Source organism: Apium graveolens, chromosome 2 (genome assembly GCF_009905375.1).
Source record: "Apium graveolens cultivar Ventura chromosome 2, ASM990537v1, whole genome shotgun sequence".
In the NCBI taxonomy this organism is placed as follows: domain Eukaryota; kingdom Viridiplantae; phylum Streptophyta; class Magnoliopsida; order Apiales; family Apiaceae; genus Apium; species Apium graveolens.
In genome coordinates this window covers 255,079,496-255,151,584 of record NC_133648.1, presented here as the reverse complement: position 1 = coordinate 255,151,584, position 72,089 = coordinate 255,079,496, and the positions used below count along the sequence as shown (strand labels likewise).

Below are 72,089 nucleotides of genomic sequence, written 5' to 3'. Positions count from 1 at the left end.
ACACTTGGGGGGCAGGGCCTTGGCTCATAAGATAACTCGTCTAGGCTTTTATTGGCCAGAAATGATGGTTAATGCCAAAGAATATGTGAGGAAGTGTGACCGCTGTCAGAAGCATGCACCTGTTGTTAGACAACCTCCCGAGATGCTGACATCTCTATCAACTCGCCCATTCCCTTTGCTATGTGGGGGATGGATATCCTGGGGCCTTTCCCTATGGCCACGGCACAAAGGAAGTTGCTGATTGTAGCCATTGATTATTTCACTAAGTGGATCGAAGCCAAACCCTTGGCCAAAATCACAACTAAACAAGTTGCACAATTCCTGTGGGAAAACATTATGTGCCGATATGGAATTCCCCGTGTCCTAGTCACCGACAATGGAACGCAGTTTAACAACAAGGAATTCAAGAAGTATTATGAAGAAAATGAAATTGAGTTACGGTTCACCTCCGTGGCTCACCCACAAGCCAATGGGCAAGCAGAAGTAGCAAATCGAATAATCTTTGATGGACTAAAGAAGAGGATCGAGAAGTCAAGAAATAATTGGGTGGATGAGATACTTCCCATATTGTGGGCCTATAGGACTACTTGTAGAGTCACGACAGGAGCAACTCCCTTCATGTTGGCGTATGGGGCAGAAGCAGTAGTTCCAGTGGAGATATCACATTCCTCTCCAAGGATTCAGGCTTTCAATGCTGAGGAAAATGAGGAAGGACAAAGGTTGGCTCTAGACTTAATCGATGAAGTGCGGGATGAAGCACATGCAAAGATAGTAGAGTATCAGAAGAAGGATTCATTCTACTACAACTTAAGGGTTAAAGAAAGGTTCTTTAAATAAGGTGACCTAGTCTTGAGGAAGATAGAAGCTTCTGGGGTAGGACAGAAAGGGAAACTTGCCCCAAATTGGGAAGGGCCGTACAAAGTCAAGAGCGTTCAGGGTAGAGGAACCTACAAGCTAGAGACTATGGATGGTTTTGAAGTCCCGAGAACCTGGCACGCATAAAACCTGAAGGTTTACTACATGTAAGATAGTCGAAGTACGATTCTCACTTGTCATGGTGACAAGTAGGTTGAAAAGCACCTTGAAGCTTCGCTTGCTTAGGATTTATATGTTTTAGTTTTATTACGAAGTTTATTAAGACTTGTGTAAGGGATGAATCCCAGACAATTTTATGAAATTCATGAGTTCTTCAAAGTATGTTTGTGGCCTAACTAATAAAAACCAAATGCATGGATGCAAGCATAAAAGGTGATAAATAAAATAGATCTGATATATATTACAAGAGTTCGATAAATAAAGTCTCGAAAATAGGATAAAAAAACAAGCCACGCAGGGCTGAAAAAGCTCTAAGGAGCTGAAGTACCCTCGGCATCCATATCATCGTCCTCTCCGCTCTCGCTGGATGTCTCTGTCGTCTCGAAGGAGGAGGAAGAGCTATCGCATCAGCAGGTCTGGAAGAAGACTCGGGAGGAGGAAGGAGTGGATCCTGAGGAACATGATCTGAGACAACTACTCGGGTACGAAACCTCTGCAGCAAAGCCTCGTCATCAGGGCAGACATAGTCCGCCGGTTTAATATCAGGACAAGCCTCGTTCACGGTCCCAAGGGTCGTGTCCCAACCAGTCCTATAAAAATCCGGGAAAGACTGAATCATCCCTAATCCTCATGGATTGGGCAAACTCCTCCGAGTCCAGATAGTTGTCTATAGCTTTATCCTTCTCCGCCCGAAGTACCACCAGCTCGGCGTTAGACTCTCCGAGTTCTTCCTCCTTGCGCTTGAGCTTCTTCTCCAGGGTAGCATACTTCTTCTGTTGCCTCCTGAGGGCATTATCGGCCTTATCAGAAGCCCGCTTCCATGACTCGGCTTGCCTCACAGCGCCTTGAAAGTAGGAGTTAGACTGAAACAAAGCAATTAACAAAGTATAAGGCAAGAAAATGCTACAAGAGCGAAAGATAAGTTCAAAAAAGAGAAGGCATACCGAAGCCAGAGACTGAGCTCCCATGAGCTTAATCCTCTCAAGATCAGGGGTGGCCACCACATCAGTAAAGTCCTTGGGAGTCACGCTATGGTAGGACCAATCCCATGCATGCTTCGTGGATCCAACCAAGGTATCCCCTCGGCGAAATCCCCAGAGAGGCTGGAAGGCGCCTGTAGCAGCAGCAGCAGGAACAGCAGCAGTGATGGGAGCGTTGTGGCCCTCAGCTACTTCAGCTGAAGCCTCCCCCATAGGCTCCTTGTGTTTTCTCAAGAAGCTAGGCTCCGTGGCCTTCCCTCGGGTATCTAGGCCTGCAAGACGGGCTTTTTTCATCCTAGCAGTCTCTTCAACGAGAGGTACATTGTCCTCGTTGATCTCCTTAGCAGCTGCAAAACAAATCAAAAGACAAAATAAGTGATGTTAATAATGCATGAAACGAAATAAAGATGATAAGGGAAGAAAAATACCCTGTTGAGAAACAGAGGATAGTCCCACGTGAATGAGGGAGAACTCCTCTAAAAGAGTCCAGCTGGTGGTAGTGCCATCGTCCTGAGTAAGACCATTATAAATAATAGTTTCCTCAGGAGTTAAGTGAATGGATTTGAGGCTACCATCACTGACCTTCCCGAAGGAAGATCGGAAAAGTGTGCCCCAGTCACCATTCTCCTAACGTAACCCAACGAAACTATTCCTCCAATTTTGATTGTTATCAGGAATAGAGGCGCTGTTAAAGATATGTTTACTTTTGGGCCTTTGCTTGACATAGACCCAGCCACAGATACTGGGAGAGCTATTGTAACACTGAAATACCTTCCTAAAAACAGCTACAGAAAGAGGAAAGCCCTCCCTAAGGCAGCAGACCATAAAACATAAAATGTTCCTCCAGGCGTTTGGAGGAAGCTGACACGGGTTGATTTGTAAATCAGCTAAAAGATGAGGAATAAAAGGGTGGAAAGGAAACCTAAGCCCAGCATTAAGGGCATCTGTGTAAATGAAGAGAGTGTCGGGTCTCCAGTGGCAAGTACGGTCACCACCAGAGACTGAAACTAATATAAGAGGAGGAAGGACGTTATAACGGGCATTTAGTTTATCGAAATCTATGTTGTGCCAAGTATTACAATGATTAAAGGAATCGAGATGTGCAGTGGAGGGATATTCATCCCCCCTAGTGTTAATCATATCGATTAAAGACATATATGAAGAACGGATCATGATATCCTTACCTCATTTTGAAGCCGAGGCTATCTTTGCCGCCCTCTCGGAACTCTTGTCAGCCATTAATGAGCTGGAAAAAGCCTGAAGTTGGAAAACTAAGGGAAGGGATTTGAGAAAGGAAATGCTAGAAGCTTGGAAAGACTTAAAAACCTTGAAAGGAACTTGGCCGAAAATTTGCTGAAATGAGGAAGGAGGGAGAAGAGGAGAGTGTTTGGAAGCTTGAGGATTGAAATGAGAAGTGTGAAGAAACACACTCCCCCTCAACTCTTATATAGGCACCTGAAAGCTAAATTGGACCTCAAAAAGCCCATATGGGCCCAAAAATGGAAGAATCTGGAATGTTCCAGATTATTTTAGAAAAATCTTAGAAAATTATGGAAAAATCTTGAATGATATAGAAATTCCAGAATATTCTGGAAGTCAAGCTTAAGAGTTCAAGCCCAACCCAAGTTTGAATGGGCTTTGGATATTAAAACATGATAAAAAATATAGAGAAGGCCCAGTCCAAGAAAGCCCAGAAAAAGGGACCAAAAGTTGGACAAGAGCCAAAAGGAAAAACCAAGATTTAAGAAATGGGCCCAAGAATACAGGCCCAGTTCAGAAAAGGCCCAGGGTCAATAATATGTGCCCATGAAAAAATGCAGCCCAGGTGTAAAAGGGCCCAAATCCAAATATGTGAAGATTACACAAATATATATATGAGACCCATTCGACCAGGAAATACAAAGAAATCCTGATCGAAACTCCTGAGGTCGAAATCCTGATATCAAGGTTGAAAAACAGGCTTAATTCGACCAGAATTGAGACCCATTCGACCAGGAAACACGAAGGAATCCTGATCGAAATCATTGAGCTCGAAATTCTGTCGACCTGGGCAACAAAAGAAGGTTAATTCGGTCAAAAGGCAAGAATCCTGACCGAAAGGGGAGAAAATTCCTAGTCGACCAAAAAAAAAATAATAATAAAAAAAAAGGGGGGTGAAAATCCTGGCCGAAATTCGACCAGGAATTGAGGTCGAAAGCATCCTGCTCGAAACCCTGTCGACCAGGGCAATCTGAAGGTTAATTCGACCAGGATCCTGGTCGAATGGATTCCTGGTCGAAATCTGTATAAAAAAAAGAAGGAAGAAAAAGGAAGAAAAAAATGAAGGAAAAATTCCTGGAAAATTACAGAAAAATAAGGAAATTCCTTAAAATATTTTCTGAAAAATACTAATATTTTCAGAAATAAGGAATAAATCCAGGAAAAATAAGGATAAATCCCAGAAATTAAGGGAAAAATCTAGAAAAATAAGGATAAATCCCAGAAATTAAGGGAAAAATCCAGAAAAATAAGGATAAATCCCAGAAATTAAGGGGAAAATCTAGAAAAATAAGGATAAATCCCAGAAATTAAGGGAAAAATCCAGAAAAATAAGGATAAATCCAGAAAATTAAGGAAAAATCCAGAAAATTAGGGAAAAATCCAGAAATTTAGGGAAAAATCCAGAAAATGAGGGAAAAAATCCTGGAAACTAAGATAATTCCTGAATTAAAGGAAAAATCATTGTAAATGTGTAGGTCGCTCCACACTTTACGCAAAAACGAAACCCTGTAAGGGAATAGACTTAACTTCTGCGAAACCTAGTCAATGTTTCCCAAAAGTTGGGGGGCAAATGATAGGGATAAATAAATCCTGATTACATAATAGATTGGGCTGCAAGGCCCAATAATAAGATGTATGACATTCAGACCAGAAAGGTTAACATATCGATCAGGCCTGATGGACCAGATCAGGCCTGATGAAACAAAGAAGGCCCAAAAACCCTGATTATTTACTAATTTCGTAATTAATAAATAAGGGAGAAAAACAGTTATTAAGATAAGTCCTAGTGAGGATATAAATCCTTGTAGATTGGCCTCCAAGGAACCTCATGGGATAAGGAATCAGCTTCCTACTCCCTAGGACTCCTAAGTCTATCCTAATTCAGAGACTTGACCACCAAGTCTCCTATACCAAGTCCAATTCAAGGACTCCCAACTTCTATATAAGGGGTTTCACCCCACAAATCAGAACTACATTTTTTGACTTGATCCTTGGCAATCAGCAAGGTACGTAGGCATCTTGTTAAGGCAGATCGAGTCACGAAACACAAGAGCAGTCAAATCGAGCCTCGAAGCTCACGTTCCTTATTATTAGATACAGCAATTATATATATTAGTTTTAATCCATAACACTTTTATACTTCTTCAAAATGTTTATACAATTGTATCCAACCCCCCTTAAACAATTGTATTATTATTGGGCAACAACCCTGGAGGTTGTTCAACATAAACTTTCTCATCAAGTTCACCATTTAGAAATGCACTCTTTACATCCATTTGGAACACCTTAAACTTCATGTGAGCAGCATAGGCTAGAAAATTTTTGATTGTCTCAAGCCTTGCAAATGATGTAAAAGTCTCATCATAATCAATACTTTATTGCTGTGAATAACCCTTTGTACCCGGCCTTACTTTATTCCTTGTAATAATGCCCACACTGTCAGTCTTGTTTCTAAACACCCATTGTATACCAACTACTGATATGTTCTTTGGTCTTGGTACCAAATTCCGGACTTTGTTCCTTTAAAATTCATTCAGCTCATCTTGCATTCATGTGATCCATTCAGCATCTTGAAGAGCTTCTTCCACTTTCTTGGGTTCAGTTTGAGATAGAAAAGAATGTTAGAGATATTCATTTTGAGTGGCTTTTCTGGTCTTTATACCACTATCAGGATTTCCAATAATTAAGTCAGGTGTGTGTGACTTAGTCTATTTTCTTGCAGAAGGAAGTTGACTTCTTGAAGTAGCTACTCCCCCTTGATCCATGAAGTCTCTAGTCTTACTTTGTCTTATACCATCATTATTTCCTGAAGCTCCCCCTAAATCGGTATCTCTAGTACTATCAGTATTTACTTCATCAGTATTTGAGGAATTAGAGTCTGATGGAGTATTTACTGATGTATCTTGATTTGAATCACTTGACTCTTTATGTGAATCATGTTGCTCCCCCTCAAAATGTGCTTCAGTATTTGTAGAGTTTCCTTTGACATGTGGCTCATCAAAGTTTAGAGTGACATCAGGATTTGTCAGATCATAAGGATTTAACTGTTCAGCATATGGTACTTCATTTTCAAATCTCAACTCTTTATGGTCATTTACATCTTCTAGACCTGTAATCTTCTTGTCATAAAAAGACACATGAATAGATTCCATGACCATCCTTGTTCTCACATTATAAACTCTGAAAGTTTTTGTTGACAGTGGATATCCAACAAAAATGCCTTCATTAGCTTTTAGTTCGAATTTCGTAAGCTGTTTAGAATAAGTTTTGAGAAAAAAAACATTTGCAACCAAATATATGAAAGTACTTCAAATTTGGCTTCTTTCCTTTCACCATCTCAAATGGTGTTTTGTCATGCTTTTTTATCAATGTGGCATTTTGTGTGAAGCATGCAGTTTGTACAGCCCCAGCCCAGAAGTAGGTTTGAAATTTTGCTTCTTCAAGCATGGTTCTTGCAATATCTATGAGAATTCTGTTCTTCCTTTAAACAACTCCATTTTGTTATGGAGTACCAAGTACAGAGAATTCCTGTTTGATCCCCTTGTATTTACAAAATTCCTCCATATTGTTATTTTTAAATTCAATTCCATTATCACTTCTAATGATCTTTACTTTATGAGTTGATCTTTATTCCAGTTCTCTTATATGATCAAGAAGAAAATGGATGGTATCTCATCCTTGGTGTGCAGAAAATATACCCATGTGTGCCTTGTATATTCATTAACAATAAAAGTGCATACCTCTTCTTTGTAATAGATATTATATTTACTGGACCAAAAGATCAATATGAAGCAAGTGATATGATTCAAAAATTGAGGATTCGGTTTTACTCTTGAAAGATAATTTCCTTAATTTGGCTTTCTGGTATGAGTCACATAAGATATCAGGTGTGAACACTGCATTGGGCAATCCTCTCACAAGACTTTCTTCACAAGTTCATTAATGTTGTTGAAATTGAGATGAGAAAGTCTTTTATGCCAGTTCCAGCTGTCTTGCACAGATGCTCTATTAAGTTGGCATATTTTAGAATTATCAGTATTTGTGAAGACCCTGGCTTCATATAAGTTACCATGTTTGTAACTAGTCATTGCAACCTTGCCATCTGATTTACTGGCAATTTTATAATGTTCTCTATAAAAGGTCACATTATAACCTTTGTCACATATTTGACTCGCACTAATCAGATTATGCTTGAGTCCTGTAACTAGAGCTATATTTCCACTGATGACATTTCCAAGCTTGATTTTGCGATATCCCAAAATCTTTTCTAAGTTGTCATCTCCATAAGAAATATTTGGGCCAGCCTTCTTCTTAAACTATGATAACAGGGATTTATTTTCAGTCATATGTCCAGAACATCCACTATCCAAGACTAGAGAATTTTCTTGTTACCCTGCAATCAGATAAACAATTAATTAGTATTTTTAAGGACCCGGACTTTCTTGGATCCTTTGGCCTTTTTAAGTTTGTTAACATTTGTAGCAGAAGACTTTGAATCAGAGTTTATGCTACCATTCTTAATATCAGAGTTTACACATGCAGATACAACTTTCAATTTATTTAAAGAGGATTTCATTTCATAATAATCATAGTACAAACTGTGATACTCTTTACATGTGTAAATTGAATGCCAAACACTACCACAAGGAAAACATGGATTCGGTGGTTTATGTCTAACTTTCTTATTCCTAAACTCTGACTTCAGAGGAACATTGTTTATCCCTTTATTCTTCATGCAAGCAACAATAAGATGATTAGCACTACCACAGTTAAAACATGCATTTCTAGGTGCATTAGAATTGGATTTATATTTGTTCTCCTTATTGCACCTACTTTCCCATTTTTGTTCTTTCTAGGTTATTTTTCCTTATTTTTCATTTTGACTTCCTTCAGCTTTTTCTTAAGCTGTCTCTGAGTCATTAAACCAACAATATTGACTTCATGTGAACTTGTTCACACTTATCAGTTTTTAAGTTTGACTTAGATCCTGATGTTGACCCTTTTTCATTTACCGACTTAACAGCGTCAGCACTTAAGTTAAACTTAATAGGTCTTAAGTGAGACTTGTTCAGTTTTACCTTCTTATCAGTATTTATTAATTTAATATTCTCAGTTTCTTTTTCATTTAACTTATCAGAATAAGTTTTATTAGCATATCCTATTCCTGATCCTCAACAACCATTTTCTATTAAACTCTGAGTTGTTTTTCCTGAACTAGTCCAAAGCCTAATTACTTCTCTTTCTTTAGCTAGTTCCTTTTCTAGGTAAGCATGTTTTTCTAATAGTTTTTTTAACATACAAAGCATCATCTTTTTCCTTTTGAGTTTCTAGCATGAGAACCAACGCATATTCTAGGTGATCATTCCTTTTCTTAAGGTCATATTTTTCAGTTTTAATCCTGGCATTTTTAAGTGTTTGATCCATATAACTAACATGTAGAGATTTAAGAAATAGCCTTTGTTCATAAATATCACCAGTATCAAAAGCAAATGTGGTTTGAGGTACCTTAAACTCGGTAGTCTCAGCCTCACTATCAGCATTTGCCATAATAGCATAGTTAACTCCATCATCTGATTATGATGTATCATCCGAGTTTTTCTTCATTATAATCAAGGCTTGTTTCTTCTCATCCTTTGGCTTCCTGCATTCAGCTGCAAAGTGTCCAACTCCATCACAGTTGTAGCACTTTGTCTTTGACTTGTCATATTTTCCAGATTTTGACTCCTTCTCATCATAGTTTCTTCTGTAATTCCTCCTATCAATGTTTGAGGAACTAGAGCTCTTCCTGGAAAACCTTTTTCCTTTCTTGAAGTCTTTGTAGACCATCCTCTTGAAGCTTTTAACCAATAGAGCATCCATCTATTTAATGTCTTCATTATTGTCATGATCACTTTTAGAGTTTGAGTCATTATTAGAGTTTGATGACTCAATATCAGACTTTGCAATCATAGCCTTGCCTTTGGAGTGACTTTTTCTCCCAACTATCTCTTTTGGCTTCTCTTCCACCTTGAGTGCAACATGTCTTGCTCTAGGTCCTTTCATCTTACTTCTTTGTTCCATCTCCAGTTCATGGTCTGCAACATGCCATAGATCTCATCTAGAGATGTTTCATCAAGATCATAATTATCCCTTATTGATGTGACTTTCAAGTCCAACTTTTCAGGAAGTGCAAGAAGAAACTTTAAGTTAGAATCTTCTTGGATCATATTCTTTGTCAACCAGTGACAAGTCATTCATCAGCTTTTGAAACTTGTCATAGATTTCAATCAAGGACTCATCAGACTTTGAATCAAAGTGCTCATACTCCTGATTTAGTATTGTCCTCCTATTCTTCTTGATAGCAGTGGTACCTTTACACTTGACCTCCAATTAAAGTATCCCAAATTTTTTTGGCAGTTTTGCATCCAATGACTCTATTGGACATGACACTTTCAATACTGTTATGCAAATTATGTCTTACTTTTGCATCTTTCATAATAGATGAAAGATCCTTAGGAGAATAGTCCTTCTTATCTTTAAAAACCATATTTTCCTCTTGGCCAACAACAACAACAGCTAGTTTCATTGGCATGTGAGGACCATTATAAATCATGTTCATATATTCAGGATCTGTTGCATCCAAACATATGGCCATCTTCACTTTCCAGATTGGATATTTATGAATCTTCAGGATTGGAATCTTGATAGACTCATATCTACTCATGTTGTGGCTGATTGGATTTGTGGCTGGTGGAGGTGGGGGATTCTGTTGTGCTTCTTTGCCTGCCATTAGTAATTATTTTGTGGATTTTAAACTATTTGTGTATCAACAGCAAACTCTGATACCAATTGTTAGGCCTTTAATCAATTGTAAAGGGGGGTGAATACAGTTAAACAATCAAATCGAGATAACAGACACAATTGAAACAACAGTTTTTATTATTAATGTATAAATACTGATTACAATATTCTCTCAAAGGATGAACATATATCCTTGAGAGCTGCTAGGTTATGAGAATAATATAACAATGTTCGCAACATATAAAGTGTAAAACTAATATGTGCTTATATATTGCATAGTTATACAATCAATAAAGAATCCTATTACAATACAATAAGAAATTAATCCTAAACTATATCCATCTATTGATTTCTACAATAAGTAAAGTCCTACACTGACATATCTCTGTAAATATTTCCTCCTTTAATATCTCCTGATTTTCAGCTCGACGGATACTGATGTAAATAAATCATGATGACAAAAGCTGATCAACAAAAACTGATGGTAAATGCTGATGACATCACCTTTGTCAAATGCTCATATCAAATGCTAATAAATAAACTATAATAGTCTAAAACTGATATTATCAATTTCTTCTAACAAAAATTACTTAATTACCTTTACTAATTATAATATAACTAATTAACATAAACGTCAACTTCTACTAATTTCATATAAAGATCAGCCTATACAGTTGTTTATCCCCGTCGCAATTGTAGTTGATGCCCCAATGTTAATACTCAAACATTAATGTTGTTTGTTGCTTCCACGATGAATAAAAATTTTAAGAATCACCTTACTTCCTTCGGTTTAATGGACCTAGTGTGAATTATTTTTTTTGGGCACTATATATATAAAAATGTGAAACTAAATTTTTTCATAAAAAATTACTCCCTTCTTCCTCCTGAATTGTTATCGTTTCTTGGAGAGTGTTTGAGACGTATTTTAAGATGAATAAAAAGTATAATTTTATAAAAAAATTAAAAAGAAAATCTGAATAAAAGTGTAAACATTCTATGTTTTAAGAAAAAGAAAATTTGAAAAAAAAAGTTATAGAAAACTATGATTTTTATTCATTTTAAAATATGTGCGGGACACTCTTTCAGAAATGATAATAATTGTAAAGGTCGGAGGGAGTAAATTTTTAAGAGATTTGCAATCTAGCTAATCTAGCTAAGATTATGACAGGAGTCTCATACTCGCTCATTAATTTCATTTTCAATCCATTTCAGTTTGTTAGAAAAATAAAAAAAACTTATATATCTAAAAATTATACAAAAATTATGAAGTTTAAAGTAATACATTATGATACATGTTTAGAATTTAATTAATTTAATGAAATATAACATTGATAGAGAAATTCATCAAATAATAAATGTTAACAATATAACCTAAATCAAGCCAGCATGTACATGCACACAAAGGAGAATAAAACAGTAAGGAAATTGAGTTAATAATAATAAATTGATTAAACAAAGTTAAATGCCAAAGTCATATGGGCCTCTAATCAACTAAAACAAAAAAAATTGGGCTATGTTTTAAATGTATGAGCTTCGTTTCGAGTTTTTAAATAAATATAATATAAAATTGGATTGTAGCCTATACATACATAGTGAACTATATATTTTTGGGCCCTGGGCAAGGCCGCCTATGATACTCGGTGATAGTACATATGGCTCCTGGTAGGCCTACTTCTAGACTCCTATTCCATACAGCTCCTGGTAGGCCTACTCCTACGCTCCTAACTCCATTCAGCTCCTGGGAGGCCTACTCCTAGGCTCCTAACTCCACGCAACTCCTGGAAGGAGTAGTCCCGTACACTGCCACTCCTAACTAGCTCAGCCCCCCAAGCAGAACCTTGATAAACTCCAGCACGTGAGACGTTGGCCCAAGCACGTGACGGGGACAACTGTCACACATCAATCATGGGAATGATCAGGGCACGTGTCAGAGGATCCTCAGAACATTTCCCGACCAGTCCCGCGCTGACACATGTAAAGCATCCACTCCCGCCAGGTGTCCTCCGCTCCCAGAAACAATGGCTACGATTCAAAGGTACAAACCCCAAAACCCTATCCTTGGCCTATAAATAGCCCAGGAAGGTGAGGTTTTGGGGTTAATCATTCTTTTACACTCATATACACACACAGCCACCCTGCATTCATATTCATCTTCATCTTCCCAAAAAACTAGTTCTTACTCTCACGCCGGAGGCGCCGCGGGACTCCAACCCCTTGGCCTATAAATAGCCCAGGAAGGTGAGGTTTTGGGGTTAATCATTCTTTCACACTCATATACACACACAGCCACCCTGCATTCATATTCATCTTCATCTTCCCAAAAAGCTAGTTCTTACTCTCACGCCGGAGGCGCCGCGGGACTCCAACCCCCCTTCCGGTGTTGTTTTGTAGGAACCCAACCACAGCTACACCTCTACAGCGGCGAAGGATCCAGGATGACGTCGAAGGAGCAGCCCCGCCACCAGGAGTTATCACTCGGACATCAATATTGTTTGCTGCTTCCACGATCAAAGTGGATAAAAATTCAAAGAATCACCTTACTTCAGTTTTTCTACAGTGTGCACACGAACACATGATAACTACGGAAAGTTAGAAATTTACGCCATTTTAATTGGTTGAATTTTTATGAACGCAGAGGTCCACTACTATTATAAAAAATAAATCAATCAAAATACAATAAATTTCTAAATTTCCGTGCGCTTATTATGTGCACATGGACACATAATAAAAAAATTGTACTTAAATTTGTACTATAAAGAATAAAGTTTTGTTGGTCACTGGACTAACCCTTTAATTTACTTAACTACTTTTTTGTAATTATATTAATTCTAACAAATATTATATTTAACTTATTTTAATTAAGATTTTAATTAACTTAAAAAAAAATCAAATATAAATCATATATATATATTAAAATATAACAGCCGGAACATTAAAAATTTGATCGTCGCGATACGATACTCGTGTTTTATTACTTATATTTTATCACTTGAAAACAAAATAAAATATAAACACATATTTATTATCTCATTATTTTAAATATATATTTCAATGTTCTAATTATTTAAAACTTATAAATATGGGGAAATAATTACGAGGTTTATTCTATTTTATAATATTCATATTAATTTATTAAAATAAAACAAGAAATAATTCGTCACTTTATATAATAATTTTAGAATAAAACAAAATAATATATACTATTCACTAGGGTTAAAAAAATATATACAATTAATCCAATATAAAATAAAAGTAAAATCACATATTTAGAGCAACTAAAACAAAATAATATATACTATTATTCCGGGTTAAAATAAAAATATCATATATTTGAGCTTTAATAAATCAAATCAAAGATGAATATATTTAGTTGCATTTAGCCGGAACACTGGGTGTTAGACTTAAAAAAATAATGTATACAATTGATCTGTGCTAAAACAAGACTAAAATCAAATTAAGGAAAATTCTTAATATTGATCAAAATTAAAATTTATTTTTTAATTAAAACATAATTATCATTATTTGTATGCACACCTATAAATATCAGCAAAACTATATATCACATTAAATTATATTTTTATTTATATAAAATAAGTCTTATTTTGAAGATATCATTAACATATACCGATATACGTGTGTGTATAAATATTATCAAATTATCTTATTAAACATTTTAAAAGGAAAATTCATATCTTAAACTTTTATTTTAATTTTGCTTTAAAAAATAATTATATTATATTAAAAATAATTCGTGTATCGCGCATGTTCTAATAAACTACAAGATCAGAGAATATAATTAGACATTTTCTCACACTTCCATTTTTAAGTAAAACACTAGCTGTCCTAGTCGATATTTGACTATAAATATTCTGACATACTTTCCTTTTTAACAAATATAATTAATACTTCCTTCGTCCCTACAGGTTCTTTATATTGGGGATGGGGTGCGTCACGCATTTTAAGGCTCCTATAAAATATATTTCTCAATTTTTTTCAATTTTTTTCTTCTAAATAAAAATTAAAATATTTAAACTTTTATTCAAAAACTAAAATTTTAAAAATTAGTTATAGAACTATATTGTGTAATGGGCTTAAAACGTGTCTGGAGACTGAGAAAAGAATATATAAAGAAATGAGTGAAACGGAGAGAGTAATATATTAAAATAATAAATAAACAATTATTTAAAATAACGTGCATCGCACGAGTTTTAGGTTAGTAATAATAATTTGATAATCTACTTATAGTATTTTTCGGATACTCATTATCAAACACAAATGATTAAGTCTTCCATACATGGATATAAAAAGAAGCAGCATATGTGTGCGGACATATGCATGTATATGTACTCTTTCGTTTCTTTGAACAAAACATAATTCTCTCTTTGAACAAACTCTAATATCCCTTTTCGTTTCTTGATAGTAGACTATAAGTGATATTTTTACGTGATTGATTTAATTAAAAATTATTGCCGGGTTCTTCAATTGTCGTCTTGGGGCTACGAACGATGACATGTGAGGCTACGAAGGATGGCATGTGTGTTTATAGGTTTTAAGGGGAAGTCGTACGAGAAGGGCGTAGGTCAACGAGCATTTTTCACGGGATATGTAAGTCCATGTGAAGAAAACTATAGGGCAAGGTATTGTCTACATATTGTAGTACTATAATATTCGTATAGATAAATCTTTAACATATTTTATGTATCATTATATATCACTTTGTACCTAGAACATACATATATATGCACATACAAGCCGGGGTCTTTTAAAAAAAATAGCCTTTTCATTTTTCGGAATGTGGGTAAGGCTGCGTACAGTATCCCCTCCCCAAACACTGCCCAGACGGTATATATCAGGCACGTTTGATTGATTGATTGACTTATAGTATTTTTCGGCCATGCTAGTTAATTGTTTTTTAAAAGTAAAATGATTTGACTTTTAAAAAAATATAAATAAGCTAAACAAATTAGGGTGGCCCGATTGCCTAAAAAATTGGTGTGTATTAAAATACCTAGAGGTGGATGTTTGGACCCTAACTCGCCACTCAATCCGAAGAACATATTATCCTTGACCGAATGAAATTCGCCAGTAGTGTTCCTAGAAGCCTTGCAGATGCCAGTGGGGATAAAATTCTAAGGCAAAACCTCTCTATGAAGCTAGTAGGTGCAATTAGTGTGTCCAAGAGCTCCTGTGTACGCAAGTGGAATTATTTCTAAGGAATAGCTACACACTCTAGTCATCAATTGCGACTTGGTGAATTCATTGAACTCATAAACAATACATTTTGCACTTGGCTAAGAATAAGCCACGTGTACAAATGAATTGAAGACTATACACAAAAGAAGCATAATATTTTTATTTAATGCAGTTATCTTTTTCAGCTACCAACTGTATTTTACGAAGCACCATCGAAGGCCAAATTTATTAATTTTGTACACATACTGTTATGCTGTTGAATTTATTGTAGCTAATCATTTGATTGATTAAAGTGTAGAAACCTCAAGGTTTATATTAATAAAATAATATATTCATCGAATTTTTTTGTGTGTATTTTAATTCCGTATAATTAACGAAGAACTTGAAAAAAATCGAAAAAAATTGTAGGAATATGTTGTGTACTTGATGATAAGTTAAACAAAACACCTTAGTAGATTTAATTTAGTGTTATTGTAGCTCTCGATGGATAATCACTTTAACATCCATTGAGAGAGTAGCTTATGTATTAATAAGTCTTGTAACACATTTCTGTATTCTACAATACCTTAAAGATCTATAAGTTATAGGATATTCAAAGTCATGTTGACTACTAGTTTGATATGCTATGCCTTGTAATTTTGCATAAGTGAAATAGATTTAACTGTTATGGATGACTTTCAACGGATGATTCTACAAGGTTTCGACAAATGACTCAAGTCACATTCAACGGATGATCTAATGAAGCTTCGACCGATGATTCAACACAGTTTCAACGGATGATCCAATGAAGTTTCAATGAATGTTTAAAATTAAATTGCAGTTGATAGCGACTTGACAGTCACATGGATTGATTAGATGCAAATGGAATATGACAGCCTATTTACAGGTTTTAGAGAACAAAGAAGCATTTCCATCTTCATGCTAACTTGAAGATATTCAAAAATGCTGGATAGAGAAATGAAGAAGCATGTAATTAGACTAAGAAACTTTTATCTTATTAGTTTGTCTTTTTATCTTGTAATTTGGTGATATTTAAACCAAGGGTAGCAAGTAGAATAGTATCAAGTTAATAAGCAATCAACTAGAGATATAGATAAAGCTGTATCTGTAAAGAATTTCTCTATTCTTTTATAAGTTATACTTGTAAGCAGCTGTGTGCAAACCTTGCATCACAGAGTTCTCAATTTTATATATATATCTCTGGTGGAAAAGTTCAATCTATCAGAAAGTTTTTAAATACTTGTGTTTAATCACTTTGTATTTGATTTCTTCAATATTTTAATTCCGCACTTCAGCCAAATCAAACACATTTATATATTTAAGAAAGAACAGTCCTTAAAATAAAAAAGAAATCCGAATTACATTCAACCCCCCTTCTATAATTTTTTGTTAGATTTTTTGGGAATAATAATTGGTATCAGAGCAAGCTCTTGAATAACAAAGAGTTTAAAGATCACAACAACTAACAAGATGAGCAGAAAAGATGTTGGAGTAAAAATTCCAATTCTGGACGAAGATAACTATCACCACTGGAAGGTGAAAATGCACTTGCATCTCCTCTCTCAAGATGAAGAATATGTGGACTGTATTGAGAAGGGTCCTCATGTCCCTATGGGAGCTGCTACAGAAAATGAGCCATATATCCCAAAGACTAGTGCAGAATGGTCTGATCCAGATATTGAGCAAGTTTATAAGGATAAGAAGGCCATGAATATTTTATTTACTGGTGTTGATGGTGACATGTTTGACAACATCATCAATTGTAAAACTGCTAAGGATGTCTGGGATACAATTCAAGTATATGTGATAAAACTGAGCAAGTAAGGGAAAATAAAATGCAACTCTTGATTCAGCAATATGAGCATTTTCATAGTGAAGAAAGTGATTCACTCACTGATATTTTTAGTAGGTTTCAAAAACTGCTAAATGCTCTAAAGCTGCATAAAAGAGTCTATCAGACAAAAGACTCAAACATCAAGTTCCTTAGATCTCTACCAAAGGAATGAAAGTTTATGACAATCTCACTAAAAACCCTCAAGATTATAAGGAATTTACCTTGGATATACTGTATGGAATTCTAAAGACCTATGAGCTTGAAATAGAGTAAGATGAGAAGCTAGAGAAAGGAAGGAAGAATGGAGGATCCATTGCATTGGTTGTCGAGCAAGAGAAAGCGAAAGAGATAAAGGTAGAAGTTGTGGAATCTGCACCAAACCCTAGAGATTCGGAAGGCAAAGGAAAAGGGCTAGTAGCTGAATATGAAGACCACCTTAGTTAAGATGATATGGATGACATAGATGAGCATATGACTTTTCTATCCAGAAGGTTTTCCAAGCTCAAATTCAAGAAGAATTTTAGAGCATCCAAGCCAAACAGAAATATGGTTGACAAGTCAAAATTTAAATATTTCAAGTGTGGCTTGAGTGGTCATTTTGCAAGTGAATGCAGAAAGCCTGATCCTGATAGAAAGAAGTTTGAGCCTATGGATTACAAAAAGAAATATTTTGTGTTAGGTCACACACACTGTAGAAGGGGGTTGAATACAGTGTATGTGACCTAACAAGTGGTATCAGAGCAGTCTGTTAACACGTATACAGTAAAGATCCAAAACAATCATGTCTGAAGAAGAGAAAACTCCAACCAAGCCCACCAAAACTGAAAAAACTCCAAAGACTCAAATCCATAATCGATATGAGACCATTAGGGTTCCCATACTGAAACCTTCTGAGTATCCCATATGGAAAGTGAGGATGACTATATTTCTGGAAGCTACAGATCCAGAATACCTTGACAGAATTAATGAAGGACCACATAAGCCAACCAAGCTCCCTGTTGTAGTTGCAGATCAGCCAGCACAGACTGTACTAAAGGAGAAAAGTGAATATACAGCTGAAGATATCTCATCTATTTCCAAGGATGCAAAGGTAAGGCATTTGCTGCATAGTGCCATTGATAATGTCATGTCAAACAGGGTAATTAACTGCAAGACTACAAAGGAGATATGGGATACCTTGGAGATAAGATTCCAGGGAACTGATTCAATTAAGAAGAACAGGAGGACTATACTCACTCAAGAGTATGAGCACTTTGACTCAAAACCTGATGAGTCATTAACTGGTTTATATGACAGATTTGTCAAACTCTTGAATGATCTGTCATTGGTGGATAAGGAATATGATCTTGAAGATACTAATCTTAAATTCCTTTTAGCTCTTCCTGAAAGTTGGGATTTGAAGGCAACTACTATGAGAGACAACTATGCTCTTGATGAAACTACTCTTGATGAAATTTATGGTATGCTCAAAACTCATGAACTTGAGATGGATCAAAGAAGCAAGAGGCATGGGAGAAAGTCAAGAACAGTTGCTCTTAAGGCTGAGGAGGAATTCCCCAGGAAAAGTAGAAGTTCTGATAAGAAGGGATTCAGAAAATCTGAAGGCAAAAGTGCAAAGTCTGACAGAGGAGACAACTCAAATGTTAAATGCTACAATTTTGCTGAGAAGGCCACATATCTCCTGATTGCAAGAAAGGAAAAGGTGACAAAGGCAAGGCACTTGTCACAAAGAAGAAAAGCTGGACAGACACTTCAGATTCTGAGAATGAGGTGAACTATGCCTTGATGGAAAATGCTAATAGCAGTTCTGAAGCTGCTGAGTTAAAGGTACCTCAAACAACTTATGCTTTTCATACTGATGATATTACTGAGTTGAGATCTTATCTTAAAACCATATTCATTAGTTATAGAGATCAGACTTTAACTTGTGATAGGTTAATTTCTGAAAATCTGGCTTTTAAGAAAGGAATGACTATTTAGAAAAAGAGTTAATTATGTTCCATCAAACTCAGAAAGAAAGAGATGATGATTTTTATGTTAGAGATGAAGTGTTAAAATTGAATCAATCTGTAAAAACTGAGTTAGAAAAGGAAAGAGAGATTATCAGGACTTGGACTAACTCTGGTAGAACAACTCAGAATTTATTAAGTAGTGGAAACTGGAAAGAGGGCTTAGGTTATGGAGATGATAAAAGTGAAACAGGAACTAAACAAATTAAGCCAATTATTGTTAAACAGACTACTAAGCCAAAGTTAAATCCTGTTAAGTTTGTAGCTAAATCTGTAAAGTCTGATTCTGAAAAGATGAAAGATACTAAGACAGAAGTTAAGGCAGAGTCAACTTCTGACAAATTGAAACATGACAAGACAATTGAAGTTAACATAGGCTTAATGACAAAGAAGCAGCTTAAGTACAAGCTGAAAGAGATTAAGGATGCAAACAAGGTAAAGCCACCTAGGAAAAATAGGAATGGAAAGGAAGGTGTGAATAAAAACAATAATTATATGCCTATTCCTAATGCTCTTAGAAAGAAATGCTATAACTGTGGAAATCCTAACCATCTGGCTTCTTTTTACAGGAAGAATAAGAATATAAACTCCTTACTTTCTAAGTCAGGAGTTAAGAGTCAATCTGTTAGGTTTAAGCCATAAAATCCTTGTTTTTATTGTGGTAGTGTATGGTATTCCATATATACTTGTAAGGAATATCATAGTTTGTACTATGATTATAATCAAATAAAACGTTCTTTAAAGAAAGTTAGCATTATTCCTTCTAGTGTAGGTTCTGATGCAAAGTCTGATACTGTAAATTCTGATAAGAAAAATGTTAACATAAACTTTGATGTTAAATCCGCTGCAAATATTAACAAACTTAATAAGGCCAAAGGATCCAAGCAATTCTGGGTCCTTAAAACTAATCATTAGTGGTCTTTGTGATTGCAGGGTAAAAGAAAAAACATCCTTGTTCTGGACAGTGGATGTTCAGGATATATGACTGAAAACAAAGCCCTGCTATCAGACTTTGTGGAGAAAGCTGGCCCAGGAGTTTCTTATGGAGATGGCAACAGGGGAAGAACTCTGGGATATGGCAATATCAATCTTGGGATGTCATCATTGAAAAAGTAGCTCTAGTCTCAAGACTTAAACATAATCTGCTGAGTGTTAGTCAAATCTGTGACAGAGGTTATCATGTGGATTTCTTTGAAGAACACTGTGAAGTTGTAAGCAAATCTATAGGCAAAGTTGTTCTAAAGGGATACAGGTATGGTAACATTTATGAAGCCAAGCTTTCAACAAGTACTGATGGTTCTGCAATCTGTCTGTTAAGTAGAGCATCAATTGAAGAAAGCTAGGATTGGAAAAAGAAACTCTCTCATTTAAATTTCAACAATATAAATGAACTAGTCAAGAAAGATCTTGTGAGAGGACTGCCAAAATCAGTATTTGCTCCTGATGGCCTTTGTTATTCATGTCAAAAGGCAAAACAAAGAAAATCTTCATTCAAGAGCAAGACTGAATCTTCAATTCTTGAGCCTTATCACCTACTACATGTTGATCTATTTGGTCCAGTGAATGTCATGTCTATTGCAAAGAAGAAATATGATATGGTCACAGTAGATGAGTTTACCAGATACACATGGGTATATTTCTTGCACACAAAAAGTGAAACTGCATCTAATTTGATTGATCATGTCAGACAACTGGATAAATTGGTCAAAGACTCTGTGAAAATCATTAGAAGTGATAATGGCACTGAGTTCAAGAATATGATTATGGAAGAGTTCTACAAAGACCAAGGAATAAAGCAGGATTTTTCTGCTCCTGGAACTCCACAGCAAAATGGAGTTGTTGAAAGAAAGAATAGAACTCTTATTGAAGCTGCACGAACTGTGCTTGATGAAGCAAATTTACCAACCTACTTTTAGGCTGAAGCTGTGCAGACTGCTTGTTTTACTTAAAATGCAACACTTATCAACAAGCATGGAAAGACAACATATTAGATGGTGAAGAAAAAGAAGCCAAATCTGAAGTACTTTCATGTATTTGGATGCAAGTGTTTTATTCTTAAGACTCATCCTGAACAGCTATCCAAATTTGATCTAAAAGCTGATGAAGGAATTTTTGTTGAATATCCACTTTCCACAAAAGCCTTCAGAGTCTACAATTTAAGAACAAGGATTGTCATGGAATCTATCAATGTCTCTTTTGATGATAAGAAGATTACAGGACTTGAAGATTTCAATGATCATGATCAGCTGAGATTTGAGAATGAAGCTTTAAATTTTGATTCTGTAAATTCTGATAGTCTAAATCCTGATACTGCAAACTCTGATGGGTTAAACTCTGATGTTATTGAAACTGTGGTGACTACGCCAAAGGAAAATGCACTGTGCAGTGGGAGCATATTGAAGATCCAACCACATCTCAAGAAGCAACAGAATCTAGAACAGGCTCTTCAAGTTCTGATTCATCAAGTTCTGATGGGCCAAGTTCTGATAATTCTGGAAACTCGAATTCTGATTCATCAAGTTCTGATGGGCCAAGTTCTGATAATTCTGGAAACTCAAGTTCTAAAGGATCTAACTTAGAGAGCATAATTTCAGGGGGAGCATCATAAAATGTTGATGGAGACAACATGGATCATGGGGGAGCATCCAGTTCTAGAGATAATCTTCCATCTGCACGAAAGTGGACTAAAGCACATACACCTGACTTGATTATTGGAGATCCTGAAGCAGGTATTAGAACTAGAACAACAACATCAAATGAATGTCTCTATCATTCTTTTATTTCTCAGTCTGAACCAAAGAAAGTGGAAGAAGCTGTTCAAGATGCTGATTGGGTGCAAGCAATGCAGGAAGAGTTAAATGAATTTGAAAGAAATAAAGTCTGGACCTTAGTGCCAAGACCAAAGAACAGATCAGTTGTTGGTACAAAATGGGTGTTCAGAAACAAAACTGATAGTGATGGCATAATTACAAGAAATAAAGCAAGGCTGGTTGCAAAAGGATATTCTCAAAAAGAGGGAATTGATTATGATGAAACATTTGCACCAGTTGCTAGATTGGAAGCCATAAGGATATTTTTGTCTTATGCTGCTCACAAAAAGTTTACAGTCTTTCAAATGGATGTAAAAAGTGCTTTTCTTAATGGAGAATTGGAAGAAGAAGTATATGTTGAACAACCTCCAGGTTTTATAGATTCAAAATTTCCTCATCATGTCTACAGACTTGATAAAGCACTTTATGGCCTTAAGCAAGCTCCAAGAGCATGGTATGAGACATTAGATCAGTTTCTTCTGGAAAGTGGATTTAACCGAGGGACTATTGATAAAACTTTATTCTATCTCAACCATGGAAAGGAATTACTTTTGGTGCAGATATATGTTGATGATATCATTTTTGGTTCTACAAATGACAGACTTTGTGAAAGGTTTGCCAAGCTAATGCAGTCAAGATATCAAATGAGTATGATGGGAGAACTTAGCTATTTTCTGGTCCTTCAAGTCAAGCAGAATGAAGAAGGAACTTTTATTTGTCAATCTAAGTACACCAGAAATTTGTTGAAGAAATTTAGAATGCAAGACTGTTCAAGTGCATCCACTCCTATGGCCACTGCAACAAAATTGGATAAGGATACTGGTACATCAGTAGATATTACTGATTAAAGAGGTATAATTGGATCACTACTCTATCTAACTTCAAATAGACCTGATATCATGTATGCTACCTGTCTTTGTGCAAGATTTCAAGCAGATCCAAGAGAACCTCACTTAACAGCTGTGAAAAGAATTTTCAAGTACCTTAAGGGTATAGCTGATCTGGGATTGTGGTATCCTAGGGAATCAGACTTTAAGCTAATAGGTTACTCAGATGCAGATTTTGCAGGGTGCAAAATTGACAGGAAAAGCACAAGTGGAAGCTGCCAATTTCTTGAAGGCAGATTAGTTTCTTGGTTTAGCAAGAAATAAAAGTCAATTTCCACATCAACTGCAGAGGCAGAGTATATTGCTGCATGAAGCTGTTGTGCACAGATTCTTTGGATGAAGAATCTACTACTGGATTATGGGTTTGAATTTTCTAAAATCCCTATTTACTGTGATAATCAAAGTGCTATTGCTATGACAGGTAATCCAGTTCAGCACTCTATGACAAAGCACATCAGCATAAGGTACCACTTCATAAGGGAGCATGTGATGGAAGGTACAGTGGAATTGTATTTTGTTCCAACAGATCAACAACTAGCAAATATCTTCACAAAACCACTATATGAAGCTACTTTTACAAGATTGGTAAATGAACTTGGAATGGTTTCAGGTTCTTTCTCTAAATCTGTTTAGTCCATATTCTGATACATCAGACTTTATGATCATTATTTCCAGATATTACTATCTTTATGTAATCTGTGCTTAAATTGAAATTACCTAAGTGTTGATTGTTGTCTGATGTGAATTTCTAAACTCTGATAGTGATATGAATGTTTCCGTGACTATTCAATCCAATAAGGATAACTGTGCTTGATGTTGACCTAGTAGTCTTTAATATACTAAAGATCCCATATTTGAACTAATTGTTTATGTGGATATCTTTTGACACAAGCAAATTCTGATATTGAGCTTGGTTAGGTTTACTTTGTGTATCTTATTACTAAGTCAAAAACTAGAATGGTGCTTCTTATCAGTTAAGTTCTGATGTTTGTAAATCTTATGGGTGTACTAAGTACTGATAAGCCTCACTTATCAAAAGAAAAAGAAAAGAAAAGAAATAAATATCAGGTACTCCTTTGAGATCTAGAGAAAAATGTATGTGGAAGAGAAGACCCAAGTGCATTGCTGGTATTAAGTAATATGCATTAGAAAAGCAAAATAAAATTTTCTTGGTGACTTTTCACATTCTCTGATTACTGGAGAAATACTCTGATAATACCATAAATTCTGATAAGCAGTCGTGACTCACTTATACTGAGAAGCCACTATAAAAAGGAATTTCAAAAGATGCATAAAATGAGCACAAAACAGCTGAGGTGGACTCATGCATGAACTCATTTTATAGTAGACTTCAGACTAATGACAGATTTTGAGCAAAGTTCTTAGTTATGCCTTATTTCTAAGATGTACTGAAGTGAATCAGACTTTACTCTTTTCTGATATTTAGCTTAATGCACACACTTACACTCCTTATGAATGATGAAAATTACTGTGGTGATTAATGTTATTTTTTATGAACAGTTTAAGTGTCAGTTGTATAAATTCTGAGGACAAGTTCTGATGGAAGTTCTGATGATTAAGTTCTGAGGAAACCATATCAGTATTTGTGTGAAGAATTACAGAAATAAACATTCACTTTTTGGGTAAAGAAGCCATATTCTGATGACTTTTAAATTCTGATAATAATCAAGTTCTGATGCTTACGTGGTAGTATTTATTTACTTGATTTATTTTTAAGTCAATACTTGAATGGTAATATTTTATCAGAATATTGGTTTATGTGAAAGAAAGACAGTTATAATCATTTGTTTAGTGGGAACAGTTTTTCTTTTTGAAAAACTGCATGTACATAGTAATAATTACTTATTTCCCGTGCCCATTAACTCTTGCTTTAGATCTTTTACTGACTGTTATTATTATACATTGGTCTAGGGAGATGAGGTATCATTATTTTTACCTGTAATTATTAAATACTCATCGCGTCTCTTGGTATTGTATTGGCTATTTAAACCAACTATTCATTCCAGCCAATACATCTTCCATTTTCTCACAAACTCACTCTTTTTACATACTCATCAAAACCATGGTTCGTTTCAACTTGCTCCTGAACTATGATACTTTTAATATCGAGTTGAGTTGTGATGATTGGCGATGGGAGTGGCATGTAACTGTCATTCCTGAAGAGATCTGGAACTCAGTTCTATAAGAGGTTCACACAGACCTCTTATTCTTTTATATCGACTATCATCTCCATTGTGATCGTCTGGAAGAGGAAATGAGAGAAGCTCTCCGTCAGCAAGAATGGATCATCCGTCTTGCAGTGCTCTTCATCAGCAGCAGAAGAAGCTAGTCGTTAGGTCTTCTTAGACTAGGACTAAGGCTGTTGATGTTAAGAATTCTAAGAAAAGGACAATCTTGTAATTTTTGCATGTAATTGATAAATTTCATGAAATGTACTCATCTGATATATTAATGAAATTTCCTTTAAAATTGTAAGATTTGGTCTTTGGTTCTCAAATTATGTGACTGTGCATGTTTTAATTGTAATTTGTTAATCTTTACTTCATCGTTTTTTAAACTTTATCCTGTGATGAATGTTTTGATTTAATAATGGTCAATAATAAATTTTGATGATTTGAGGAAACAATTGAGGCACAGGTTCAAACATTAGAACCTGTTATAAAAGTAGCTGAGAAGGTCTCTTCTCAGAAAGTTCAAGAAACTGGGAGTTCTAGGCCACTCAAAAGGCTTAGAAAGATAAATTCTGATGATAAAGCTCCCACCATCTCTCCACCCTTGAAGAGATGGAAGAAACAAAGAGCTAACAGGGATACAGTTGAGTCAGATTCATAGGATGTGGAAGCAGCAGCTAAGGAAGGGGATCAGGAATCTCTGATCTCAAAGGAGCCAATTGTGATTGAATCCCTTCCATCTACACAACCAGAATTTTATGAAGCCACTGCATCTACACCTCCACTGTCACCAATTCAAGCTGAAGACACTGCTCAAGACAGAGTGCCTACACCTCATGTGTCTCCTATCATTGAACAAGTACATGCTGAAGACCCAGGTACAAGTGCTGAAATAGATATTCACAACTTGGTTGTGCCTGAGATTCTGTACTTAGAAGCTCCAACCATTCTTCAACAAACTACACCAACAACACCAATTTTATATGCTAATCTCAATGCAGATATTCCAACAACACCTCTTCTGAATCTAGATGATGAAGCTCAGATATTAGGTGAGCATCATAATTTGGATGTTGATCAGAACTTAGAGGATGATTTTGAAACCTCTATAGCCTCACACACTATCATTTTATCAGAGGAAGCTGATTCTGCAGGCTCTGTAAGTTCTGATGCTGTAAATGTTGACACTACTGGTGAAGCTGCTATAAATGAAAATGCTGATGTAGCTGGTCCTTCGGGACATGCACCTCTACCAGCAGTTAATAAAGCTGATTTGATTAAGAAGTTTGTGAGAGGGGATGCACCAGTACCTTGGAGTGAAACTCCAAGAGGACAAGAATGGATCAAGGAGTGGAACAAAGTTGATTTTGTTCCTACTGCAAATGTTCTTGCTGAGCACCTGGCTAAAGCTGATGAGATGCTTATGAATGATGATTTCAAAGCACAGCTCAGAGTTACTGCATTGAGTACAAGGCACCTTCAAGGTCAACACTTAATAACTCAAGCCAAGGTGAACAAAATTCAAGAAACCCTAATTCAGCAAGACATGAATGTCAAATTGGAAAAGAACAAGTTTTTGAAGCCAGCCTTTGACCGCATTGGATACATAGAAAAGACTCAAGAAAAGCAGCAAGCTCAAATATCTGATATTTTGAAGAATCAAGCTGCTCAACAAGATCAACTCAATGAAATCCAAAACTCTGTGGAATTGTTTGTCTCTCTCCTATTACCTGATGATGCCAAAAAGGGGGAGAAAGTGATTAGGTCCAAATGCAAAACTGATCAACCACTGAAGGGTAAGGATGATGATAATGATGACCAGTGAAACTCTGAAAGGGGTAGAGGTCATGGTCAAGGCAAAGGCTCTTCATCTAGGAAAGCAGGAACTTCTACAGAGAGAACAAGTTTTGATGCTGGGAGAAGAACAAGTTCTGATACTGGTAAAAGGATAAGTTCTAGTGAACAAACTTTGAAACTTGATGAAGAGATTTCCAAAAGGTTGTTCCTAAAGGACAATCCAGGCATGGATATTGAAAGTCTGAAGGAAGAAGAAGCCAGACTTAAAGCAGAAAATGTCAAATCCAAGTCTAAAGCTCAAGTTATTGCAAAGAAACCACCTAATCTTAAGGGCATTGTGATTAAAGAGAAGAAAACTCTGAGGCAATCAAATCTGAATCCAAAGCCAAATCACAGGTGGAAGTTGATTCTAGATCCAAGGGTAAAGCAAAAATTGATGAACCTGTAAAGGTATATATGCCAATCATGGATCAGAAAGCAAAATCTGATGAAGATACTAGTCTGATTTTGAAGAAGAAGAATATTCAAACAACCTCTGACAGAGCTCATGTTGTTCAAGATCAGGACTTAGTAAATTATGATATTACATTGAAGCAAGCAACCTCTGACAAAGCTCAAGTTGGCTTGATATCAGAAGATAAAGAAAAGGAAACCTCTGACATTGTTCATGTTAAACCTTCAAAAATTCTACTACCTGGGTTTACTAAAGCTCAACAATCTACACAACTTTTGAAGACTACATCAAGTGATTTTGAAGCAATAGTTATTAGAGGAAAGGAAGCTAGAGACAAATCGGGATTGGGTGGTTCTAAAGAAAAGAGAGTAAATAATACTACCTCTGATCCAACTTTTTTGAGTGAACCAGGAGTAGGAACAACTCCTGAAAGATTGAATCAACTGGAGTCTGTACAAATGGTTTACCACTCTGTATTAAAAGAAGATATCATGCTATACTTCATGATAGATTGGAGGGTATTCCAGATTAGAAAGAATGCTATTCTTTTGAAATACTTTGAAGAATTACAACATGTGTTATTTCTACTTCAAGTGAAAAACAGGTCAACAAATGATGCTGCCAGTTACTTAAAATCTGATATTCAAAGGCAGAAGAAATTTTACTCTGTAAAGTCTGACAGACCTTACTATCCTAAGTACAGAGCTCACAATGGTGATATAGTTGAGATGAAGCCTAATACCACCAAAATCATCACTACATTTCTTGGTATTAAAGGTCCTGAATTCAATCTGGAGTCTGATAAAGCCTATATCATCAGACTGGATCAGGATATAAGGAAAGCAAAAATAAATGATCTCAGGGCTGCTATCTTTCAAACAGGTGAAGATATAGTTGAACTTAAAGATACAAAAAGTAGGATACAGAATGAACTTAAATATGCTGAGAGAAGTCTATTGAAGAACTATCTCAGAACAACTCCTAACATTAGAGAGATCACACACTGAAGCCAAGTCAACAACTGTTAAATTCTGAAGGTTATACAGGTTAAAGCTGATATCAGACTTTAAAGATGGTAAAAGCTATAAAGACTGTGAGTTGTAGTTACTTAGTCAAATTCTCATATGCATTTGTACTTAATGTTTTTGACATCATCAAATATCTATTGAACTTGTATATTATGCTAATTTACAAGTTGGGGGAGATTGTTAGATATATTTGTGATGTCATGTCTAATAATGATTTGTGTTTAGTTTTCAGATCTTAACTAATAGGACAAATCAGGACTTAACTGGAAATCAGTACTTATACTGAAGTCAGAACTTAAGATATCAGAACTTAAGTTATCAAAACTTAAGATATCAGAAGATATTTATCAGGAGATAATATCAGGACTTAAGAAGACATTCAGATTAGGAAGACGACTGATTGAAGGAAAGAAAATTAAGGCAAACACAAGAAGAGATATGCATGGAGAAGAATTATATGAAGAATAGAATACTTGGAAGAAAAGATAACTAGTTCATATATTTTAGGATGCAGACTTATGTTCGATATCGATTAGAAGATTATCTTGTAACTGTGTGTCTATATAAACACAGCATAGGGTTTACACTATAAGTGTTATCATAATCGAGAATATTATTCATTGTAACCCTAGCAGCTCTCGTGATATTTGTTCATCACTGAGAGAGAACGGTTCCATTGTAATACTGTTTATTAATAAGATTATTCTGTGTTTCATATTATGTTCTTAATTCTATTTGATCGTAGTATACACTGTATTCAACCCCCCTTCTACAGTGTGTGTGACCTAACATTTTGAGCTGCTCAAACAGAAGGAAAGGGCCTTTCTAACTCAGGAAAATGACTGGGCTGTTGATGGATTAAAGGAGGATGAGGATACAAGCTATGTCAATCTAGCACTTATGGCCAAATCCGATATAATAGAGATCAGTTCATCCAGTAATCAGGTAATCACTACTAATCGAGCATACTTATCTAAAGCTGAGTGTAATGATGCTATAAATGACATGTTTACTGAGTTATATCTTCTGCGTGTTACCCTCAAATCACTCACCAAATAAAACACTAAAATTAAAGAAAACAATTTATTTTTGAGTGAAAGAAACAATGTGTTAGAAACGCAATTTGTTGAGTTTGAGAAACTGAAGATGGAGTGCAAGATTGCAAAAGATGAACTGACTGAATCTTTAAAGAAAGAGGTGATTTTAAGAAAGCAACTTAAATGAGAACATGAAGTAATTAAGGTATGGAAATCATCTAGAGATGTCCATGCTCAAATTACTAAAGTTCAAGGTATAGAATTTTTCTGTGATGAATCCTGGAAAAAGAGATAGGAGAAATTGAATCCTAAATGGGAAGAAGGACTTTCAACGGATGTGGATTCGATGGATAAAGAAGGTCATCCGTCGAATGATCAAATGAATATCCGTCGAAAGACAAAGAACCACATTCGTCGATTATAAGAAATCCAGTTAGCAAAGCCCAGCTAGCTAAGCTAAATGATAAATATGGATCAGTTTCAAAGAACTTTGCTACAGGAAAAACAAGCCAAGTGAAAAAGAACAAAATAGTCAATGTAGGGCATCTGTCAATCAAGCAATTGAATGACAGATTGAAGAAAATTGAGGTTAAAGCAGAATCTAAAAGGAAAAATAATAGGAATGGAAAAGTAGGAATTAACAAACATAACAACTACACACCTGATAAATATCACCTAGAAAAATATGTGTGAAGTGTGGTAGTGTTAATCATTTGTCTGTTAATTGCAAACTTGCTATGCCTGCACCCATGTCTGCACCTCCTTCATTTCCTAACATGCCTACAGTGTCTGTGAATGTTATGCCTACACATAATTTGAATGCATAATTTTCTAGTATGCCATTTGTACAAAATCCTTACTATGCTGCATTTAGTATGCCTCAAATATCATTTAGCATGCCTTACTGGAATAACATGTTTGCACAGAATATGCCTTGCCATGTTAACCAGCCTGTGCATGATAATTCTGTTATGATGAATGGTTCTCAAAGCTTTACTCAAATGACCAAGGTTGAATCTCAATCACCTAAGTCAAATAAGGAAAAGCCTAAGAAACCTAAGAAGAAGGCTAACAAAGCAGGACCCAAGGAAACCTGGGTACCAAAATCAACTTGATTTGATTTTGTTGTATGCAGGGAAACAGAAAAAAATCTTTAGTATTCAGATAGTGGGTGCTCAAGGCACATGACTGAAGATTCTACCCTGCTCACTGAGTTCAAAGAGAGAGCTGGCCCAAGTATCACTTTTGGAGATGACAGCAAGGGTTATTGTAATATCCGGGATATATCGTGTAATTGTTTTTGCCAATAAATAATTATGATAGGTGTTCAGTATCAATTCTGTGAATTATTTGTTAAGTGTTAAATCTGTTGGGATGTTTAAAAATATTATTAATTGAGTATTTTAATTTTTATATGTCCAAAATAAAATATAGATAATTGTCATATCTTCCTAATTATTTTTATGTTGATTTATAAATTTATAAGAATCATATGAATTTCATAAAATCTTTTTCCGGGTATTTAAAATCTATTTTATAAAAACGGGAACCAATCGACGTCATCCGTGGTTACGTTTTTGGAACCCAAAACTCTTCCGAGAACTCCTTCCTAACCTAATTGTAATATTCCGATCATATTCAATGTTTCGACTTTTTCGATCCGGCGTACGGTTTGTCCTGCGCGGGTCCCGGCGCAACATTTTCGATACAATATTCGTCTCGGTAAATCAATAAAACTTGTATTTTTGATAAATGGGAGCTTTTTATTAAACTATCCCAATTATCACCTCGTAGTACGTGTAACAATGCGCTTAGACCAAGACCGCAGTACAAATTGTACTGATTTGGATAATTATCCCGAAAACCGATACCGTTTGGATCAGTTTTTACAAATGAACGTATCGTTTTATATCCGGAATGATCCAACGGGATACTAATTTTCCCTAATTATAAATAGCCTTTACCGTATTCTATTTCGTATCAAAAATCATTTGCATTCAGTAATTATATAAACTTCCAGAGAAAAATCGTATATTCATAAACCTTTCTGAGAATCAAACCAACAATCGGAGGTGTTACCGGAGTCCGTTTGAAAAGCTCGAGTACTCAAAACGAATGTCTTGAGGTGTTCTATCATATTCTGTGTTCCAAGTCACTGGAAAAATCAAGGTTTAATTTCTGAAAAATTATTTATTTTCGAATTAATTTTATTAAAAGTATGAATTTTTGTTCGGATGATTGTTTGTATGATTTGATGCTTGCATGTTGTAGAGCTTGTTTTCCTGATGATTTTCATATGTCATACGTCTGATTTGGAGTTCAATAACATGCTCAAAAGTGGGTTTAATTCTCGAATTTTAAAATTAGGGTTTATAACCCGTATGAATGTTTTCAATTGAAATTTGGGGCTTTTTGATTTAGGGGTTATTAGCTGTTGATTTATAGTGGATTATGTTCCTTAAAAAATTTGCAATCGATTGGTATATAGCTCGTTAACAGAGGATTAGTGAATCGAAGGGAGTTGTGTTTTGAAGATTTTCGATGTTCGCCGGAAACCGGCAATGTTCTTGGTCATTTTCCGGCCAGAACAGGGATGATTGATGTGTTTTGATTGCATGAATAAGTTCTTGGTGATGTGTAGATCGTATATGGAGGTGTTGGTGGGGTGAGGACGCCGGGATCGTCTTCTCCGGCGAGACAGAACTTTTCCGGCGACCCCCCTGTAAAATTACAGTTTAATACCTTATCTTTTGGGGAAGATACAGTTAGGTCCCTGAGGTTTCCAGAACTTGCAAATTTTGGATTTCTGTTTTAAAAATATTCAAAAATCATATTTCCTATTTATTTTTATTATAAAAATTCGATTTTAATTTCTGAAAATTCCAAAAATTATTGTTTTAATTCCAAAAATTATATTTAATTTAAAAATAAATCTGAATTAATTAGTTAATTAATTTCAGTTAATTTTTAATTGATTAATTAGTCAATTAATTCGAAAATTAATTGATTAATTGATCAAATTAATTATTAATTAATTTCAATTAATTATTTAATTAGATTTAATAATTTAAAAATGATTTAAAAAATCTGAAAAATAGTTTCGAGCTTTAAAATATTATTTTAAATTATTTTCAAGGCTCGATAATTATCATAAAATTGTTTTGAAGCCAGAATTGGCCAACCGAACCCTGTTTACTACTTCGAAATTGATTCAACGATCTGTTTTAATTCCGAAAAATGTTTTAAAAATCATTTTAAATATCCAAAAGCTTGTTTATGACCCGAGACTTCTCTATAAACGTTATATCATTGATTATGTGATGTGTTATGTGTTATATGTGACATGATTGGTTAACTTTCGGTGTATGTATTCGATGTTACTTGTTTATTGCGTAACTTTCAATCCGTTAATCGGATTTGGGTGAAACGAAGGGTAGATAGAAGTATGTATCGAATAGAATTGTGCGAGTTGAATATTGATAAATGCTTATGACATGTGAGCAGAAGAGGCAAGGCGTAGGAAAGGGAAACAGGTAGTCGAGGAGTAACACAGTGGTGATTGAAAGCGAGTGCAGTATAGTAAGCTAGTACCAGGCAAGTGTTCTGAACTTTCTCGAGATATTATAGTAATTAATAGTCCTGTTTTATATTGCAAGTGCTTTAAAGCACTGAACCCTAAACCCTGGTTCTAGTTATTGATCTTGAGCCGTAAACCTTATTCTTTCTAAACCATTGATTGTTGTGCACCCAAATACATACAAACTAAATATCAAACACTGAATCAGATTGCTTACACACTCAAACCATTGTATCCTACACTTTGAAAGGCCAAATCCTTGAAACATTATTTCCTTTGCTATCCAATTCTTTCATTACCTAGCATCCATGCTTTGAAACTTCCATATTGATCCCTATGCAGATTGAAACCATTTTCATTATTGAACGTCCAACGTTGTTAATGATGCTGTTTATTGTTTATTACTGCTTATTCTGTTATTATGTTAGAATTGGATTTTTTTTATAAAATTGTGGACCAGATTTGTGGTCAGACCATATAATGGTCAAGTTAGGCCAATGTGTGCCTTGGATCCAGTAGTTAGAGCAGTGATGTGTGCTTTGCTCGGGGTTAGTGCGTGACTGATCAGCAGCCTAACCTTGGTTTTTAAAATGAAAGTATAATATCAAATTCTGAATTATAATTCATTATTCACTTGATATTGTAACCATTTTCACCTGATGATCATTATTCTCAGTTTTGTCATTGTGACTTGCTGAGCTAGTTAGCTCATTTGTGCGATGTTATTTATGTTCTTTTCCAGTTAAGAAGGAACAGGTTGGTAACGAGGATCCCCAGTCCAGCGCGAGAGCTAGGCGTTCAGGTTGATCGAGCTAAGCTAGTAGGCTTCTTTTGGGATAATTTGAGTTTGTAAAAGTTTGTAATAATATCTAATACTCAATGTTGAGTTGGAATAGTTGGGATTTGAACGGTTTGTAATATAAGTGTGTGTTTGGCTTGTGTGCATACTTTAACCTGTTGCGGTCCGTGGTAGTTGGTAAAGTAGGGTCACTACATATTATTATTATCTTTATCATTGCTATAAGCAGGTTATTAATAAGGTGTGTGTGTGGACCCCAAACTTCTGACCCGGGTTTGGTGGGCGCCACAGGTTTGGTATTAGAGCTACAGGTTATAAGTCGCTGACACAAGCCTAGATTGACGGGAATGGGTAGAGGGTCAGGATTAGAAGTAAGGAATAGAAAGATAGAATGTCGAGAGGTTGAGTGCTATGGTATAACAGGTATTAGTGTAATTCGTGTCATGGTTCGAGATTCTTATATTGCGATATGATTTCAGATAGCAGCGATGGCCGACTCTTTTATCCCCGTATCAGCGGATCACTCAGAGCCTTCAGTTGGAGTACCATCTTCAGATCAACGTCCCGTTGTTCCACCAGTGTTGGCTATTTTACCTCCACCCGTGTTGCAGCCCGTACCACTGCAGGCTATTCCACCCCCAGGCATGAGGCCACCTATCAGAGGACCCTCACCTGCCGATTCAGGCTTTACTGGTCATTCAGTTACATGAGTACCTTTCCAGTTCTCTTCTTATCCTGTCCCATATCATCAGTTTGAGGCTTGCCTTATGGAGCAGCGGTTCCTACAGGGTCAGATTGAGGAGTTACTACATATCATTCATACTAGAGAGGTTAGGAGTGGTGAGAGGCGACTTAGAGAGAGGCTTCAAGTGTTTCGTAGAGCAGCTTGTGTGAGGATTGCTGAGGCTACACATGAGGACATCACCCCTGATTTCCTAGTGGAGTGGGCTAAGTGGGTTCTAGAGGAGCTTGAGGAGATTGGAGATCCAGACTTGCCATGAGTCAGAGATTCAGAGACAGAGATGCTGAGCAGTGTTATTATGGTTATGTATTATGTACAGTAGTGTGTAGTGTGTATTAGTAGACTTTTGGGTTGTATTTATAGACTAGCTAGGCTGACTAGTGAGTAGGTTGTTGTACCCTTTTGCTTTTACTTTTGAAGCGTCTTTACGCTTGTACTACCCAAAACTTTTGATCTATATATATCAGTACCTTTTTCCTTTCCAGTATTGTCATTTATTTTACTGCACCTGTTTTACTTTACCTTATTTATTGCACCAGTTATACCCCTGTGATACCATGTACCCTGTTTTCCATAACTGTTTATATTCTGTAAAGAAGCATGCAATTTACTTAGTTCAACTGTTACAACCGTTTTCAAAAAGAGATATTTTTGTTTTACAAAACTTTTCTTTTATACAAAGAATTTGATTTAAAAGCTAAATAAGTTGCTTGATTCTTTACAGAAAAATGCCTCCCAGAAGAAATACCCGCACCAACACCCAGAATGAAGAAACCAACACCAACAATAATAACAACCAAGATGATACAAACCAGAATGCAAACCCAGGACCTATAGACCCAGCAATAGCCCAGATTCTTCAAATCTTGGCCCAACAAACAGTTCACCTGGCACAACAACAACAAAGACAGACCAATCCCCAGGTAACTTTCAAAACTTTTCAGGCAGTAAACCCACCAGAATTCAAGGGTTCCTTAGAACCGATTGAAGCAAATGTTTGGTTAAAGGAGATAGAGAAGGCATTTGCCTTAGTAAAAGTAAAGGACGAACATAAGGTTGAGTTTGCAAGTTACTATTTGAAGAATGAGGCCACCTATTGGTGGGAGATGGTGAAGACATTGGAAGGTACAGATGTTATTACTTGGGAGAGGTTTAAAGAATTTTTTTTAGAAAAAGGATTTTCCTCAGTTTGTCCAGGATCAGATGAAGTTGAAGTTTTTAGAACTAAAGCAAGGAAACATGTCGGTGACAGATTATGAGAGTAAATTTGAGGAATTGTCAAGGTATGTGTCGTCGTATGTGGATACTGACAGGAAGAAGGCTAAAAGATTCCAGCAAGGTTTGAAACCATGGATCAGAGGGAAGGTAGCCATTTTTGAATTGGATACCTATGCAAGAGTTGTACAGAAGACTATGATCGCAGAGACAGAGAGTGAGATGTCACAAAAGGAGAAAGAAAATAAGAAAAGAAAATTTGTAGGGAATGAAGGTCAGTCACAACCAGGGAAGTTTCTAAATTTTAAGAAGGGCAAGTTTCAGCCAGGAAGAAATTTTAATTTCAAGAGACAAAATGCAGGCGACGGAAGCTAGGGCAACCGTCCAGTTAATGCGAATCAGCCAAATCAGTTGAGATTAACTTTTCCAGATTGTCAGGTATGTGGGAAGAAGCATGGAGGAGTTTGTAATAAGTTGAATATAGTTTGTTTCAAGTGCAATCAGAAAGGGAACTATTCAAGGGAGTGCCGAAATCAACTAGCAAGAGAGCCAGCAAATAAGGATTAGCCTATCCGGAATCCAGCAGTGAAGGTTCCAGCCATTGGATTTACGTGCTTTAAATGTGGGAAGCCAGGACATATAGCCAGGGATTGCAAGACACCAGCCCCAGTCAGTAATGCATTAAGGATCATGGGATCAGCTCCAGCAGTGAATGAGCCTCCAAGGGCTAGAGTTTTTGACATGTCTGTGAAGGATGCTATCCAGGATACGGATGTCATGGCAGGTACGCTTAATGTGAATTCTTTATGTACCAAAATGTTAATAGATTCGGGAGCAACTCGATCGTTTGTTTCACAAGACCTTATTAGTAAGTTAAATTGTTCAGTTGAGTATTTAAATGAAATAATGACTGTAGAATTAGAAAATCAGGAACGTGTATCTGTTTATCAAGTTTATGGGAATTATGAGATTGAGATTTCTGGTAGTAAGTTTTGTGTAGATTTGATACCATTTAAGTTAGGAGAATTTGACGTTATCTTAGGAATGGATTGGTTATCTAAGCACGATGCCCAGATAGACTTTCGAAATAAGAAGGTAATGGTGAAGACGCCAGATGAAAGAATAGTAACTTTCAAGGGCCAGAAGCAGGTAAAGAAATTCTTAACGATAATTTAAGCCAAGAAGTTACTACGGCAAGGATGTGAGCATTTCGTGGCATATGTGATTGACAGAAGTTAGGAGCCAGCAAGACTTGAAGATATTCCAGTAGTGAATGAATTTCCAGACATGTTTCCCAATGAGTTACCAGGACTTCCTCCAGATAGAGAAATTGAGTTTGCAATCGACTTGGCACCTGGAACAGAACCGGTATCCAAGGCTCCGTATAGAATGGCGCCCGTTGAAATGAAAGAACTAGCGAAGCAATTGCAAGAGATAATAGAAAAAGGAGTAATCAGACCTAGTGTATCCCCGTGGGGAGCCCCGGTATTATTTGTCAAGAAGAAAGATGGAAGCATGAGACTGTGCAACGACTATAGAGAGCTCAACAAGCTTACAATCAAGAACAAGTATCCGTTACCCAGAATTGATGATCTATTTGACCAATTGAAGGGAGCTAAGTTTTTCTCCAAGATTGACTTAAGATCGGGATATCATCAACTGAAGATTAGGCCAGAATATATACCGAAGACAGCTTTCAGAACAAGGTATGGACATTATAAATTTTTAGTGATGTCTTTTGGATTGACCAATACCCCGGCAGCGTTTATGGACCTGATGAATAGAATCTTCAAGGAATACTTGGACAAGTTCGTTATTGTGTTTATAGACGATATTTTGATTTATTCAAAGGCGGAAGGGGATCATGCAGAACATTAGAAAATAGATTTGGAAATTTTAAGGAAAAAGAAGTTATATGCTAAATTCTCGAAGTGTGAGTTTTGGTTACATGAGGTTCAGTTCTAAGGACATATAGTTAGTAATGAAGGGATCAAAGTGGACCCAGCAAAGATTGAGGCCATTACAAATTGGGAAAGACCGAGAACACCCACCGAGGTAAAAAGTTTCTTGGGATTAGCGGGATATTATCGTCGATTCGTTCAAAAATTTTCAAGGATTGCAACACCATTGACAAAGCTTACACGAAAGAATGAAAAGTTTATATGGAACGACAAGTGCGAAGGAAGTTTTCAGGAATTGAAGCAACGATTAATCACGGCACCTGTTTTGTCATTTCCAGACGATCAAGGGAATTTCGTAATATATAGTGATGCTTCTCATAAGGGACTAGGATGTGTTCTGATGCAGCATGATAAAGTGATTGCGTATGCGTCAAGGCAATTGAAACCACACGAACAGAAATATCCTACTCATGATTTGGAGCTAGCAGCCATAGTTTTCGCTTTGAAGATTTGGAGACATTATCTATATGGAGAAAAGTGTGAGATTTACACGGATCACAAAAGTTTGAAGTACATATTTACACAGAAGGAGCTTAATAAGAGGCAAAGGAGATGGTTAGAATTGATCAAGGATTACGACTGCTCGATTAATTATCATCCCGGTAAAGCAAACGTTGTAGCAGACGCGTTGAGTCGGAAAGAAAAGTTAAATATATTATCAATACCCGAAGAGATATATAAGGACTTTCAGAAATTGGAATTGGAGATTAAAGTTTACAAGCCTGATGAAGCAAAAGTGTACAGTATGACTTTTCAGCCGGAGTTGCTAGGGAAAATAAAGAAGTGTCAGGAAGATGTAATGGATCAAGATATAAATAGTTTGGTAGGTGAGGAATTGTGCACGCAGAAGGATGATCAAGGTATTCTTAGGTTTTTTTCAAGAATTTGGATTCCCCCGGTGACGGAACTGAAGAATGAAATTTTACAGGAAGCACATAATTCAAGGTATTCAATCCATCCAGGAAGTACCAAAATGTACAGAGATTTAAAGGAGAATTATTGGTGGCCAGACATGAAGAGGGAAATTGCGGAATGGGTTAGCAGATGTTATACATGTCAGAGAGTTAAAGCAGAGCATCAGAGACCAAGTGGATTGCTACAGCCATTGGAGATTCCAGAGTGGAAGTAGGAACATATTGCCATGGATTTCATCGTTGGATTACCAAGGACAAGGACTAATCATGATGCCATTTGGGTTATAGTGGATAGACTTACCAAGTCAGCTCATTTTCTGCCTATAAATGAAAGATTTTCGCTCGACAAGTTGGTCCATATGTACCTGAAGGAAATTATAGTTCATCACGGAGTCCCGGTGTCTATCATATCTGATCGAGATCCAAGATTTAATTCAAGATTTTGGAAAAGTTTTCAAGAATGTTTGGGAACAAGACTGAATATGAGTACAGCTTACCACCCACAGACGGACGTCCAAAGTGAAAGAACAATCCAGACAATCGAGGACATGTTACGTGTTTGTGCTATTGATTTCAAAGGAAGTTGGGACGAGCATTTACCTCTGGTAGAGTTTGCTTATAACAACAGTTATCACGCCAGTATTGGGATGCCACCCTATGAAGCCCTTTATGGACGCAAATGCAGATCTCCAGTATATTGGGATGAAGTAGGAGAACGCAAAATACTTGGACCTGAACTAGTACAGCAGACAAAGGAAGTGGTTGGAATTATCCAGAAGAGATTGATAGCCGCACAGGACCGTCAAAGGAAATATGCAGACCAGTCAAGGAAAGACATGGAATTCGAAGAAGGAAGCTTGGTATTACTGAAAATATCACCGTGGAAGGGATTAACGAGATTTGGAAAGAAAGGAAAGTTGAGCCCAAGATATGTCGGACGTTTTGAGATTCTAAAGCGCGTTGGAAAAGTAGCTTATGAATTGGTGTTACCTCCGCACATGGAGCACATTCACAATGTTTTTCACGTATCAATGCTTAAGAAGTATAATCCGGATTCCAGGCATGTAATAGAATATGAGCCAATAGAGCTTCAGGCAGATTTGTCATATGTAGAGAGTCCGATAGAGATTCTAGAGGAAAGAGAGAAGGTACTGAGGAATAAAGTGGTAAAGCTAGTAAGAGTGTTATGGAGAAACTCAAAGGTTGAAGAGTCAACCTGGGAGTTAGAAAGTGATATGAGAGAAAAGTACCCTCGTTTGTTTTCTTAGGAGATTCTGAGGACAGAATCCTTTTAAGGAGGGAAGGATGTAATATCCGGGATATATCGTGTAATTATTTTTGCTAATAAATAATTATTATAGGTGTTCAATATTTATTCTGTAAATTATTTGTTAAGTGTTAAATGTGTTGGGATGTTTAAAAATATTATTAATTGAGTATTTTAATTTTTATATGTCCAAAATAAAATATAGATAATTGTCATATCTTCCTAATTATTTTTATGTTGATTTATAAATTTATAAGAATCATATGAATTTCATAAAATCTTTTTCCGGGTATTTAAAATCTATTTTATAAAAACGGGAACCAACCGACGTCATTCGTGGTTACGTTTTTGGAACCCGAAACTATTCCGAGAACTCCTTCCTAACCTAATTGTAATATTCTGATCATATTCGATGTTTCAACTTTTTCGATCCGGCGTACGGTTTGTCCTGCGCGGGTCCCGGCGTAACATTTTCGATACAATATTCGTCTCAGTAAATCAATAAAACTCATATTTTCGATAAATGGGAGCTTTTTATTAAACTATCCCAATTATCACCTCGTAGTACGTGTAACCAGGCGGTGAGACCAAGACCGCAGTACAAATTGTACTGATTTGGATAATTATCCCGAAAACCGATACCGTTTGGATCAGTTTTACAAATAAACGTACCGTTTTATATCCGGAATGATCCAACGGGATACTAATTTTCCCTAATTATAAATAGCCTTTACCGTATTCTATTTCGTATCAAAAATCATTTGCAGTCGGTAATTATATAAATTTCCAGAGAAAAATCATATATTCATAAACCTTTCTGAGAATCAAACCAACAATCGGAGGTGTTACCGGAGTCCGTTTGAAAAGCTCGAGTACTCAAAACGAAGGTCTTGAGGTGTTCTATCAGATTCTGTGTTCCAAATCACTGCAGAAATCAAGGTTTAATTTCTGAAAAATTATTTATTTTCGAATTAATTTTATTAAAAGTATGAATTTTTGTTCGGATGATTGTTTGTATGATTTGATGCTTTCATGTTGTAGAGCTTGTTTTCCTAATGATTTTCATATGTCATACGTCTGATTTGGAGTTCAATAACATGCTCAAAAGTGGGTTTAATTCTCGAATTTTAAAATTAGGGTTTATAACCCGTATGAATGTTTTCAATTGAAATTTGGGGCTTTTTGATTTAGGGGTTATTAGCTGTTGATTTATAGTGGATTATGTTCCTTATAAAATTTGTAATCGATTGGTATATAGCTCGTTAACAGAGGATTAGTGAATCGAAGGGAGTTGTGTTTTGAAGATTTTCGATGTTCGCCGGAAACCGGCAATGTTCTTGGTCATTTTTCGGCTAGAACAGGGATGATTGATGTGTTTTGATTGCATGAATAAGTTCCTGGTGATGTGTAGATCGTATCTGGAGGTGTTGGTGGGGTGAGGACGCCGGGATCGTCTTCTCCGGCGAGACAGAACTTTTCCGGCGACCCCCCCCTGTAAAATTACAGTTTTAATACCTTATCTTTTGGGGAAGATACAGTTAGGTTCCTGAGGTTTCCAGAACTTGCAAATTTTGGATTCCTGTTTTAAAAATATTCAAAAATCATATTTCCTATTTATTTTTATTATAAAAATTCGATTTTAATTTCTGAAAATTCCAAAAATTATTGTTTTAATTCCAAAAATTATATTTAATTCAAAAATAAATCTGAATTAATTAGTTAATTAATTTCAGTTAATTTTTAATTGATTAATTAGTCAATTAATTCGAAAATTAATTGATGAATTGATCTAATTAATTATTAATTGATTTTAATTAATTATTTAATTAGATTTAATCATTTAAAAATGATTTAAAAAATCCCAAAAAATAGTTTCGAGCTTTAAAATATTATTTTAAATTATTTTCAAGGCTCGATAATTATTATAAAATTGTTTTGAAGCCAGAATTGGCCAACCGAACCCTGTTTACTACTTCGAAATTGATTCAACGATCTGTTTTAATTCCGAAAAATATTTTAAAAATCATTTTAAATATCCAAAAGCTTGTTTATGACCCGAGACTTCTTTATAAACGTTATATCATTGATTATGTGATGTGTTATGTGCTATATGTGACATGATTGGTTAAGTGTCGGTGTATGTATTCGATGTTACTTGTTTATTGCGTAACTTTCAATCCGTTAATCGGATTTGGGTGAAACGAAGGATAGATAGAAGTATGTATCGAATAGAATTATGCGAATTGAATATTGATAAATGCTTATGATATGTGAGCAGAAGAGGCGAGGCGTAGGAAAGGGAAACAGGTAGTCGAGGAGTAAGACAGTGGTGATTGAAAGCGAGTGCAGTATAGTAAGCTAGTACCAGGCAAGTGTTCTGAACTTTCTCGAGATATTGTAGTAATTGATAGTCATGTTTTATATTGCAAGTGCTTTAAAGCACTGAACCCTAAACCCTGGTTCCAGTTATTGATCTTGAGCCGTAAACCTTATTCTTTCTAAACCATTGATTGTTGTGCACCCAAATACATACAAACTAAATATCAAACACTGAATCAGATTGCTTACACACTTAAACCATTGTATCCTATACTTTGAAAGGCCAAATCCTTGAAACATTATTTCCTTTGCTATCCAATTCTTTCATTACCTAGCATCCATGCTTTGAAACTGCCATATTGATCCCTATGCAGATTGAAACCATTTTCATTATTGAACGTCCAATGTTGTTAATGATGCTGTTTATTATTTATTACTGCTTATTCTGTTATTATGTTAGAATTGGATTGTTTTTATAAAATTGTGGACCAGATTCGTGGTCAGACCATATAATGGTCAAGTTAAGCCATTGTGTGTCTTGGATCCAGTAGTTAGAGCAGTGCTGTGTGCTTTACTCGGGGTTAGTGCGTGACTGATCAGCAGCCTAACCTTGGTTTTTAAAATGAAAGTATAATATCCAATTCTAAATCATAATTCATTATTCACTTGATATCGTAACCATTTTCACCTGATGATCATTATTCTCAGTTTTGTCATTATGACTTGCTGAGCTAGTTAGCTCATTTGTGCGATGTTGTTTATGTTATTTTCCAGTTAAGAAGGAACAGGTTGGTAACGAGGATCCCCAGTCCAGCGCGAAAGCTAGGGGTTCAGGTTGATCGAGCTAAGCTAGTAGGCTTCTTTTGGGATAATTTGAGTTTGTAAAAGTTTCTAATAATGTTTAATACTCAATGTTGAGTTGGAATAGTTGGGATTTGAACGGTTTGTAATATAAGTGTGTGTTTGGCTAGTGTGCATACTTTAACCTGTTGCGGTTCGTGGTAGTTGGTAAAGTAGGGTCACTGCATATTATTATTATCTTTATCATTATTATAAGCAGGTTATTAATAAGAGGTGTGTGTGTGGACCCCAAACTTCTGACCCGGGTTTAGAGGGCACCACAGTTATACTGTGGGATATTGCTTGATTTATAAAGACAATGTCATCATTGAGGAAGTTGCCCTAGTGGATGGACTCAAGCATAATCTATTGAGTATCAGCCAGCTTTGTGACAAGGGCAACTCAGTAACATTCAACTCTGAAGCCTGTGTTGTGGCCAACAAGAAAAACAACAAAGTGGTTCTCACTGGAGTGAGAAATGGAAATGTGTATCAAGATGACTTTAACTCATCAAATGCCGAATCTGTCACTTATCTCTTTAGCAAGGAAAGTCAAGATGAAAGTTGGCTATGGCACAAGAAGTTGTCCCATCTTAACTTCAAGACTATGAATGAACTAGTCAGGAAAGATTTGGTAAGAGGCATTCCTTAAGTGGAATTCTCAAAGGATGGATTGTGTGATGCCTGTTAGAAAGGAAAGCAGATCAAGGCATCATTTAAAAAGAAGCTTGATTCAACAATTGAAGAACCTTTACAATTACTACATATGGATTTATTTGGACAAGTCAATGTGTTATCCATATCAAAGAAAAGATATTGCCTAGTAATTATGGATGATTTATCAAAGTTCTCTTGGACATATTTTCTCAAATCCAAAGATGAAGCTAGTAAAATCATCATCAATCACATAAGGCAAGTCAACAATCATCCTGATCTCAAATTTAGAAGAATCGGGATTGACAATATAACTGAGTTCAACAATTCTGTGATGAGATTATTTTGTGAAGAAAATGGGATCATGCATGAATTTTCAGCAGCAAGGACCCCACAACAAAATGGAGTGGTGGAAAGGAAGAACAGATCTCTTATTGAAGCTGCAAGACCAATGCTAGAAGAATCAAAGTTTCCAACATACTTTTAGGCAGAAGCTGTAAATACTGCATGCTACACTCAGAATATTTCTTTGGTTAATAAAGCAAAATGCATGACACCCTATTAATTGTTCAAGAACAGGAAGCCAACGTTAAACTTTCTTCATGTCTTTGGTTGTAAGTGTTATATCTTAAGAAATCAAATTGAGCAGCATGGAAAGTTTGATGCCAAAGCAGATGATGGCATTTTTATTGGGTATGCAATTGAAAAAGAATACAGGGTCTACAACTCAGAACCAACATTGTTATGGAATCTGTACATGTTGTGTTTGCTGATAAGAAGATTGAGGGACTGCAAGATGGAGATTTCCATGAAAGCCTCAAATTTGACAATGTTGAGATAATTTGTGATGATAGTGATGATGAAAGTGATCAGGAGACAATATCTAAGGATAATGCAGAAAAATCTATAACAAATGAACCACAAAATTCAATATCCATCGAAAGACCAAGTGCATCATTCTTTGAGAGACAACCTGCATCATCCGTCGATAGGCAAATATAAACATCCGTTGAGCCATCAATAGGAGTTGAAATCCAATACAGATCACAATCAGAAAGAACCCCAACTTCAAGTCAAAGATCCACTAGCTCAGGGGGAGTTTCTTATAATCAAAACTCAGTCATTCATCAAGACAATTATGAGGCCTCTTCATCTAGAACTAATCTACCACAACAGAGAAAATGGACCAGAGATCATGTTAGGACGAAAATACACGCTAAAATTCACACAAGTATACGCGTTCACAAGTAGTATAAGATATAAATTAGATTCGTTCCCACAGAGACTGGTTTAAGTTAAGTTCAATTTATGCACCTATGCAACAATGTATGGTTATCGCTCAATACTAAGACAAATAACAAATTGGGTTTTGATTAAACTAAGAGATTATACTTAATAGCATTAACTAAGAAAATTGAGGTTGAATTACTTATATAAGACAAACATGGGGTTCTAACTTCATTTAATACTTCATTCAAGGTCATTGTTCTTAACCTTAGCATGCAGTGGTGATGACAACTAATCAGATAACATAAAACTAGTAAATGCCAACTTTCGTTGTACGAATACCCTACTACCAGACATCCACAAAAGAGATAGAAGCTGAATAGACACCAATTATATTGAGACCATATATGTCTATAGAATTTGACAACATAAAGGTTTAATGAACTAGTTATCTATCATGATTACATAGGGTAAGTAAGATGGTTAAAATTATCTATGAATCATGTATAACAATTATACATGAACCTATGATAGCATGGCAAGTTCTAAACCTCTATATTCACTGTCGCTTCAATAGAGATTAACACGCTATCTTATATGTTAGCTACGCACATAAGACGAATAAGCACAACCAATAATGGGATATAAATCAATCACCACACACCAAGATATTGAAACAAATTAACTATAGAAATCCAAAAGTAAATCTGTTAGAACCCCACGATAACGATTAGTTCATAACCGAACTTATCGTCACCATGGGTTCCATTGAAAACATGATAATAAACAATATAAGAGTAATAGGGTTCAAAGATAAATCGAAAACAAGCATCTAGGTATCAACTATATTAGAGAAAACAAAAGTCTTCTTCTCCGTAACCTTCTCGTGCTCTCTAGGTCTTCTTATTGATCTCCCCTTGCTCCTTGGCGTTAAAAACATCTTTTTATTGATATATAGGCTCCAAGATGATCAGGACACTTAACATATTCAATTTCTACTAAAATTAGGATTCTGGGGCAAAAATCGGGGCGGGGCGGCCGTGCTGATTGTGGGGCGGCTGCGTTGTTTTGGCGGAAAGTAAGCGCGGGCGCGCTGGTTTTGGGGGCGGCCGCGCCTGGCTTCTGGACTTTTCTGCAGTTTTTTCTTTTAGCCGTATCTTGAGTTCTACTCTTCAGAATTAGGTGATTCAACTGCCCACGCGAAGCTAATGAGATTTTCTACAATTTGGGAATGGTATTGTTTTCAGATTCTTGGTTCTTTTCAGAATATTTCCTTGAGAAGCTTCTTTTCTCCTCAAACTAATGTCTATAATGCAAAAACACAAAAACACATCAAACATACTAGATACTTGAGTCCAAAACACCAATTTAAGCCTGAAATGAAGCATTCCAAGTGGATATAAATTCCACTTATCACACCCCCAAAATTGAATCGATGTTTGTCCTCAAGCATAAACAGACTCAAATCTATATAAACAAACCAAATGCATGAATGCAACTATATGAATGCACCTAAATGATAATGCAATTGATCCCCTTAGATTACCATAACCAAATGAATAAGATGATGCCTCTAAGAATGTAATGACTCAAAACAGAGCTCGAATAAATCCCATAACCCAACTCTCAAACCAGAAACATACGTGTATGGGATGCTTAACAGATATACTCTCGATACTAGATCAATAACCATAACTTAACTTTCATCAAAACAATCACAAGTTTATAACTAGAATAGATGTTAAACGCATAATGACTCACAACACCTCCTTTCTACTAGAGTTATACAAGGATTCATGCTATTATTGAACACATAACAAAGATGCTTACTTGACCGTACAATGAATGAGATCCCAAAAGACTTATACAATAATACCCATACAACGAGTGTTAGGTTAGCGGATCCCAGACTATCAAAGCCTTAGGTCACTAGGCACAAAGTCCCCTAGAACTTAATAACTCGAGTATTAAAGAGCTCACTCTTGATCAATTATGCATAAACACATACCTTTTTTTCTTTTTTCTTTTTTTTTCTCTTTTTTCTTTTTTTCTCAATAATTTCTGAATTAGTGCATTTCGCTCCATCTCATGCAACCCTAGACTAATCATAAAAATATGAGTCGGCTACTAGCCATTTGACACCTAGCCTTAAAACAACTAGCAATGAAATCCAAGTTTTTCTCCAGTTTAAAAATTCAGTGTTCTTTTTATCATTACGAAAATATCACAAATTCTAAATATAACCAAGTGATTAAATCTCAACTACAAACAAGTATGATCATGATCTAGCTCTAAACCAATCCTATAAGACTTTGTGATTATTTTTTTATTTCTGGACATGCAAATCAATTTATTAGACTTAATCAACCCTCTATTCGTCATCACCATACTCAAATCAATATCAACTTATCAATCCGAAATAGCTCAACCTAAGGGATCATTTTATATGCATGCAAATGCAACTACATGGACTCACATAATAATACAAACAAATATGTAAACAAATATGTCTTAAATAAATAATTATGCAAAAATATCAATGAACTACAACTAAACATGTAATATGAATCTATATGAATCTATATGGACACATACACTACTAATCCTTACATTATCACCCTCAAACTTAAAATTTTCAATGACCTCATTGAAGGTAATAATAAGGATTTCAGGCATACCTAGTTGTCTGGAAGATCACCCTCCTCGGGTGGAGGATCAGGTTGCCAATCAACCTCGACACCAGTGTCTCGGGAAATAGTACTGAGAGCGTGTGTCAAATCTGCAGCAAAATAACAGTAAATGTCGTGCATGGCCTCCATACGCCTAGTCAATCGCCTGTACTACACATCACCAACACCATTCCTATCAACTGCCTGTTGTGCATGAGAAGAACCCTATGTAGGCACTTGAGGATCCGTTCGGCTACCCTCTACATCATCAAAAATATATCCCAAGCCCTTATCATGGGGTGCACCTAAGAATGCATAACTTAAGTGATCTGGTATTGGGTTAGGCTCAAGTGTGGAAACATCTTCAATAGACGGCTCGAGATGCTCCTGAGAAATTTTCAGATCTGCTAACCCAAAAGAATCGAATGGCATATCCAACTTCCTCTTCCATAGAGGTGCATTCAAAACCTACAATTGCTCTGCTCCTTCTTCATCTTCAATAACTGATTCCCCTATTAAGGATCTCTCTAAGGTATCTGACTTTGGCAATTTCTCAAGTTTCGAATTTACTACAGAATCGACCATATCTACTTTAAAGCACTGCTCTTTATCTGTGGGTAACCTTATTTCCTTGAACACATTAAGAGTGACCTTCTGATCTTGAACCTTCATCGTAAGCTCTTCTTTTTGTACATCAATCATAGTTCGGCATGTAGCCAAGAATGGTCTTCCCAAGATGATGGGAATCTTCTTATCTTCCTCAAAATCTAGAATTACAAAATCAGCAGGGAAGATGAGTTTGTCCACCTTAACCAAGATATCCTCCACTATTCCTCGTGGATAGGCGATGGAACGATCAGCTAGTTACAATGATATGTATCTCAGTTTCGGATCAGGTAGACCAAGGTTCTTGAATATAGACAAGGGAATCAGATTGATGCTAGCTCCCAAATCATATAAACACTTGTCGAAAGACAAGTTTCTAATAGTGCAAGGAATAGTGAAGCTTCCAGGATATTCAAGCTTTGGAGGCAACTTCTACTGCAGCACATCACTGCATTCCTCCGTAAGAGCAACGGTCTCTAAGTCATCGAGCTTCACTTTCCGAGAGAGAATACCTTTCATAAACCTCGCATAGATAGGCATCTGTTCAAGAGCTTCAGCGAAAGGTATGTTGATATGAAGTTTCTTGAACACCTCCAGAAACTTAGCAAATTGCTTATCCAACTTCTGCTTCTGCAGCCTTTTAGGAAAAGGAGGTGGATGATAGACTTGTTTCTCCCCTGTATTACCCTCAGGAGGAATGTGTTCCATAGTTTTCTACCTTGATTCCACTTCTTCTTCCTTCTACACATCGTCTTCAGCCAAAACTTCAGATTCTGGAACTTGAGATTTTTCAGGGCTTGCAACCTTCCCAGACCTCAATGTAATTGCCTTAACCTGCTCTTCTGCTTCCCTCTTGCCTGTAACTTCTGTATTACTAGAAAGCATTCCTGGTAGTCGATTCAATAAGGCGTTAGCAATTTTTCCTATCTGGTTCTCCAGAGTCTTGATAGAAACAGCATGTCTTTGGCATATAAGAGCCTGGTTTTTGCACATAAGCATCAACTCCTCCAATTCAGATTTTTCATTCGAAGCTTGACCTACATCATGAGTTTGTTGTTGAAGTTGGAGTTGTTGTCTTGGTGCAAATTATTGTTGAAAACCAGGAGGGTTGAATTGTTTTGCTCAAAACTGCTGGAACGGCTGTTGCATCGCATTCTGATTGTTGCTCCATCTGAAGTTAGGATGATTCCAGTTGTCAGGATGATAAGTGTCTAGAACTGGTTGCTGCGACCTCTGAAAGTTGCTCACAAACTGAGCTGATTCACTAGATATAGCGTATTGCTCCGTCATATACGAACCTGCACACAGCTCACAAACTCTGGTTATCTGATTAACACCATAGTTAGCCAGAAAATCGATCTTTATAGACAACGCATTTAGTTGAACAGTGATAGTCGTAGCTGTATCCACTTCAAGAACTCCTGCTACCTTGCCCTGTGGCAATCTCTAGGTTGGATACTGATATTTATTAGCAACCATCAGTTCAATTAGATCATAAGCTTCCTCATAGCTCTTTGCCCCTAATGCTCCACCTGATACTGCATCGAGCATGGGTCTTGATTGTGCTCCCAAACCGTTATAGAAGCAATTGATGATCATCCAATCATGCATTCCATGATGAGGACACTTCCTAAGCATCTCCTTGTAGCGCTCCCAAGCTTCATACAAAGATTCTCATGTTTACTGCGCAAATTGAGTAATAGCGTTTCTGATTACAGCTGTCTTCACCATAGGGAAGAATTTAGTAAGAAACTTCTGAGAAAGATCCTCCCAAGTGGTGATAGAACCTGCTGGTAGAGAATATAACCAGCACTTAGATTTATCCTTCAGAGAGAATGGGAAAAGCCTCAGCTTTATAGCATCTTCAGAAACTCCATTAAACCTGAAGGTGTCGCAGATCTCTATGAAATCCCTGATATGCATATTTGTATCTTCCGTTGGAGAACCCCCAAACTGGACTGAATTATGTACCCATTGAATCGTGTCAGGCTTGATTTCAAAGGTATTAGCTGTGATAGCTAGCCTGACAATGCTAGATTGAATGTCATTGATCTTGGGTTGAGAAAATTCCATCAACGCTTTCGTTGGTGATGCTGGATCTCCCATTGTAATGAGTACCTGAAACACAAACAAATAAACCGTGAAAGTAAAAGAATCCAAGTCAGTGAACTTTAACGACCACTGATGACAAGCACATAAACTAAAAATTAACACCGAGTCCCCGGCAGCGGCGCCAAAAACTTGTTAGGGCGAAAGCACGCGCTAAAATTCACGCAAGTATACGCGTTCGCAAGTAGTATAAGATATAAATCAAATTCATTCCCACAGAGACTGGTTTAGGTTAAGTTCAATTTATGCACCTATGTATGGTTATCGCTCAATGCTAAGATAAATAATAAATTGGGTTTTGATTAAACTAAGAGATTATACTAAATAACATTAACTAAGAATATTGAGGTTGAATTACTTATATGAGACAAACATGGGGTTCTAACTTTATTAAATACTTCATTCAAGATCATTGTTCTTAACCTTAGCATGCAATAGTGATGAAAACTAATCAAATAACACGAAACTAATAAACGCCAACTTTGGTTGTACGAATACCCTACTACCAGACATCCACAAAAGAGATAGAATCTGAATAGAAACCAGTTATGTTGAGACCCTATATGTCTATAGAATTTTACAACATAAAGATTTAATGAACAAGTTATATATCATGATTACATAGGACAAGTAAGATGCTCATGTTGCAAGACTTGAAGCCATCAGAATCTTTCTAGCCTATGCAGCCTATGCCAATTTCAAGGTCTATCAAATAGATGTTAAAAGTGCATTTCTGAATGGAGATTTGGAGGAGGAGGTCTATGTCAGTCAGCCTCCCGGTTTTGAAGACCCCAACTTTCCAGAATATGTCTACTATCTTTTGAAAGCACTTTATGGACTGAAGCAAGCACCTAGAGCCTGGTATGACACCCTGTCAAAGTTTCTCTTAGAAAATCATTTTACAAGAGGTACTGTTGATAAAACCTTATTCTTTAGAAATGTTAATGGTTCTAGTATACTTTTTCAAATTTATGTAGATGATATTATATTTGGCTCTACAGATGAGAAACTTTGCAAAATGTTTGCCAAATTGATGCAAAGTAAATATGAAATGAGCATGATGGAGAACTAACTTACTTTCTTGGTTTACAAGTTAAGCAAGTTAGTGATGGAATATTCATTAGTCAAACCAAATATATTTATGATCTTTTAAATAAGTTTGACTTAATGGATTGCACATCTGCAAAAACTCCCATGACCACTGCCACTAAACTTGAATTAAACACTACTGAAAAGTATGTGGATATTTCAAGCTATAGAGGCATGGCAGGCTCACTTTTATATTTAACAGCCAGTCGGCCAGATATAATATTTGCTACTTGTCTTTGTGCTAGATTTCAGGATGATCCTAGAGAATCTCATTTAATAGCTATTAAAAGAATTTTCAAATATCTCAAAGGAACACCAAAACTTGGCATTTGGTATCCTAGAGATTCTAGCTTTGATCTAACTGGTTATCCAGATGCAGATTATATATGTTGTAAAATTGTTAGAAAAAGTACTACAGGACCCTGTCAATTTCTAGAAAATAAGCTAGTATCCTGGTTCAGTAAAAAGCAAAATTCAGTCTCTACTTCTACAGCTGAGGCTGAATATATTGATGCTGGTAGTTGTTGTGCACAGATTTAATGGATGAAAAAACAACTGTTGGACTATGGTCTACAGGTGGATAAGATTCCTATTTTCTGTGATAACACAAGTGCCATTGCAATTACTGAAAATACAGTACAATATTCAAGGATCAAGCACATTGACATCAAGTACCACTTCATTAGAGAACACGGCATGAATGGTACTGTGGAACTTCATTTTATTCCAAGTGAGAAGCAACTTGCAGACATCTTCACCAAGCCACTTGATGAATCCACCTTTACTAGGTTGGTAAGTGAGTTAAGTATGCTTAATTACTCTTAATTTATTTTGATGTCTATGCAATTTGAAATGCAGCCAGAATAAAATTTGATGTTCTCTGTCAAAGATGAAATTTTGGCCAAGTTAGAATTTACATCTCGACGGATGTTCATTATCCGTTGAAAATGAATATCCGTTGAATTTTATCATCCATTGAAATATCAAATATTGTTCTGGGTACTTTTATCTTGATGGATAATTGTTTAATCCTTATTCGTCGAATTGCTCTTAATATTAGTCGTAAATTTTAGGAATTATTCGTTGAATTTACTTACGGCCAGTAAGTATATTTCGATGGATAATCATTAGAATTTCGACATTTTATTTTATTTTTAAACGGCTATTTTGGGCTAATTACATTGGTTACTTTATTTTTACTTTTTACTTTTTAACCGTTTATTTCTGAGAAAGTATAAAAGACTATTTCATTTTCATTTTTACTTTTATCTTTCTCAAGCAATTTCTCTAACTCTGTTCATCTCCAAAGCAAAAACCTCCTTCTCTGCAATTAATTTTACTAACAACAATGGCACCAATAGTCAAGATCATGTCTCAAACTGGGTTTGTTTATGAAAAGAACAACTTCGTAGCATTGGTAAACTAGGAGATTGCTGCTTCTGAAGACTATCACAAAATGATGGATTTCATTCGAAGTTGCAAACTAAATTATGCTATGCTGGAGTCTCCTGTAATCTACTGTGAAGTGGTTGAGGAGATATGAACTACTGCAGTTTATAACTCATAGGACAAAACTATTACCTTCACTCTTAAAGGTAATAATTACTGTATAAATAGTGATGTAATTCGAGCATGTTTCCAATTACCTGAAAATAATGCACTAGTTCCACACACAAACACAGATGTAAGTTATATGCTTATCTATGGGTTACTCTCTTGACCTTTCCAAACTTGGTGAGGTTAGGAGAAAAGGTCTTAGAAAGGAATGGAGCTGTCTCTGTGACTCTTTTATTAAAGTCTTTTATGGAAAAATGAGCAATTTTGATGTTGTGACTTACTCTCTTGTTAACATGCTCTACATGCTGCTTAGTGATAAGTATCATAATTTTAGTGAGTCTGTCTTGTATAAGTTAGGTTACAAACTAGGAGATATTAAGAAAAGATCTAAAAACATATACTATGTTAGATTCTTTATGTTGCTAGCTAATTTTGTTTCTGAAGATCTTATCATTGAGAACCCAACCAACAAGCTTGATTTTTGAGTTCAAGAAAGGAGAGTTATTGCTGACTTGAACAGGGCAAACAACCTCAGTGAGGTTCCTCTAATCTACTTGCCAATCATGGGGGGGCCTCAGGAAAGTGAGGTAAACACTTATGTATCTGCTACTTCTCTACTACAAGTTTCTTTGCAGACAACTGTAGCTATGGTATCTGTTAGTTTTCCGCAACATATGCTTACCCAAGCCACTAAAATAAAAGTTTCTAAAACCAAGTCTTAAAGACCCCACTCTAGTTCCTCTCAAAAGGGACTAGTTTCAAAAACTACTAAAACCAAATAGGGGAGTGTGAACAGAAGTAATCTTGGTGAGGGACAGGGTGAACATCATAGAAACCTTAAGGATAAGGAAGGAGAGGTGTGTGTAACCCAGCCTAGCCACACTGCAGTTTCCTAACAAACTGTAGTGATTAATAAGGAATCTAGCTCATTACTAGTTGCATCCTCCCAAAAGGATGTAACTGTTGAACAAAACTCTCATCCAAGAGCACATGCCAAAAGGGTTTGGGACATAGACTTACCTCAAACTTACACAAGAAAGAAGAAATATAAAACACATGGGGATACACATGGTACACACACTATGCAAACTGCAGTCAAAGACTCAGTTATAGCACCTTCTCAAAGTCATATTGATGTGGCTCCAATAAATATGGAGTCATAGCCAAAATCTCTTACAATAGAAGCACCTCACACACAAAACTCACCCACCAACTCTTTGGATGTGGACATGGTTCACAAATCAATTCTGATTCTCCATCTTTAACTCTTTTGGAGAAGCCAAAATCTCAAGCAAGTGAGCATCATCTTTGGATGATTTGTTGGCTCACTTGCCATTTCTTTCTGATTCTACTGAGAAATCTGTGCAAAATCTCAAATCAATCACCACAGATTATAAAGTAGTTTCAACTCCAAACTCTATCATTTCTACTATCTCGACAGTTATTCTTCATCCGTCAACTAGTGATTGTATCTCGGTGGATGTGCTTAACAACAATCATCCGTTGAATCTCTCAACTACTATCTCGATGGATGTCTATCATTCGTTGAATATCACTGCACCACTTGAAATTTCAACTATTATTACAAGTGCAGATGATTTGGTAGTTGTACATTCATTCTTAGGATTGAGGGAAGGAAGTGAACAAAGTGAGAGGCTGAGTTGCTCTCAGGCAAAAAAAGAGGAAATGAGTGAACAATTACAAGCTATTTCTTCCAGCTTGGCAAAAGTGAGTGAGAGGACTTCCAGCTTAGATGGTGAAGGTGAGGGTGTGAGGATGGGAAGCCAAGGGGAGCCCTTGATGCAAAAATAAAGAGAACATGAGAGAAAAGCAGGTACAGAAGAATAAGAAGAGCCCATTGTTAGTGAGTTAAGGGATGTCAATGAGGCTGAAAAGAAACAGCTATTTCATCAAGAATATCAAGTTATCTTAGACTTTGTTTCTTATGAAGCTGAGGCATTTACTCACCATGTTCCAGCTTATCAAACTTTGGCTGAACATAACAATGAGGCTACTGAGAGAATACTAAACTTGGTGTACACAATAGCTTCAATGCTAAGGGCCAAGGATGCAATCAACTCACTTCCACCTGTATTTGGTGATGATTTTGAGTTAGATTCTAGTGGCAAATTTGGGGATGCTTCTAATGATGAAGAGGATTTCATGGACATAGGGGGAGATGCAGGTCCTAGCTCAAACACAAACACTCCAGCATGGATGTTTAACAAAGACTGCAGTGAACATCACTTCAAATCAACTCTATTTCATATTATCCATTAGACTCAAATAACTCTTGAAGCCACTACAGATGCCAACACCAAGAATTTTCTCCAAGCACACCTTGAGTCTCTTCACCTGCACAAAATCCACTCTCTAAAGCAAAGTCAAGATGTGACTGAGATTAAGACAGAAATTGGACAAGTCAAGAAGGACATCACTGAAAGATTGGAGTCTATTCTTCCTGACACTATAATGAGAGATATCAACAGACAACTCAGGAAAGATTCTAACTTAAGTAGCAAGGTTGATGTTTTGGACACTAGGAAAGAGAAATGGAAGAAGCTTAATGAGAAGATTGAGAAGAATTCTGGTCCAATTGAGAAATAAGACAAAGCTGTGTCACATTTCACTCAATTGAGATAAGTTTCAATCAATGTAATGAGCTTAGGGAATATGAAAAGGGGTTAACCCTCAGCAAGAAGACCTCTACAGGCCAATGTGATTTTACTGCTAAAGATAAACTATCCAAAGAATTCAAGCAAAAATCCATTGGACCTAGGCTATGAAACTCCCAATCCGGATAAAAAGAAGCTATTTGGTAGATCTATTGCTTATCACAAAGATCCTAGAGACTCAGTCTTGAAGAAAAGAATTGCTAAAATCTACAGGCATGGAAAATTGATCTGTGTGATGGCTGAACATCCACAGTTTTCATAAGCTAAGAAAGAAGAAAAGGTGAGGCTCAAAGAACAGCAAAGGAAAGCTGCCTTAGATGCCAAGAACCAAGCTAAGAAGCCTGCAACTACAGAATCTGAAATGCCTGTTGTGATAGCTGAGTCTATGAATGAAGAAAAGCAAGAAGAACCAAAGTAGATAAAGAAACCAAGACTGAAATTCAGACCAAAGAGGAAGCTGGATTTTGATGAAGACAAGGAAGAGTACATGCCAACCCAATCTACCACTTCAAGTCTACCAGCCATGCCCACAATGGAGCAGGCTGAATTTAAGGTTTATTTTGATATAAATTTCCATGGTGAACCCATAATTCCTAAGGATGAACCTTTAGATTGGGAAAACCTACCAATCCATGATCTAAACATCCCAATTCCAACCAAACCAAAGAGAACAAAGCCAAGAATATTCAAAAAGGTCAAACCTGTCAAACTTCAATCCAAAGCCTTAGCCAAACCCAAACCAACTATCAACAAGAGAGATCAACTCTACATCTGTGATATTAAGAATTTCTTTGACATCAATCTTTACCTGGATGAGCTAGATGAAGTTAGAGCTATTGATGCTTATAAAAGACTCCCAAAAAGATTGGTGTTCAGATACAAGGGTGGAAAAGAGCTAACTTGGCCTCTTCATAGAATTTTCAATGAAGGTTATTCTGTTCTAGTAAAGATTTTATCCTCAATTAAGAAGAACTTCGGCTTTAACATTGTTGCCAAAAAGATGGTACTGAATAAAATTAAGGAGATAATGAATAGCAGGAGAAATTTAAATACACTCCCAAGAGTCTTAACTATTCCCTACAATGGAGATATAGTGCATTTGAGGCCATACTGGATAATGGAGTTCAAGGATGAGAAGAACACCAGAAGATTATTCAGATTAGAAGATCAGCTAAAGATTTCAAGCAATGAAACTCTCATGGAGATGCAAGAGATGCTTGATCAGACTAATGAAGATGAATCTGAATTCTACAGGCAACTTCAAAATCAGATTGAAGAAAATAATGAGAAACTGGGAAGGAAGTCTAGACACTCAAGAAAATAAGATAAATTTGCTCAGTCTAGAGGAGCGCCGTAAAAATTGCTTGTGAGATTCTCTATAAACCTTCCTCTGTATAATTTTTAATAAACTACAGTATTTGTTAATTTTATCTACCTTTGATCAGTTTGTATTCATAAGGTGTTTTGTTATCATCAAGTTTCTCTTAAGGGTTTGTCTAGTGTGTTCCCATGGGCACATATTAAGCACTAAATTCTATGAATTTGGAGTGTTTTAATCGGTGGAATTGATGTAAATGCAGGGGGTCCATCAACATTTATGATAGAAAAACCAATCAAATTTTGACAACATATCTTCTTATTGTGTGCCCATAGGCACACAGCAGAAAATTCGTTCTCTTAATTTATGCCTACAATTCCAGTAGACATAAATTGGGGGAGATTGTTAGGAATATGTTGTGTACTTGATGATAAGTTAAACAAAACACCTTAGTAGATTTAATTTAGTATTTTTGTAGCTCTCGACGAATGATCACTTTAACATTCATTGAGAGAGTAGCTTATATATTAATAAGTCCTGTAACACATTTCTGCATTCTACAATACCTTAAAGATCTAGAAGTTGTAGGATATTCAAAGTCATGTTGACTACTAGTTTGATATGCAAAATAGGTTGGCTAATTGTAAATATTAGATGCCTTGTAATTTTGCATAAGTGAAATAGAGTTAACTGTTATGGAAGACTTTCAACGGATGTTTCTACAAGGTTTCGACGGATAACTCAAGTCACATTCAACGAATGATCTAATGAAGCTTCGATGGATGATTCAACACAGTTTCAACGAATGATCCAATGAAGTTTTAATGAATGTTTAAATTCAAATTGCAGTTGATAGTGACTTTACAGTCACATGGATTGATTAGATGCAAATGGAATGCGGCAGCCTATTTACAGATTTTAGAGAACAAAGAAGCATTTTCATTTACATGCTAACTTGAAGATATTCAAAGATGCTGGATAGAGAAATGAAGAAGCATGTAATTAGACTAAGAAACATTTGTCTTATGAGTTTGTCTTTTTATCATGTAACTTGGTGATATATAAACCAAGGGTAGCAAGTAGAATAGTATCAAGTTAATAAGAAATCAACTAGAGAAATAGATAAAGCTGTATCCGTGAAGAATTTCTCCGTTCTTTTGTAAGTTCTACTTTTAAGCAGCTGTGTGCAAACCTTACATCACAGAGTTCTCGATTTTATATATATCTCTGGTGGAAATATTCAATCCACTAGAAAGTTTTTAAATACTTGTGTTTAATCACTTTGTGTTTGATTTCTTCAATACTTTCATTCTACACTTTAGCCAAATCAAACACAGTTACATATTTAAGAAAGAACAGTCCTTAAATTAAAAAATAAACCAGAATTACATTTAACCCCCCCCTTCTATAATTCTTTGTTAGATTGTTTGGGAATAACATTATCGTTTTGAACCCCCCTCCCCCCGTCTATGATACTTTGGGACTAACCCCCATTTTAAAGAAGCATTTCGCATTTCAAATGTACTATGTTACTTCTAAGGTATCAAAATTATATGGGATTATGTGTAGCGTATTATTGATATTTGCATATGAGAGTTGGTTCCATATCTAAATTTGCTTGACACGGAGATATGCTATTTGGTGTGATGTTTTTAGTTGGTACGATATTTGATTTGTCGTGTTTGCTCAACATGTTGGTCACCTCCACCCTAATTCAGTAATTTAGAATACTCTTTTTAATATTTTAATTATGTAGGGACATCACTCATAAAATAACATGATTTATAATCAAGTTTCTCACATATAATTATTGTATATAATTATTATTAAATTATTATTATTATTATTATTATTATTATTATTATTATATAGACCTCTATTCAATTAAAAATCTATTTCAAATTATATATTTATTATGTCTCAATAAAATAAAATTATATATATTAATATTTATTTTTACTTTCCGTTTAGAATTCACTTGTTTATATTATTAATTTGATCATTAATAATGTATGGACTCGTTTTCAAAATTAAAACTTAGGTTAAAGATAAATATAATTTTCATTTATAGCATAAAAATTAATCATAATCTAAAATATTATAATTATTATGCATGCATATATATATATGCATACATGAAACCTAAAATATTATTATTATTATTATGTACATATATGTACATGTATGCATGCACATAAATGAAGTGATGCACTCGTAGTAGTAGCAAGTAGAGGTGGTCAGACGGTCGGTTTGACTCGGCCCACACGTTAACCGGCTCGCCAAAAACTCGCTTGACTCGGCTCGTTGCGTGCCGATTTATTATTCGGTACTAGCCGACTGTGGAAACGAACCGAACACGAATCAGTATTCCAGAAACCGCAAACGGACCGGCACGGCACGCGAACCGACCCGTGTAACTCGTGTACGAATAAGAACCTGCTTTATTGGTTATTTGGCCCGGCACGTGGCAAATAACCGACCCGTGTACTTTGTTATTTGCAAACACAGTCTGTTAGTACAAATTTTAAAAATAAAAGAAAAGAAAAAACAAATAAAAGGTAAACAGAAGGTGTGGGTGGGAGCCGGGAGGTGGCCAGGTGGGACTTTGGAGGTGTCAAATCAAATCAAGGACATAAATCAACTTGTAATTTGTAAATCAAGGAGGAGGCCCGCGGTTGTTCGCGGTTACTCGGAAAGTTTTTATTCGTTTTATTTGTTAAACCGGCCGAACCGCCAGACTCGCCGGAACCGTTAAAATCGTGTGATTCGCGAGCCGTTCACGGCTTACAATTCCATCAAATCGGCATGGCACGACACGATTCGTGTAGATATACGGGCCGTTCACGATTTAAGTTGTTAATGAACCGGACCGCCAGAAATTCGGTCCGACACGGTCGGCCTGACCGTATGGCCGGCTCTAGTAGCAGGGGGACTAGTTTGTAATTACATTAACTAGTCCTTGAAAATCACTTATCAATCTCGAACTGATAAAAAAATCGAATTGAGATTTTGAAATAGTAACTGAAACTGAAACCAAAGCTGATAATTAAGTTTTAATATTAATTTTTTTTTATTAATTACAATTTTCAATTTTTGAAACAGTTAACGTACAATTTCAATTCCTATTTTGTGCAAAATTCAATTCGAGCCGGCCCAAACTCACATGACATAGGCTAGTATCACATGAGACGTACACGTGTTCCTAATCTTTTTGGCTAAAGTTGCTTGCCTTGTTTAAAGTAGGAGGTATGTACAATTAGAAATAGAAATAGAAACAAGTACTAGTAAACTGTAAAGAGATACTCCCTCTGTCCCATCAGATTGTATACAGTTTTTTTTCAATGTTCGACACGGATTTTAAGGTGAATAAAAAACATACTTCCCTAATTTATTTTTAAAATTTTCTTTTTTTGTATTAAACTTCAAATATCAAATTTTAATTCAGAAGAAAAAAAAATTTAAAATAATTAATGCAGATATATTATAAATGAGCGTTAAAATGCGTGTCTCCTCGTCCCCAATATATACTTCCTAGGGGACAGAGGGAGAAAGACTGTCGGAAAAACAAGGAAAAAAGAGAAAAAGACAAAGAGGCTTATCATCAGTTTAACAAACTTTTTATCCTTGCTGTGCTGTTTTTTGGGATGCGCATCGATTAATGTCCAATTAAGTCGGCGCACAGCATAAATATTTTATTCTAGATTCGTCAAAATTATTTTTTCAATACTACAGTCTAAATATATTTTTTCCGAAACTATTATTCCAAATGGGAAAGGATATCTCCGAATGAACAAAACTAAAACCACGAAGTTCATCAAAAACTATTTGTTAGAATTAACATGCGATAATAGTGGTTGTGGCCAATGGGAACAATAAATTGTAAATTTGTACAGTTCTTTTTTTTATATAAACTAGCTAAAAGATGTGCGTTGCACGGATTGTATATATCATTTTTAGTATAATATATAATATTTAAAAAAATATTTTGAATTGATTATTAAATATGTTCATTTTAAATTAAATAATATAACTTCATGATAAATAGATTAATAAACGTATAAAAAATATAATATTTCCAATATGTTTGGTACATTAGAAAAATACTATTTTAGCAAAATAATTACTTAATCGATTAACTATAAGACTTATTTAAAGAAGACAATAATAATTTGATTTATCCTAGGTCATTGGTTTACATTATTTTATTTTATCCTCATGCTCATTATTCCGGCAAAATCTAACTGATTATTTTTATTTTAATTTTAATATTTTAAGTCCGGATCAATTAGATAATTTTGTTTTAGTCCAAATAATTAGTACATATGATTTTGTTGCTGTTGGTCAAATTATATTTTGATTTTAATTTTTAATTTTGTGTTAATTTGGATCAATTGTATAATAAACTTTTTATCAAGGATGAATAATATATATTAATTTATTTATTTTAGTTCAATTGTATATTTTTTTAGTTAGTATATTAATTGGGGTGCTAAACTTATGCAGTGAATCCTTTTTTAGACATCTAGCTAGCTAGGTCTCTCGTTACAGTATTTAGATGAGTTAGCATTGTTCAAGAAATCGGCCGATATACCGATTTATCGGCCGAAATATCGCTCCAACACAAGCTGCAGATCTAATTGAAGTGAATCGGTGGATTATACGTTTTGTGAACATCGGGTCAAAAAACGGGTCAAACTCAAGAAATCGGGTCGATAAATCAAGCAAATTGGATCACTAACCCGCAGTACTTTCATTGATTCAAGCTTTAGAGAGTAGAGAAGAGAAAGATGAGTAAGTTAACACCTCTTGATGAGTTTGTATGATATGAAAGTAACATAATCAATAAGTTTTGAATTGCTACTCAATCATCTTCACTCCGATGAGCTTTTAGTCGGTGCCGGCTTCACCTTATAAAAAACTATCCGTAAACAAGTTCATGCTTTCTTGGTGATATTGTTATACACGTGTGACTATTTCAGGTTAATATAATATAATAATAGTATTTGTTACTCCTATATTATTGTATTATATATTTGCATAAAAATAGTAATGTGTTAATATTTAATTTTTAAAAATAATTTAAAATACGTCCGATTTTATTCAGATTTAAGATTCCGATAAATCCCCGATTTCTAATAAATCGCAAATCGATATCTCAACCGATTTAGTCCGATTTCCGATTTTTTTTAACACTGTGAGTTAGTAGTTGTTAGAGTTTCCCTTTCTTAGTAGTTTGTATTTTAGTAGTTGAAGTATATTTGTTCTTATTGTTATATTATTTCGCGATGAACCTTAATGTCTCTATTATAATCTATTATAATTGGGACCTTCTGTTTGTAATGATACTACCTTCCAAAAAAACTTAGATTTTAGTATATGGTGCCTGTCACCAAAAATTGTCACGGACGGAATCATGTATAATGACAATAAGTATACATCTCGTCTTTTACTTAATTTTATAGTATTTTTGATTAAATAGTACATTATGATGAATGCAGACTTACAAAAATAATCAATATTAGGACGACGTTTAGAATACATGCTACAGTCATAATATCAACTAATTACATTTAGTTTGTTTAAATTTATTTCGGCACAAAATATCAATTATAATAATGTGGAACTCAATATAAATAAGAATATAAATTGATAAAATAAGTTAACTTTAATATCAATTATATATTGATATAGAGTTCGATATGAAATAGTATTTAAATTATTAGAGGAAGTTGACTTTAATTTCGGTAAGAATTAGAATTGAGCTACCTACCAATTAGAATTAGAATAATAAAATAAGAGTAATTAAGTAAATTCAGCAAGTACCGACCGACCGACTATCAAACTTTTAATGTTCCGTCTATTATAATATAATGTAAATTTTAGAAATAATTATAAATGTCAAATGTGTCTTTGATAAATTAAACAAAAAAAGTTGAATATAACCCGAAGAAAATAATTTCTGAGAGTAATGTCAGGGAATGAAATTAAAAGGTCCGTGGATAGTTGTCGGAAGGAAGGATTATTTATGTAATCAAGCCTGAGTTTTATTCGTTCCAATTACTTTTGTTTAAAATTTTATTATTTTTATCCATTTCTCCGATCCTCACCATATTTTTAATACTTAAGGGGGAGGTAGTTCAGGACGAATATGAGAATCAATTTTATTCTATTATTTCATCGATCAAATGTATATGTTAATAAAAAAATTAATGAATCAAAAATATATTTAAGTAAAAACTAAATTAATATTTGAAAATCAGAGGTATCTGGGGATGATCTCATGTAGTAGTAGCATGAGGTTATAATATTTCTCGTATAAATGTACGAGGGTAAATTTGTAAATTTAAAATAAAATATTGATATTTACAAAAATGCCATTAAAAATACATATATGCACCTTATAATCTCAGGAAGTTAGTTGAGATCATCCTCAAATCCCACCTTATTCTCAAACCTGGTGGTTCGGTTGATTGACCCATTTTTCTCTTAATATTTATATTAAATTAAATTATTGATTAACAAATACATGATATCACAAATGTTATATCAACCCGATATCATTTTAACCTGATTTCTGATTTTAACCTGATACCACTGTCCGAACTAAACAACCCCTATAAGTTCTCCCCGTAAGACGGCTGTCATAGCCAAAATTTGGTAATGAATCATTTTGGGTCAAGAACGAATCAATTGGAATCAAATTGGGGCAAAAGGATGAAGGATTATTTTTAGGCCGTAACACGTGAGGGGAGGACGCACCTTAGAGTTAGGTCGCACCCTCATTTAATGAAATGCAAGATATGAACTATGTTTGGATTTAAGCTACAACACCACAGAAGTGGACGTGCCCTAGGGGTAGGGCGCGCCCTAGGGGTAGGGGTGCACTACATGGCTTGTTTGGATGAACATACTTGTCCTCGCTCTGGGCTTGTCCTCGTTCCGGGCTTGTCCTCGCTCAGGACAAGGCAAATGGCTTGTCCTCACTCCGGGCTTGTCCTCGCTCCTAACTTGTCCTCGCTCGGGACCATTGTTCAAGAAATCGGTCGATATGCCGATTTATCGGCCGAAATATCGCTCCAACACAAGTTGTCGATCTAATTGAAGTGAATCGGTGGATTATACGTTTTGTGAATATCGGGTCAAAAAACGGGTCAAACTCAAGAAATTGGGTCGACAAATCAAGCAAATTGGATCACTAACCCGCGGTACTTTCATTGATTCAAGCTTTAGAGAGTAGAGAAGAAAAAGAGGAGTAAGTTAACACCTATTGATGAGCTTGTATGATATGAAAGCAACATAATCAATAAGTTTTGAATTGCTACTCAATCATCTTCCCTCCGATGAGCTTTTAGTCAGTGCCAGCTTCACCTTATAAAAAACTATTTGTAAACAAGTTCATGCTTTCTTGGTGATATTGTTATACACGTGTGGCTATTTCAAGTTAATAGAATATAATAATAGTATTTGTTACTCCTATATTATTGTATTATATATTTGCACAAAAATAGTAATGTCTTAATATTTAATTTTTAAAAATAATTTAAAATACGTCCGATTTTATTCCGATTTAAGATTCCGATAAATCCCCGATTTCCAATAAATCGCAAATCGGTACCTCAACCGATCTAGTCTGATTTCCGATTTTTATAACACTGCTCGGGACAAAGCAAATGGCTTGTCCTCGCTCCGGACTTGTCCTCGCTCCAGACTTGTCCTCGTTTAGGACAAAGCAAAGGGCTTGTCCTCGCTCCGGGCTTATCCTCGCTCTGGGTTTGTCCTCGCTCTAGAAAAGGCAAAAGGCTTGTCCTCGCTCAGGACGGCGCAACGGGCTTGTCCTCGCTCAGGACAAGGCAAAAGGGCTTGTCCTCGCTCAAGACGACGTAACAGGCTTGTCCTCGCTCAGGACAAGGCAAAAACGCTTGTCCTCGCTCAGGACAAGGCAAAAACGTTTGTCCTCGCTCAGGACGTGCAATAAGCTTGTCCTCCCCTGGGACAAGGAAAATAAGAACAACCTCAGGACAAGGCACACATGGAGAGAGCGATGGAGATTGTTTTCACCAACATATTTGTTGTAGGTACTCTTTAAAGAATTCCCTCCTTGAGTCGGTCATGGCTCAAGGAGGGGGATGTCCGTAAAAAGCTTGAAGGTCTCCAGGGGTATGCATGATTATTGAAGGCCTCCTCCTGTATTCAACGGGTGTCCTCGTTGGGGATGCGGGGTTTAATATTGGTGTTTGCTTTGGTAGCTTTGTTCTTGCATTCAACGAGTGTCCTCGTTGGAGAACTTTGGAGTCATCCTGCACTTTGCACCCAAGAGCTTGGGATCACCTGTCCTGTTATCGGGTGGGTTATCCTTATTCGGGGGACAGGAACGTGTCCGGCATTTGGGGTGAATCGTGGCTATACTTGCGTTCGTAAATCAAGGGAGATAACTGTAGCGGAATGTTATCCTTGCGTAGGGAGATTCACTATCCGTGAAGTCCTACGATTACGGATGAGTCTTGGGTCTTCGCGGTTGGGCCTCATAGTTAGACATTCCTAAAGCTGGCGGAAGAAGGATTCTGAAAGGACTTCTACCAGGCCTAGGAATTAGAAGTCTAAGCCCATTAGATTTCTTGTTCCCCAAGAACTACGTCAGGCTTGATCCCAATATAAAGAGTACGTAGGCACATTGAAAGGGGTTGGAAGTTGAGAGGTAAAAAGAAGCCACCATTAACCCTATTCAATCTCAGCGCCCAATTTATCACAACCACCACACTTTGCTCACTTTTCCGGCGAAGAACCATTGTCACAAATCTTGATTCCGGAGAAAAATCTCAAACTTTGTTGTTATCAGATTTCTCCGTCAACAAATTGGCGCTAGAAGGAGGGCGCTAATCAAGATCATAATCTTAGGAGGAAAAGATGTCTGACAATCGTGATGAAAGTTCTTATGATGGAAGTGATAGCAGATATGAAGGAGATGGTGAGGGAGGCTATACTCAGCAAGAACCCTGTGTGCGCAGAAACATAGTGGATCCTCCACGAGCTCCGGATGTGGGAGGAATACCACCAGTTCTCATTAGCAACGCTGATATCTTGGATCAACTTTATCGTATGGAAGATACTTTGAACAACTTTAATTCAAGATTGAACATGATGGAGCGTCGCAAGACAAGGAGAGGCCGTTGTTTCCCCCGCCATGGTCATGCTGTGGAGAAAGCTCCCATGGTTGAAGGAAACACCCACGATGTTCGTGGCCAAGCTAATGGAGGAAATCCTCGACTCACTCCGCGGCGCTTGGAGTATTCTGACGATGTCGAGCCTATTCTGAAATTTGTTGACGAGGACACTGATGGGAGAGGAGGACACTGATGGGAGATGGAGACCTTGTATCAACAATCAGGTTGCTCCATATGCTCATAGGTCTGGATGTACGATGGATCGGCGTCATCGTGCCAAGAATATCTAGAATCAAGATGAGGAAATAAGAGATTTTTCAACTCTAAAGAGAAGGCTTGGCATAAGGTTGGAAGATTATGATTTGAGAATGTTGCTGTTGGAATGGCAAAATGAAGGTAGAAATGGAGAAGCGAGGCCTCGTGACACAACGCGTGTGCCCCTTACATACTCAAGGGATTATAGGGTGCGGCACCGCGAACACGAGCGTGCCCCTCTACGTGGAAGACTCAGAAATAATGGTCGGAGCTATCAAAGGAATAAACGGGGAAGGGTTGGATATCAACAGAGAAGGGCGCCATATCACGGAAGACGTGAGGGCGCGCCCTCATCTGTATAAGCTCCTGTCATTGTCCCTATAGCTTCCCACAGTGCTACGGGCAATGGATCAAGGACGCGTCCTCATGGTGGAGCCGGCATCCAAATTCAAGAGAGGTTGCAAAATAACAGTGAGGCTCAGAAACGCGACCAAGAGATACCTCATGTATAAGGGAAGGTTCAAAATCAAGATGATAATGTACTGCAGCCTCAGGGCGAGGGGCGGCAAGATCCACCGGTACACCCGGGGGTAACCAGGGGGAACAATAGCAACCCCAACAACCCAATATTCAAACTGTCCCCGGAGTTGGGACGTTCAATGTGGATGATCTTAGGAGGTTGCTCAATCATCTTGAAGGAGGAAGGATTCAGCAACTGCGCAAGCTCCATCCCCATTCTCTGCTGTTGTAAGGTAAGAGCAGTTACCCGCTGGATACAGGAGCACGACCAATACCTTATATTTTCATGGAAACTCCGACCCCGTGGAATTCCTGGGACGTTTAAACATTAAAATGGATGCATATTAAGTACCTGAATTAGCACAGTGCCGCCTTTTGGCAGCCATTTTTAGAGAAAGCGCTCAGCAGTAGTTTCAGAAACTTGGTCCAGGAATTATCACGTCGTGGGAACAAATGAAAACGTTATTTCTGACTCAGTTTCAAGCTGCCGTGAAGTATACTCCACCTGTTACCACCTTGGAAAATGTGAAATAGAAAAAGGGAGAAAGCTTGATTTCATACTTCAAGAGGTTCAATACAGAGTCCACCTTGGTGAGGGGTACAATGTAATAACCAATTTTTGGAAATTTTTGAAACCCTGATGAATAGTAACTTTTGCTGACTATGTTGATTAAGGAAAATTATCAGACCATACTATATAGGAGTATTGTTATAGAAATTCTGAGATCGTATTAGTATTCCATAAAGTAATGAGTGTATGTAAAGATCGTCAGAATCCAAATTCGAACACTTTGATTTGTCCCGAAAATCCACCAGATATTGAAAGAATTGAGTATAAGGTAACATGATTAAAAGGATTTAAATTCAAGAATTATAAGAGATGATCATAAAAGAAATATAAAGTATTGAGAAAGGTTTAGGGGAAACCCAAGTAATAAGATCCCATGTATGATCCCTCAAACGACAAACGAGAACGAAAGTTAAGCGGACCGTATAACAGATACGTGGTCATTAGCCAAGTAATTAAGGGTTAATCAAAGAGGTTAGTGGATGATGATGTCATCACACCACAAGGAGAAGACATGTGTTAAAAGATGACACAATCATGATGACATAAGCATGACAAGTGAGGTTGTTTTGTTGGATAATTTTTAGCCAAGTAAAAGTTACCATGGTAAAATCTAAAAGTAGCCAAGCCATAAAGAAAATAAACCAACTAATTCATTTCATAAAACAACAAAGTTGACTTCTTGTTTCAAGAGCAATAAGCTCTCGGCCTCCCCCATTTCAAGAAGAAGAAAAATTCAAAAATCAAGATCCAAGCTTTGTTAATTTGTAAGGTAATTATCTTAGGTCCTTTATGCTTAGTTATGGAAATCCTAGGAATATAAGCCACAAATTCCTTCATAATCTTTTTCAATAAATCATTGAAGAAGAGAGTGAATAGTGTTTTCAAGAATTTTAAATTGTTTGATCTTGTGTTTTTGGTTAGATTTAGCTTTGGTAAGGACTTTCAAGGGCTATTTTAAGCTTCTTAGTTACTTATACTCACCAAGGAAGGTAAAACCTCATACCCTCGCTTTACTTTGAGTATTTAGGAGTGGTTTTGATTAATATAGTTTATGAAAAGCTGATTCTTGTTTGTTTAGAATTTGGTTGGATTTGTAGTAATTTTGAGTTATGAATCTTGGTTATTGGTTAATGAACCTTAAGTATAGTTAGTAGCTCTTGTTTGTGGTTAATTGGAGTAGTTATATAATCATGAGGATATGGACTGATATAGTAAGGTTTGTATGAAGTTTGGTTTTATCGGTGGTTATGAGTTGGTTTGTGGTTAATTGGAGTAGTTTAAACATTGGTAATCGCGTAAACATAGCCGTCATAATGCCCGTTTTCATTCAACTGCTTGTTCTTAGTGTTCGGGATAGAAATCTAACTGACTAATCTGTAACTTTTCCATGTTTATCTATTTCGTGTCGTAAGCTTCGTTTTGATATGAGGTTCGCTTGAATCCGATGTACGGTTTAGGAGAAACGACTGTTTTAAGTAACGGCGTTTCACGAGCGAACCATTACCCCTCGCTTTACTTTGAAACCTTGGTTAAGGTCCTTAAATGACTAATTGGAGTACGAAATAATTATGTAAGATTAATTGGTCAGTTGGTAGAGTATTCGTGAAAGAGTCTCCTTAAAAAGTTAAACTGTTAATTTTATAAAAATGGTGGAGTCGAGGGTACTTGAGCGGCTTATGTGAATCGTTAAGCGCAAAAGCGAATGTTAGGGTCCAATTGGTTAAAGTCTAGTTTCTTAAGCGACCGTGGTTTAATTCCAACTTATATGTTGTTTATAGGTTACTAGACTCGCCCCAGGCCTTTAACCACCCCCAGTCGCTCAGACAAATTTTCTACCCGTTATACTGTTATTATGATGTATATATTTGTTTATGCATTATCTTGTGATAAGTGCATGGTTGTTATTAGAAAGTCTTGCGATATATTGGAGCATATTGATATGATATATATATATATGCATTCTTGTTTCTTAATCTTGATATCTCATTTTTTGATTCAATTGATTATGAACTGCATAATACCTATGCTAGAGATAAGCAGTACTTGCGTATACCCTTAATATAGGGGACCCAGAGTTGAACATCTTTCTAAACCGGGAGACGATGTTCCTGAGTATATTATATATATATATATATATAGATTTCAAAACTATTAATCGAATAAGGTTTATTCGATAGTTTTATATTATAAGTGAATATTATTTTTGGAATATTCATATAAGATTCCTATTACGATCAAAGACTAGTGTAAGTATTTGAATAAAGTTTCTACTTATGAAACTTATTTTATTTCTATTAATAAATTAATATTATTCTGAATATTCATTCGAGGACTTATGACTCCACTTGTTTTATTAAATAATATTCTTTATTTTCTTAAAGAATAATGTTTCAATATTCGCCAAGTATTCGGAAAATGATTGATACTATCAAATCATTCTTACTTTAAATATTTCCATAGATTGTTTTCAAACTTTATCAAAACTATATTTGAAAGATAGAGCAGATCCCAAAACTCGTTTACAAATTTAAGATCTTCCTTTCGAAGGGGATTTAAATACTCGCTCAAAAATCTAAGGGACCAGGCTCCGTGATGTATCTGTATATTCGCAACAAGGTTGATGTTTTGATAAAAGAGTTTTTGATAACTTACCCAACATTCGGGAAGTAAAATTTTTAGAATAAGTTAATCCATTAACAGGCATTGCCTGGGAAATATCGGTGAGTTTTTCTTTCCAACTAGATGCGACTTCTTGGTAGAGTCGTATCAACAAGTTCCTACTTAGGGAAAGGGGAGACGAGTTTTACGTTTCAGTGTCATGGATTTTATCTGAACTAGGAGTGGCGTAAGTGGTCGAGTGGCGCCGACCCAGCCTTATTTATTGGCTCAAATAGCCCGGAAGTTCTGCTAAGACGGTCCATTCCTTAGGAGCCCAACGTTCGGTCGACAAGTAAATCCGACTATTCTCCTCTACATGTAGAAAATTGTGGGGTTGCACTACTGCGACTGATCATCGTGAGTGGTCTTCCTGGCGCGACAAACTCCCGTAATGAGTTCATCATCCAGTTGGATATTTCTGCCACACTACCCAGAGCACTTTGATAGAAAGGCTACGACTGGGCGATTGTTAAGTGTTGGCAGGGTGAGTTTTCCAAAATGATGTTTTCATCAAATGAAATATCTCGTAACTTCATTTCATTTTGATGATATTTCAAAGATTGATTCTATACAAGTTTTGTCTTATAGCTTCATCTATGGGATGAACTATTTATACATTAAACATGGGTAGTTCGAGCAGTATTCAAAAAAGATATAAGTATATTAGAGTATTTTGTAACTTCATCTTTTAAACTTATATCTAGTAAATGATTATCTTATGCATAACAAAGATTTTCAGAAAAATGTTGAGACAAGGTTAGATATATGAGATCACCTTGCAACGCTATTTTTATACAGTTATAAACTGGAACTCTGTGTATATTATGCATGGCAGAGGATTTCAAAGATTTTGAGAGGTATATATGTATATATATATTGAATATTTTGCGACTTCGTCGCATTAAGATATCAAACTTGGTTCATTCCTTCTTGACCAAGACTTTCATGAGTACTATGAGAATGCTCATATATTGTTAATTATTATACATATTATTTCGGTGGGCTTGTTGCTCACCCTTGCTTTCTTATTTCATCACACAATAACAGATAGACAAGATGAACATGACCAAGCTCCCAATTCGCAAACGGTTAGGAAACGTTCCGCAGTTTCCTGGAGGCGTTGATGCCGCTGTAGCTGAGGTAGGAATTACCAATAGGCTAGGATTTCAACTATTGATGTACCAGACTTATGTATATTATGAATGTAATAATGGAAAAGAATATGTAAATTTATTCAGAAACCCCTTTTGAGGTGTAATGACTTATAATTGTGGTATAAAATGACTTGTGTTATTTTGGTATTAATCTATGAGACTATAACTTGTGGTGTGTGTGTATATTGTGGGGTCACAGTACGCAGTAATTGGTTGTTTATTTAGATTAAGTGTTGTTAAGGGAAATGGAACTCGTGACAACCCAGATCCCCGACCCCGGATTTGGGGGTGTTACATACAACGGACAAAACATTGAAGATACTTCCTATAGCTAGTCTGCGCGTGGGAACAGATTTCTGGAAATACTTGCAAGGAAAAAACTTTATGTCGTTAGCCGACGTACTTGGGCAAGCTGAATCCTTCAAGGCAATTGAACAATCGCTGGCTGAAACTAAAAATAATGATGGTGTGAGCAATCCCAAGGGGCGAGCTAAGAGAAGGGATAGGCCGGTAAGTCCAAAATATTGGCATAACGCTTGCAGTCCTGATAGGGTCAGTGCTACCAACTCACGAAGAGAATGGAACCCACAGTTGAACTTTTAATATTGGAAAATGGTTCAAGGATCAAAGTTGTTGAGGAGGCTATGGTGGAGCGTGAAGGAGATGTGGTACAACGAGAAGTTAATATAGAAAGGTTGGAAGAAAGGAGTGAATCCTTTCAAATTTTAAATAACCCTCCTGAGGTTGATGCTCCCCTAAAGAAGGATGCGCCCTCAAGGAATGAAATGCTAAAAAGTTAATGGGAGGTTGATGCTCCTCCAAGGGAGGACGCGCCCTCATGATGTGCAATGTTGGAAGCATTGCCTTGTCCTGAGGTTGATGCTCCTTCAAAGGGTGTTAGTGTTTGTGCCCTAGAGACAACACTATTATGTTTATAT

General features: G+C 36.0%; 1 non-coding gene and 1 pseudogene across 1 annotated transcript; both read left to right on the top strand.

Moving 5' to 3' along the window:
* The first annotated feature begins 49,694 nt into the window (after nucleotides 1–49,694).
* On the top strand, nucleotides 49,695–49,801 carry LOC141709263 (small nucleolar RNA R71). The gene has a single exon (XR_012569849.1). It is a non-coding gene; the product is annotated as a small nucleolar RNA R71 (small nucleolar RNA).
* Nucleotides 49,802–71,535: 21,734 nt separating this feature from the next.
* The window catches only part of LOC141700130 (fatty acyl-CoA reductase 2, chloroplastic-like), a 9,837-nt pseudogene continuing 9,283 nt past the window's right edge, over nucleotides 71,536–72,089 (top strand).